The following is a 60,948-nucleotide window of genomic DNA, read 5'->3' on the forward strand; positions in this document are numbered from 1 at the left end:
AAATATCTTGTTTTTCAAAAGCAGATTTTGTTTGTAACATGTCACATTGTACAGAGGGCAACCCTACGTTTCCTCTCATTGATTGGAACATACTGTGAGATGGGGTTCGGGTAATACTGGATGGAATACCACCCTGTTGAAACATGCTGTGAACCTGAAACTGTCCATACTTTTGATTATGATTTTCAGGCTGATGATGGTGGGGTGCTGATGATTGTTGTAACTGCATCTGTGGTGGCAAAATACTGGGTGAAGGCATAGCTGTTGCTATTCCATGTACTGATTCTACCAGCTGACTGTAAGACTCCTGGTACTGATGATGTTTCAATTGCTTAGCTCTGGGTGCCTCAAAGCTGCCACAACTGTGTGTTGGTAAAGTTGAACGATCTCCTACAGGCAGTGTAGTTTGCTGATTATTACAATGGTTCATATTCCCTAATCTAGTGACTTGACTGTCAGTATTCGGCATTTCCGGTGATCTGAATGCACTAGCAGCAAGTTGCTGTGTTGGATGACTATAACACTGCGACTGTGACTGCAGACTCTGCTGTCCTGGCTGTTCTTGCATTTGTTTGTTCTGTATCAGTGCTTGCTGGTACAAATGTAAACTATGGCTATCCAGGTTTAGTCTCTCATAATGCTGACTGTTTGATGTCGGTCCAAATACAGAAGACTGCGTCAACTGTGACTGAGTCCTTCCTTTTAGTACAGGAGTGCACACACTATTTATGGCATTTGGCAGTGAACTCACAACACTTGGCACAGCAGAGGTGACAAAGGAACATGACTTTGGTGTCTGACTTCTCACATCGGTAGGCAGTGAACTAGCCACCTGGCTTTCCAATGGTGGGACATCGTTTTTCTCCAGCCACTGAATTTCTAACTCTAACAATCTTTCAACTTCTTCCATTTCCTGACAGTAAAGGAAACATTTGTGAGTTTCAAGTTCATGATAATTTGATGACAAATTCACAGCAAATCAGGTATATTTTGATGTCATCAGAATTCATGGTCATTAAAAAGTGAATCAGAAAGTCTGCATGTACAAAACTAGACATTTCCTGGTACAATACCTCTCTGTTACACAATTTTGACACAAGAGCTATGTTACGGTGACCCTATTTTTTTATGTTTCTCATTACTTTTTCATGGCAACTATGGGTCGGACGGTTGGTCGATATAAAAAAAGTAAAAAAATAAAAAATAATCATGTTTCTCTGCCTCTCCCCTCATCCTCCTCTCTATCTTCATTTTATTATATTCCTGGTAACAAACCCTTTCCCAGCTTCTCTACACAACTGGCATGTTCTCAGCCCCACTCTTTGAATAATTTCCATCATGAAAGAAATGCTCTATTTGTGATCAAGTGTCACCGCCGCCACCAACATGACTGTAGGCAATGTTGACAGTCATGACACTTGTTTTTCTTGCCAGATAAGGCACTATTCCGAAAAATATTAAGGGTGGGCAAAAATCAAAACATTTTTTTTTTGATGTCGGAGCTGAAAATTTGGGCAGGTAATGAGAAACAAAAGATAACAAATAGGGTTACCCTAACAAAAGATTTCATTTTGATATCCATTATTGTGGTTGCAAGTTAAAGGAACACAAGTTGAATTTATATGTTTTTGGGATGTAATTTTAGATGCATATTAATCAGTCTTCTACTCACTGATCTATACGTAACCATCACTTGCAATTAACTGAACTCAAACCTGGTATATATTAGGACATAATACAATCCAACGACAATCTATTATACATATCAAACAATGTAACATGAACTCCCTACTATGTAATCAACAATTCTAACAATGCCAGAACACAAATTGTAATGTCATAGAAGGCGTGCATTGACTTTACACTAGAATTGTTTCATCAAAGTTGTTATTTTCACCAGCATAAAAAGCTTACAAACTCAGTTTGTGATACTTTAAACGTTGATGTTGTTTTGTTGCTGGAAACATTACTGGAATTTATCAAAAGGGGAAAGAATACCTTGTGAATTCATCATGTTTAATAAAAACTTGGATTTCAAACAAGATAAAATGTGTTGGATTCGTTCACCTGCACATATCAGTACACAGTTGGCATAGATCTGAACTTAGGAGGAAGTGATATGATGAGACTTGGTAGACAAAGTTCAAGGTACAGATCACATGAAATGTTTTATCTCTCTCTTCCTAAATAAACAAAAAGAATTTTTGTATTTCATGTTCCTGGCAAGTACTGTGAGATGCATGGTTTCATTCAAGCCATACTTTTTTTTTTTAAAGTACACTTGTAGAGCCATATTATATAAATATACAGTATATGATACACTTCCATAATTATTTTGACAACCATGATGACAAATCTACAAGTGTACTTCAAATTTTCACCAGTTTATTGGACATGCCAAAGATCAAGTATAAATGTTTCATTTTCTTATTAAAGGCCAGTGTTTCAATTCTAGGTTCTTGCACTAGTCGTTATCTTATCAGTGGCGCCATAAGGAATTACATAGGATTATTCTTTTGTCCACGATTAAATTTTTCTATAGCTTTGTCAGACATATGTTTTTCACATGTAAATTTCAATCCTCATGCAAAGTGAGTATTTTAACCATGGATAAAGAAAACACATCAAAGCTTAGACTTGCTACAGCGTGACTTTGATGAGTACAACACACACAATCCTCCACTACAGACTTACTTTCAGTTTCTGCAAGTCGTCTTGTCTCTGTCTGATGACATCTGCTTGTACATCCAGTGGTTTTTGTACACCATAAGGGGTGCTATGTTCTGTTATGGCAACCCTAGTCTTAGGCTGGTCAGTTTCCTGTAGGAGTCAAGAAGCAAAGACATGGATTTATCAGAAACTTCAATTGGCCATCTGGATGGGGATTGGGTATTTATTTTGGAGTTTTAATTCATAAAACAATTTTACCACGACTTTCTACTTGAAAAAATCAATGTGAAACAACATAGACCAAGTCTGTGTTTGTAACTCAATACATTGCAAAAAGCTGAAATATGTGTAAAAAGTTTGTCATTGTAAGTACAATAACAAATATTTTACACATTCATCAATCTTTTGCAATGTATTGAGTTACAAACAAGGACTTGGAATACGTTGTTTCACATTGATTTTTCAAGTAGGAGGCCATGATACAATTGTTTTATAAATTAAAACTCCAAAATAAATATTCAATCCTCATCCATATGGCCACTTCAACATAATCACATTAGCAGGCCATAGAAATATTTTCTTACAGTGCCCACAAGAGAAAACTAATCAATCTACAAAAAAAAAACCCTCAGTTGTGATAAATAAATACACTTGCCATATCTGTCTGTCTGTACCAAGTGTGATTCAGTGTCTTTAATATTAGAACTGATAATGTGATGACTCATCTTGTGTCGTCACCATCAAAGCATAGTTCAACAGTGTGGCATTAGTAAAGAAACGGATGTCCAGACTAAAATACATGGCAACTAAGAGCCGCAAGAGTTGTAAATGTGTGACAATTTTATGGTTATTTTTTTTAACGATGTCAATGTACATTAATGTCACCACAAGCAAGTGGATGACTGACATTAATATTACTGAGAAGACACATTGTGCTATCAACAATGTATGATATTCCAGCTACTTCAAACACTACACACCTAGTACTGAAATCTAGGATACCAGTATTATAAACATGTCACAAACACTGCGTGATATATATGAGCATTTCAAGGGGTTGCTGAGTATGTCAGAAATCACTTTAGTTCAGTGTGTGTAGTATGTGTGTGTGTGTGTGGGGGGGGGGGGGGAGAGAAGATGTTCATTTCAGAAGAATCCCACAAGATCGTTACAGTATCACATATTCACACCTTTAATGTTCTCTAAATACATGTAGTTTCTTGTGGCTTGGTGCAATGGTCTACAAACATTTCAAGGGGTTGATCAGAAATCAACGCAGTTCAGTGTGTATGTGTGTGGTGGGGTGGGGGGGGGGGGGCATTTCAAAAGAAACCCACAAGATCGTTACAGTATCACACATTCCCACCTTCAACATTCTCTAAATATATGTAGTTTCCTGTGGCTTGATCTACAAGCATGACATGGGATGAAATACTAGGTAGGCCAGAAATCACAATTGTTATCTTTCATTCATCCAAATATCAGTACCCCTATGCAATAACCTGATGCTGTACTACTTGTAGGTACAATCACCCCTAATTAATATGTATGTCGTCTGGTATTTAAAATCAATTTCAGTGAATATATTATATTGTTCATTGTCTGATTGAAAAAATAATGCTCTAGATACAGCTATCAAAGCTGGTTATCTGTACCTGTTAATATTTTCAACAACACAACATCCAGGTATTAAATTTGCCAACAACAACGTCCCCCATAGTCTTGGTTACCCAGCCCCTCACCATTGTGGGCTCTGCCTACGAGACCACCCCAAACACGAGTCTGGGGAAACCACGTTTCAACTATCCCCGCCCGGGAGTCACACAGTACATTTCTTCCAAGTCATCAAAATGGGCTTACGAGGTCTGTTTTTTGTGTAATTTAGATGTATCACTCACTTGAAAAGTGAAAACTTGTCGTGAAAATACCTAAATCGTTAAGCCTACACTGTTGGTTGTGAAGTATTCCCCAGCATGCACTGCTCTAGAAGCTACTTCCTGCGTGGGTGAGTTGGAATCTTGTTTCCCCAAACTCTCGTTTTGGGTGGTTTCATAGGCAGACCCCCAGCAGCAAGAGGACTGGGTAACCGAGACTATGTCCCCCCACAGTACATTTTACAATCCAGTACTGCGCATACACTGAGTGATTCATCATAAGGACAATCCTTCAAATAGTCACACAAACCCTCCACTAGCTGTGATTGGACTTTTACTTTTTTCCAATCAGACAATCAACAATACATGTATATTCACTGAAAATTGTTCAAATACCAATAAATTAGATATTGTACATAAACAACAAGAGATCGATTTGTCCATAAGTGGTAAAGTATTAGCTAAGCTGGAATTGTGGTCTTGTTGGGGACACTGATTTCCATGTGTGGACTAAAAAAGCAATTTGATTGGATTCTTTGTACCACATCAGCTGTATAGCAAAATACAAATATGTTTACCCACAGATGATTCAAAAACTGTGCAGGGTGTACAAATAGTATAAATAAGTCATTCTATCTAACACAACAGTTTCAGTAAACATTCCAGTAACAGCTAGTTCGGCTCTTAAAGTAGTGCCCACAACAACCAATCTTTCAGTTTACTCAACACGAAATACTTACTTCAGCTGGTTTGTCTTCTCCATCATCTTCTGGACTTGATAACACATCGGCCCACCTCACACTTCCTTTACTTGAAGGCTGAAATCAATATTTTTTTTTTTTTTAAATCATGTATAGTAACTTCTTTTTTTTCTCTGAAATCTATCGGTATGCCATTGGAATTAACACATACATGTCACAAGAAGACATATTAACTCTGATATATAGAGATATGATACTTATTAGTGATGCCAATTGATAGTTAATAACTTCCTGATTTCCCCAGATAGTATAAACCTTGGTAATTATGTAAGAAAATATAGTATGGTACAATTTACACTGCAGTAAGGGGTGAGATCAATAGTTCAATGTAGGAAAAAAATAAAATAAATTATTTTAGTTTCAGGGTGGGGGTTTCAGCCATTTTAGTTCTCATCCTACAAAAACGATTTTATATTTAACGGATCTGTTTGTACTCCTAGATACAAATGTTTTGGTATTTTTTAAAAGGCATCAAATTGAGAAGAATACTTGCTATAGTAAATGCATGGCATTAAAATAAAGTGTCAACAAAAGAACTATTTTGTATTCACTTGATACTGGCATTGTATTCATAGCACTACATACAACTACATACTGGCATTGTATTCATAGCACTACATACTACTATATACTGGCATTGTATTCATAGCACTACATACTACTACATATTGGCATTGTATTTATAGCACTACATACTACTACATACTGGCATTGTATTTATAGCACTACATACTACTACATACTCATTTGAAATTGTTTGTGCAGTATGAAACACTTTAATTTTGGCCAATTTAGTTGGGGGGGGGGGGGGGGGGGGTTCTGAGGCCGAACTAAAAGAATTTAGTGTTTACAATTACATGTACCCCACCTATTCTAAAAGTGAGCGTAATTGGAACCACACAATTTTTTTAGGCCTAGGAAGTGACGGTTACATATGCTGGTGGTAAGTGTTTTCAGGTGCCTCTTACCAGTATTATGTGACAACCTCCCTCCTCCCCACCCACCCACCCACCAAATAGTCAACTCCCACATATATACTTTTACTGTAGGCTTAGATTAAACTTGTTACTGCTGTAAATATTTCTAAGAGTCAAGCTGAACACTTTGGTTCCAACTACTAAATTTGTGATTAACTAAATCTTTCACATACATGTACATTTATACCTACTTTGTGATGCTTTGGACTAATGCGAGTTGAGTTCAACAAATTATCCAGTCACATAAACATGTTGTTGAAACTGCCTGCATGTATAGGCATGCAAATATGCAGCAATGCCCAGACACACACTACACACATTGATATCATGGAGATATTAATGCTACATACATATACGGGAGGAGACAAGATGGACAGACAGTTGCAACTTACCGTACAACCAGACTTGTCTTTGGTTACCCTGATTGCAGGTGAGCATGGCACTTGTACTTTAGCAACTCTTTTGGGTAGGACAGGTGAAGCCGATGACATGGTCTCGGCTAGCATACTTGCCACTTTAGGATTGAGGACTCTTAAAGCCTGCAATGAAGAATACCGAGCAAATAATTATTATGAGAGTGGGTGGTTACACCTCAGTGAACTTCTCATGTACCCTCAGAGTGTGACATGCAGTGATTTATACAACAGGGAGTGCCTTATATACATAATGTACAAATGTATGTATGAATGACTACTGTACTGCAATACACTGTAATCAATAGGGCTAACGTTTTCTACTTTCGTTTTAGAAACAGGTCTCCCAAGTATACATTCACATGCAAAAACAAGACTTCCAATCACAGTTATTAAACTTCTATACAAATATCAACCTGTCTACTTGTTGGATATGTGAGTCACAGTGACCCCACTACAATCATTCTGGATAGTTCACAAATAGTGGAGTCACAGACTCAGCATGTAGAGAAAGGCTACACAATTATTGACATTGACAAGATGACCATGTACATGTACAGTATATTACATTTGCACTGTTCCAAGACAAAAGGGTTTCCATTGACTGTGATTCGTACGACACTTTCATTCTGATCAACAGTACAATACAATATGATAATTTTTAGTCTAAGCGTTGGCGATGTTTTGAATTAGAAAATAATTCACATTAAAAAAAAAAGTATGATCACAAGTAGAATTGTGTGTGTATGTAGCTGCTGTATCATTTTTGTTAAGTTCAATGTGTGAAAACTTAATATATGTTATATGCCAAAATCAGCTATAAGCTACTTATGTCTCTACCATGCTGGTGTTATATAGTACGGTACTAATCTCAACAGCCCAGATATGAGTTTGCAGATGTGGGTTCTATGGTGGAAGGGCCCGACTAGGCAGGCCCCTAAGCTGTTCTATCAAAGCCAAATCACCAAGCAAATGGATATCAATGAGTGAGCCACTTGCCATATTTGGGCAAAGTGTGTCGGAGCATGATACGTAAAATTACTGCATGGGTTCAAAGCATGTGCTCTCCATTGAATTGTATTGGAAGTGATACTGGGTGTATGATAACACAGATTATAAAACTCATGCATGTATCTATCAAACACAGCGGTAGATGACTTCAGCCATTTTTCATTGATTTTTTCCTAGTTGAAAAATATACCAAACCTTTACATCAAGAACAGTTCACACATTCTGATTAGCTGAATTATATTTCTACTAGTCGTTGATGTTCTTGTGTACACTACTAGCTTGGTGTCCATATGTAAACAGCCAATTACCACTAGTATGTACTGGTGCAAATACCACTAGTATGTACTGACCGTGCAAGTACCACTAGTATGTACTGACCGTGCAAGTACCACTAGTATGTACTGACCGTGCAAGTACCACTAGTATGTACTGACCGTGCAAGTACTACTAGTATGTACTGGTGCAAGTACTACTAGTATGTACTGGTGCAAGTACCACTAGTATGTACTGGTGCAAGTACTACTAGTATGTACTGGTGCAAGTACTACTAGTATGTACTGGTGCAAGTACCACTAGTATGTACTGGTGCAAGTACCACTAGTATGTACTGACCGTGCAAGTACCACTAGTATGTACTGACCGTGCAAGTACCACTAGTATGTACTGACCGTGCAAGTACCACTAGTATGTACTGACCGTGCAAGTACCACTAGTATGTACTGACCGTGCAAGTACCACTAGTATGTACTGGTACAAGTAACCACTGGAACATACTATACAATAATAAATTTTAAACTGAAAAAAATATTGTTTGTTCAAAAGAAAATATCAGCTATATGTCAGCCTGCTGTACCATAACACCCACCAAATCATACACCCTCCACTGGAGGGTCTATGACCAAATCAATCATTTTTACATTCATACAAGTCTTGACAAGTGATGCAATAGGAAACCTGTACACTGTAAATAACAGATTTACACATACACATGTATTATACAACATCTACTGTAAGTTTTAAGGCTGCACTAGCTGCAACTGGAACATCTTTTGAAACTGTTTTTGTTAGACTTACAATGTAATGACTTAATCATCAATAGCATTCACCTAACCTTGAACAGTATTGAATCATCTGTGGGTAAACAGATTTGTGTAGCAGTACAAATAGTATAGTACAATGTATACACATGTATAACCAATCAAATTGATATTTTGGGGTCTGCACCCAAAACTCAGCACAGTCCCCACCCAAATACAACTTACAGATCAAAGTAAACCTTTACATTTGTAATTGACAAGTACATTGTCTAATTATTTGTATTTCAACAATTTTCAGTGAATATATTGTTGGTTGTCTGATTGAAAAAAGTAAATGTACCCTAGTCACAGATAGTACTGGTTTTAAACCATGGTTTTGATTTGTCTGTTTAAATAGCAAAATATACAATGTAATAAAAATCCACTTCACATATGGTCTGCAATGTGCAGGGTGACTTGCAAACTTGTCATTAACTTCTGAAAGCCCCCCCCCCCCCCCCCCCCCCCCAACACAGTACTTAAGCTTTCAATGCTGTACATCCTTGAATTTTTTTAATACTCGGCTGAAGGCGACTCTATCCAAGGAAGTGCCATGAGTGGATTATCCTTATAATGCCATTGATCAGAACAATGTTTTGATGTACAGTACTTCCTCAATTGTTTGATCGATCCATTGATTAAACTAAGTTTGACTGAATGTAGCTGAAAAGATAACATCTTGTTATTCCTAATTGTTTGCCCTAATTTGTAGCTTTTTGCATACAAACAATTTAGACCCCAGTGGTCATTTTCTTGTCATACACAATATCAATGGTTAACAAAGTGAAAGTAATTTCTACAAGTCATCTTCCAACGTGTTGACATACATAAACACTGTTCATTGACAGCAGACCGTTTGCCACCAAAGCCACACTATCAGTGTTATAAAGAAGTTACTCACAGATCCACAAGATCCTGGTGTTTTCAATTTGAGTGGTATTCTCCTTCCTGGTGAGCTGAGATCCGCTGCAAAGTTAGCCCGATCTTTCAAGTTGCTTTGCACATGTGCACTGCTAGAGTAGTGAGAGAACCTCCCAGGTCTACCAAATACACTCTGACCCACAACCCTCTGCTGACCTACAAAAGTCAGAAAAAGACAATTCAGAGATGAGATTTTGGCTGCCAAATCTAACATATTTAGTCATTTTAATTCTTGTCATCTTTCAGAGTCACAGATAATATTGACGCATCAAAGTGAAAGAAAAAATTCTGCCCTTTATTTTGTAATTCATGGATATTGGTTCGAACTTTCAACTTTGACCCCAACACATGTTGGGCCTCAGTGCTTGGAAATAGTTTAAATGAGATGCTCTTTTGTTTGTAGGCTTGTTCTTATCACATTTTTTCCCAAAACACTGTTAGGTAATCATTTACCACGAGGAACTAAATTATCTATGGCTGACAGATTTATAGATTGTGTGATAAATCCTCCAGCTTTGAAATACGGTGTACATACATATATAAAAATTTCAACAAAAAGGCTCACAACACAGATATGTCTTGTTGCTCTAAATAACTGAATATTGTACGTTTACAATTTTGCTAACTTAGAAATGCCTACATCCCAAGAGATCACATACCAAAATCCATTTCCCCTCAAATGTTAAAGAGGCATAATCCAAGTACTGGGAGAGGGGGAGGGGGGGGGGGGGGGATTTTTAAGTGCATATTAAAATGCACATGTACGTGTATACTTTAACCATCAAGTGACACTGGCAGATTAAACCTGGTATCACTATAAAAAACACTTTGATGACATCATTTTACACTACTGAAATGTCATGGCAGAAATGTCACCCCTCATATTACTAGTATATACCATCAACTACACAACACCAGAAGATGGGGTTTTACATGTAATGCCTTTGAAGGCAAGCAACATCTAACATGTAATTACTAGAATATAAATTGTAGTTATAAATCAAGATTTTATTAAATGCACATAAAAGCTTAAATAAACCTGAAATTACACCTCTTTTATAACATTTCTACTTCATCACCTGAAAATCTAACACAGAGACGCCATTTCTACTAGAATGAATGATGTCGTCCATTTTTTTTTGCCCGACAATCATATTACTGAAACTACATTGTAAAGAGGTTATTTTGTCTTTGGTTTTGTTGATTGTGCCATCTCAGCCAGACTGCATGGTGGTAAGGTAGGCATATATAGTAGCTCGGCATTGTTGCACGTAAAATCTCACAAGTACTGCCAGGGCAGTGTAAATAAACTGCACCCAACAAGTCTTACAAATAAATTTTGTACTAACAAAGCGCTTATCTCTCTTGAAATTTCCTGACCTTTCTGGTAACTTTAACAAAATACAAATATTGCAGTACCCTGGCAACAGTAAATCACATCGTGTATGAGCAATGTTAATGTATACAGTAATATCTACTTAAAACTGACATACTCTGACCAGGCAAAATTAGCTACCAGTTCCTTCTTTTATTATGGCAAGCCATACAGGCTAAAAGTATTCTGTTTCTGGCTGTAGTTTTTTTTTTTTTATTTGTAGTATTTTGAAGATAATCCACTCTTTAAAACATAACTTTATTTCAACAAAATTATATTATTTTTTTTTGAGATTTTTGTTGATTTATGATTTACGTGAATATTTATGGGGTTTTTTCATCTAACCAGGATTGTTTCAAGGGAAAATATCAAACTGATAATAAAAAATTATTTTCAAAAATCTATTTTATTAAAATCGATTTTGAAATTAGTTTTTTGTCCAAAATGTTGTAAATGGTGCATTGATTTGAATTGAAAAATGCATGGAGCAAGCAGTTACTATCTCTGTAAATGTTAAACAGGATATAATTAATTTAGTGTTATAATCTCATATATCATCAGAATCATGCACACATGTGACACACATAAACACGAACATATCCTCACACACCAATAAAAATCATTTTCAATGTACATTGTATACTACAGTATTTATCATGTCCTTTTTAATTCAAAGACAACTGAAGTTGAGTGGACAGTGTATCTGCACTGATGTACAAATTGACAGATCATTCGTTGTCATGCAACATGGCACTTCTAATATGGGATGTTAAACATCATGACATTCACATTAAATGTCATGAGAAAGCAGCTTTCTGATTGGACAAGATATGATGATTCCAAACATAAACAAACAAAATGGTGGCCGATCTTCAACGTTGATGTTAATGCCGAGGACCACAAAACTGAGAGCTCTTTCAAAACAGAGAATTTTTCACGAAAATATTTATACCCAAATGATACTATTTACATTAAATTACAAAGGTATTTGCATTTTGCAATGGGGTATCGCCAACACCACTGTAGACTACCCTCTATGTGTTCATACACCAAAGCTACAGTCGCAGACAACCACCCAGTTTTATTTACCTATTACTGTATTTTCTGCAACTTTTAAAGAATATACTCTGCTACCAAAGTTGTATTTCGAAATATTTATAAAAAGTTGCACCAAAAACTAATAAAAGTTAATGATCGAACATTTCATCAAAGCAAGTTGACACAGTGAGCAGACTATGTGCATGTGAATGTCATCGGATAATAGATTTACACAATGCACAAATCACATAGTGAGCTGTGTACTCTTGTTATTTTTTCTGTGTTTTCTTTAAAGTCATGGACATAGGCATACAATAAATCAATTATTTCTTGATATCACCTCTTTGTCCGCCATATCATTATTTGTGTCATTTTCACAACGTGCCGCCAGTCTTATATGTACGACTCATGCCATATGTGGAAACAGCACTCATGGCGATACGACAAACAAAGGGGTGATCTCAAGCAACAACCTCACAATGTCATAGTCTCTCTATTTTCTATGAGTTGAGGTTAGCAAACACAAATAAACAATTTGAAAATTTGAAATGAGGGACACATGTTCTTCCATGCATTCCTCATTCAATATAGTTGTAACAGTAGTAATGGGGAGTCAGGTAGAATAAACTGCAATGGGTATTAAACATATATTGTGTCCTACACTTTCTTGAAATTGGAATCAAATAAAAGGTAAATTTTGGACACATTATTACACATGTTTTGTTTTGATGATGTGAAAAATGTAAAAAAAACTTGTTCAGGTCATGTGATTCTGTCTGTCTGTAATTGACACAATCCGTTCCAAACAGTCGCAATGTGATACAGCCAAAAGTGTACTCGAACTTCACATTAAATTTGAATCATCTGAAACGGGACTTTATGGTTTTACAGAATGGAAAAAATATACAGGTCTCTATACATTCAATCCTTCATCCACTTTTGCCTTTATCAACTTTATAATTAAAGGAAAGTATCTAAGAAAAGTACAATTTTACCTGTTTGTAAAATAGCTGTTGGTCTATCACCAGTTATTGTCATTCGTTTCATAGCCCAACTCTGGAAATCTCTATGTACTTTGTTAGGACTCCTACGTCTAGGTTTTCTGAAATACATTGATGGTCGTTCCTGAAAAAGGTGGAGAAACGTAGATAAATGAGTGACTACATGCATATCTCTACTTCATGATAGTGTGCAAATCCGGAACACTCTAACTTTGACACTGATAGTCATCACAAATTTATGCACGCATGCACAAACGCACACACACAAATGCAAACACACAGACGCACACACACACACACACACACACACATCTGATCAACTCATAATGTAACTAAAATAAGCAAAGTTGTGGAATGAAATAAACACACATGATACACAATTCAAGTTGTGTGCATTTGAACAGAAAATACAGGACTTCTTTCTGGTCATTCTACATCACGACAACACGTGCCTGTTTTCTGTTTTGTAGTTTTTAAAATACAAGTCAAAGCACTCAACAGGATTTACAACGTAATCAACTTCCTAAACACTTAATAAATCAAATTTGTGCAGGTATAATTACTATTCATATTATTATTACCACATATTTCTCATCATCAACCTGGACAATTACTCATGTAACATACAAGTTTTGTCACTACTCATCTGCAAAATTATCTTGTAAAAGACAAAGACAACTTTTTACTTGCATTTTCATCTGAATGACGAACGACTATTGAGGAATGATATATGGAGATGCATCAATGCTATTCTTGAAAAAACAATGCAGATAAACAATTGTTTGTATATATTAAAATTCTCTTGAACAGCAACTTACATAATGTATAAAATTCTCATTTGTTGGTCTGTTTTCCATGTCGTCTTTGCCATTCTTGGCTTCTCGGTTGAACAACGATGCTCGTCCCTTCATGAAATAATAAAAATGAACACAAGACAAGAATTATAAATTAATCTCATTGATATCTGCTCAACAAACTATTAAACCTGCTGAAATAACCATGAAATGTAATACAAGTCTCTCTAGTTCTAACTTGCCAGTGCAAATTCATTTAGTTACTTTCCCTGTTTGTAAAAAATTCCACTTGTAAGTGCTTGCTTGTCACTGGTTGTAAGTCTCAGAAGCTGTACCAGAAAAAGACAAAACAATGTGAGAAAAAAAATCATATTCAAATTCCTCTTCGGGTCAAGTCCATATAAAAGACAGTGGCCACAGCAGGATTAGGGGTACCCGAAATTTCCCTTTTACTGAATTCCAAAACACCCAGTAGAACACAGTAGAATCACAAATCACCTACCAATGTGTACAGGCAAAACAAGTAACGTTGAACAGGACAATGCAAATTCCAGGCTAAATTCTGACTTGCTCAAATCACTAACCTTGAATACTGTTTCTATGTTCCTATGACAACCAGTGGTTGCTATGGTTTGTCTAGCTGCTGTTATTGGCTGCTGGGTGTCAAACTCAACACCTCTGTTGTTAAGGATACTGGCCAAAGCCGAACCATCACTCTCAAACTCTAGACCTGCCTCTGTGTATGGAGGGGAAATGCATGTATATAATGTATCATCACGTCAGTGCAGTAAGGTCCTTTCGACCTATACAATTGTATAGCAGATACGACCTTACTGCACTGATGCGACGATATATATAATGTATATAAAGTCAAAAGTATTGGAGGTCCAAATAAAATTCCACATAATGGAGAAAAAAAGGAGAGTCATTTGAACAAATACTGGTTTTTTAAGAAATCATATTCAAAACATAAACTTTGAAGCTGCACTAGTCACACAAAAGGAACCCTGTTTTTTTCTTCAAACAGTGTTGTTAGATATGAGTTACTCATAATATCGTACACCTTGAACAGTATTGCATCACCTGTGGATAACACATGGTCAAAATCATCTAGCATAATGAGCGTCATCTTTAATCCAGTCCCTATTTACATTGTATATGCAGAGTAGGCCGTTAAAGAATCTCACCTTTTTGTTGATCTGCCAATGATTTGACGATCGTTGTCTTGGTTACATTAGTTGATACAGTACCACCAGACACTATTTCTTTGCTGACCAATGATAAATCTTCATTGTGTGTCTTATTTTCCATATTATTAGTAACATCAGTTGATAGAACACCGAGCACTTGGCGTGGTTTGTCATTAAATGTCGCTGAAGGAGTCTTTGTTGTTGATAATGATGGTCCAGATTTGATCCTCTGTCGATCTCTCATCCTAAGAAATGAATAAATAAATAATGAAGAAACAACCATGACTCCTAATGTTCATCATTATATACAATTCAATTTCAACTTAGTACTGCATCAAATGCTTGGATAATCTCAATCTGATTAAAATCCAATAAAGTGTACACAGCGTTATTTCTTTTTGGCTGTCACAATTACTGTCGTTTGTTCTTTTTGTGAGCACCCATTACATACATAGGACACAATACCATAGGTTTTCCCGAACGAAACCCATACTCGTATTTACAAGTAGCCAATCAGAATCCATCTTACAATATAAAACTCTATGTTCAAAATTGAAAGAAAGAGAACCACCAAACAATAACGACAACATCGTAGATGGTGCTCTGTGCTCGAGCTCTTTTCGAACAGAGCACTCTGAAGTACAAATGTAGTACTGTACCCATGTGTTTTGCCACATTACGCATTCTCATTAATTAATTAATTAAGTGAATTCACTCAGCTCTCTTGTGTGGCTCTAGAAAACCTATGGTATTGTGTCAGATGTATAATTGTTGGCCATCAGCCTCTACCATTGTTGTTTAGGCATCACTTTCATTACATTTCAAATTGTTGAACGCAATGTACAATGTACTCTATTTTTCAGAAGTCATATGGATAGAAAGGAGAATGATGACAAGGTGATATAACTTGTCCTTCGCCTACCTGTAGACTTCAAGGACTATCGTTATAAACTACACTATTCCGCTATCCTAACTGACATTTTAATTTTTTGAATTTTCGCTGTCCTCTCGTCTACGCTGGCATTGACATAGACCGTGATTGGTCGATTACATAATTAGACATATTGAAATCGCACAATCAGTATAAGTAAATATCGACCCTTGTACATCAGATTATATGTAAATTTACACTAATATTTTGCACATGTTATGTGCATGGTGGGGTGCGGTTTTATACCAGTAGACTTGGGAGGGTGAAAATTCAAAAAATCAAACTGTCAGTCAGGATAGAGGAATAGTATAGTAGTAGTACAATGCAGCGATAGTCCCAAGTCTACAGGTAGGCTGTAATGTTCTGTGCGTTGGACTTTGAACACTATTGTGGAAAAGGGCATACTTTTTCCCATACTCTGACTATGCTTGTTGGTAGGAAATCAATAGGTGATGTGAATATGTGAATGGTACAACTAACCTATCAGTAGCTATCGTCATTCTAGTGTTATGTTGATGTCCATGCTCTAATCCTCTATTATCAATTATACAATCAAGTGCATTTTGGTCTATTTCAAACATGATGTCATCTTCTTGCGGCAAGACATCAACGTCTTCATACTCCTCAGAATCTGACGATCTCTGTGTAGTTGTGACTGTACTCGCCCCTGCTGTCAAGTGGAAGGCTTCAACCTACAAACATGGTAACAAGAAACTTATTACTTTTGTTATCATTATCAAAAATGTAGCAGGTGTCAGAAGAAATGCTACAATTTACAAACCAATTATGGTCTGTAAGATACAACATTTGTGCCACGCTATCAGCCAGCACTCACGAAGCCTGCTGGGCTGAACAACACAACAAATATTAGCCTAGTTCTACACTGTCACATGACATTGCCATATAATTGCCTATTTACAGTGCTAGCAGTAATCCACTTAATCTCTCATACCATGGCACGAGATTAAACAGAATACCACCAAGTGTTGTAAACTGACTACCCAAATAAAGGAGCTGTGTATAAATTATTTCATCTGTTTTCCTACTTGTGTATATCCAAAATATATTTTATGGATTTCGTAAATGGGCATTTCATGCCCATTGGACCTGAACAAATTTAATGATGCTACTGGAGGCATTAATTGTTTCCTATTCTGTATTATCTATCGGTAATATAGAAAATAGTATAAGATGTGTGCATTTGGAAAATTAATTATGAAACCAGATATGTGTCATCACGGCATAAGTACTGTACAAGTGTTTTCTTGACATTTAGTATTACTTTTTTAAAAGCCAGAAATGACAATTTGTTATTACACAGATGAGGAGGATCATGATGACACAGAATGGCAACAGTGACACATCATGATAGATGGCATACTCACCTTTGTACATGCCTTCTTTGTACAAGCTTTTCCCTGTTTGAAAAAATGGTAAATGAAGAAGACATTACTATTTTGTGTTCTAGACTAAGACTGGTGAGAGGATGAACAATTCAAGTTGAAGTGATAGAATTATTTCAAATAAATGCCAAGTGGACTCAAATGGAATCATGCATTTATTTTCAAGGAATCATTTCTTTCCGGTGTATACACCATTTCAACAATCGCTACACTGTAATTTTATGTAATGTACCAGTGAATTACTTGCATTGTACACATGTATACAAACTGATATTTGAAATACCAACACTCTGGGTATTTTCCATTGTACTTGCTGTGTCTTCTATACTTAATGTCACTCACTATACTCGTATAGCTACTACAAGAAAGACTGCATACACTCTTGCAAATAATATAACACACCCATGATGTGCGAGTGAAATTGTGTCATACTAAGGTATCTGCATGAGTGCTTGCAGTGTTCTCTGTGACTGTACTTTCATGAGTGCTTGCAGTGTTCTCTGTGGCTGTACTTTCATGAGTGCTTGCAGTGTTCTCTGTGACTGTACTTTCATGAGTGCTTGCAGTGTTCTCTGTGGCTGTACTTTTATGAGTGCTTGCAGTGTTCTCTGTGACTGTACTTTCATGAGTGCTTGCAGTGTTCTCTGTGGCTGTACTTTCATGAGTGCTTGCAGTGTTCTCTGTGGCTGTACTAAATTCATGAGCGTAGTAAGCAGAAAACACTGCAAACATGAGTGCTATTACCGTTGAGTACCCACATTGTCACTCACACAACATGGGGTTCAGTTATTATTTTTACACATGTTTTTTCTGAAACAGTAAATGTCTGTAAAAATCATACCGGTACTGTGTGGTCACATGATTTCTTGTGCAATGAATGTGCCATCATGTGCATAAAGGTATGAAATAATGTTTTCAGTACTGAGCTGCCAGTTGAAAGTAATACCCAAAGGGCACTACAATGGCTTTTGAGTGTCACAGGGTTCTGTTATGTTCTTCCTCTTAACAAGTTAATAACTTGTATACTGTATTTGGATTAATGTCTACATACATGTACATTTTCAAAACAGTGTTGTTTTACAAAGAATGTTAATCTACTCACTGTTTCAAATTTTGTTTTCCAATTATTATGAAGTTTATTGAAGTCTGGTACTTTTCTAACTTTACTTTTCACCTTCCCATTAGAACTAGATAAAGGAATTCTACTGTAAAATGAAACAAAAAAAACACATATTATGTTAAATGGTGAAATAATGATACTGTAATTGCTTTATTTTACCACAAGAAGATTTGGTGGATATAGGGCAAATGTAACATGTCAGACACACTCTGTAATTTGGCAGACAGTGCAAAGGGCAGTAGGGAAAGCAGACAATATTTGTAAATAACTTATCCGGTTGGCCCATCATATTCAGTGCAAACATTACTGATGCCTTCCCACAACAACAGAATACAGAAATATAACAATTTTAAGTATGATGTAATACACACAGTATGATAGCTGGACTTATTTACACAGAAAAAAACATTTGTGTATATTCAGCTACAATAAACCAAGTGCTAAAAAACAAAACAACTAACTTGTGATGAATGTAGTTTTCATGTCAACTATTAACTTAAACAGTACCGTAGTGGGTGGCAATGTCCGATTCACCAATACGAAAGACATCAGAGAGTCACCTGTGACTGTACATTTTTTACCGACCTACTGATGACTTTCTACTGGTGCAGGTAATATCTTTTTTCTTAATCTCTATAAATTATATGGTTACTTTCAAAGAGAATAGAACTATTTCTAGCATTACTAGTACAAATATAAGAAGAAAAAAATATGTTTGTATTACTGTATATGTTTACCTCTTTTTAGCACTGTCACTCTTTTTACTCACACCATTCTTAGCATTGGTAGTGGTTACAGATGAATATTGTTGTTTACTCAATGCCCTCTGTGCACGTGTGACTGGTCTGTAATTGTAATAATAGAACAGAGAAAACATGATAACAAAGTGATACAGAAGTCACTGTAGTAGCCCTTTGGCATAAGTCCTGCATGCAAATGGAGTATGGGACTCGATTCTGACAATGTCCTTAAACACTGACTAGAGTCCCAACTTACTCCATCTACAAACAGGACTATTCGGCATTAGGCCTTTCAAGTTTCATAATATAATTTCATGTAGGTGCACTACTGCAGTTTTCACATTCTGGTTCAAAGAATATGGAATTGTGTGTGTGTGTGTGTGTGTGTGTGTGTGTGTGTGTGTGTACATAATGCTTGCATCAATTTCTTTTAGCCTTGACTGCTCTCTGTGTTGTTCCCTGGGTTCACAGTCAAAACGTAAATCGATTGGTCATCAATTGTAACAGGTGTTTTATAATAGCTAGTACCATATGGTATACCCTAGTCTATCAGCTAGCCCTCGCATGTTCTTCCGATAAAATATGACACACAGCCGAACAACGCTATCGAGGATGGAACATCCGAGGTCTAGCGAATGTTATCAGGATATAAATAACTGCCAATCAGAGAACCGTATTAGCGACAAGCACAAACAGAGGACAATAGCTAAATTTTCATGCATATTCATCTTAAGGAGGGGCATGTAAAAATAACCACCAATGCGTTAACTAAAATGTGTGAATGACAACGTCTACACACTCATCAAACACAATTACCATAAACTGATAAGACATAGTAATGACATAAATGTGTTTGTCAACACCTACATGCAGAGATTGAATATATTAAAGTATACATATGCATATATGGCCCAACCCACTGCTTATCGTAATCTCAATGGAATGTCCGGTCTGAAAATGACATTCGCTAGACTGTTCGGGCAGGCCCTCACATGCGAACTTCGTTCGCTTATAGTTATAGCATTGAAAGAAAGTCCGAACGTCTAGCAGCAAGACTAGGTATACCCCTACCAGGATTCAAGTAATGGGATTCAAATAAAAGTAGAAGTTTTAACCAGACTTAGATTTGTCCTTTTATTCCAACTCAAGTTATGCCATACTCAAGTCCACCTGTGCTGAAAAGTTTGTTTTACCATATCACTGTAGTTGGACTGATACTTTCTTTGTACTACGAACTAAACCATATCACATGTATCATCGTTGTTGTATGGAGGCAGAAGGGCCTAGGGATCTCATACACGTGACATGTACACAGTGTTCAAAACATTCTGCATATGGCAAGTTCAAGTTGCTTATACGAGGAGGCTCTCACTTGAGTACTGAGTCAAATGTGTTTGGTCGGTTAGGGTTCTGAGAACAGAGTCGTATCGACCAAATATACATTGTATCTGACTCCGTACTCATGTCAGGGCCTCGTTGGACTACTCCTACACTGCAGACGAGACGTGCCGCACTGATGGAGTTTTAAATGACTACACAGTTTCGCTAAGCTATCCAATACTGTCAATTAATTTTCCTATCGTTTCAAGGAACGAAGGGAGGACAGTGAAATTCAAAATCAAAATATCAGTTATAATAGCAAATTTAGTGGTACTGGTAGCGCTCGTCCTTCGAGTCTTGCTACGGGTGGGTTATATACTTCCATACAACTTACAAATAATACAAGGAGGCTACATGGCTACTCCGGTGCCGAGATACAGTGAGGTAATTTGTAAACAATTCCAGATAAAACAGCTGTTTCTACGATTCTACCCTTACCTCAGGTTGTATGACGATGCCGTAGGATTTTTTGCCTCTGCTGAAGTCGGCATGATTACGGACTTTTAACTAAGGTATACGATTGTTTTGACCTTGTTGCTTGCAGAGCGTTACGAGTCCAGCTGCCACGCTGACGACAGAATTGTAGCTTCGCCAACTTTGACGTCGACCAAACGGTTTCTATTTTGATACACTGGGTTAAAACTTACTTCTTTACGGTTAGAAGTACCTATACGTGTAATCTTTGCGTACAAACCTACAGAAATCGTATAGTTCGACATCAAAACAAATTTGTCGCCCGGCCGAGTACTGTTCATTCATTTCACAACTGAATTTCCCGGACGGTTACCGTCAATAACGTCAGCCAATCAGCGACCACGTAAACAAACATGGAGGATGTAACCCACGTAAAGTCTCGCGATAGCACAAGAAACGTTAGTTAAACTCCCATAGTGCATTGGGGCAAACACAACTTTAAAAACTGTTGGTTTTAGCATTTTCAACAATAGAGATATTACGCGATGTGCATAATTATTGTATTAATGCAAAATTTTGAATGAAAAACAAAATGAATTGTTGGTATTTGTGTTCAAAATATACCGGAGTGAAGAGAACGCACGTTCTACTCAATATCGCCAATTTTGCGTCCACGGCGGACGGTTCGAGAACGTTATATTCGGTGCTTTCGAATTCGTTCACATACTTTCCCGATATCCTCCAAAAGTATTACATCGGAGCTATTATAAGCGTATAACTTTTCGTGTGTGTTTTACTATATAAAACTCCTAAAATGGGATGTGGATCGAGTAAAGCCACTCAGATAAAAAGAGTGGAATCGGCACCATTGGACCGACTTGAAAAACAAGAACTACAAATCCGTCTGCAAGGGGACCTAGACACGGCGACCCCTGCAGGTCTCCAAGTCAAATTGGCCGAGGTAAAACCATGATAAGTATGAATAGCCGATAACACGACATGTCAATGGATTAAACAAATTTTTATTTGTTTACCAGCATTGTCTAACTTTAATTTTACAGAAGTAAATCGAATGTAGCATGTCGGGGTACTTTTCAAAATGATAAGATCTATCCGAAGTGGAATTTGGTTTACTTAGAATTGTTCAAAACTTAGGTTTGTCTACATCCATAGCCATGATCATGTATTGAATGACTAATTATAATTTCTGTTTTAACACGGCTTTGTGTTTCATTCATTGCCTTTTTTACATGATTCAAAACATACAAATAAATAAATACTAGTACCAAACTCCATCCATCATATGACTGGACAACGTCTTTAAATAGTTTATTGTAACTATTTTGCCATAGTTATCCGGAGAATCACCAACAAGGTTCGAAGTGAATCCGACAGCACACAAGACAACATACCGTGTTGTTGTCAAACCATTCGATGTCGGTGACAGTGATCAAGAGAGACTGGTAGAGAACAGGAAGGTCCGAAGTATATCCAAAGATATCCAAAAGAAGGGCAAAAATAGAGAAATCACTGTCGGCGGAGCCGTAGTCATCCGAGCAGAACAGTTTTTGACAGCTGCTGATCTGTAGAGAGTAAATTACAGACAACATGAGATGAACTCGTCGAGAATTAATAATTCATAGATAAAATGACTGTCGATGACTCGACCTACTTTTAAATGATCAAGTTTCAAGATTATTTGTAGATGGATTTGAAATATCTATAAATCAAATGACAATCTATAGGAATGGTCCCAGCTTATCTGTTTATCTAGCTTTTTTACTTGATAATTAAAGCATAAAATTTGTCAATAAAATCACTAGACCGAAAGCGTCATCATTGTTGACTCACGACAAACCATCATTAGCTAAACCTAGTGTACACAACCACGAATTTTTCAATCAAATTAACACTCAATTATGTAGTCGACCACTTCATCATGACACTTAGGCCAAATAAAAACCTGTTTGGTTCCGGTTACCCGACCCTGCCTAGTTTTTCACGCCGACCCTAAACCTTTTTTTTTACGTATTCGAGAAAAATAATAAAATCGCGAAAATCGTGAAGTCTCGCAAGAAATAGTGGGTGACGAAACTCACTTGTGTTTATGGTTTATACGTTCTCATTTTGTTTCCTGATTTTAGCTTTCACTATAGAATAACTTTCAGGTTTGTCACGCAATGCATACTTATTAGCGTAAAATCGACTATCTGCAGACCTCGTATGACCATCGTCGTAAACCACAGCCTCTTTTACGGCACCGTCCAAGACGCGCAGTGTCGGGACAGAAATAACAGCTCAGCCTCTGGTTTGCGAGAATGCGTACGTATATGTAATGACCTACTTGCGTCTAGTTTACTCAGTGACTAGAGATCGCTCGATCGTTCGTGATAGTAAATATCAATAGTCAATGTGTAACAATACATGTTACATGATTAACTTCATGTAACGTAAAACTACAGCTACGGCAGACCAGATACACATAATACTCAGGTGATGGCAGAAATCCGAGCCATGCTTCGCATCTTATCTTATATCCTATTCGCTGGGTGTGTTTACATCACATGTGCCTCTCTGTTTTCTCTTGGACATGGGACGTTCGGTTTGTGGTCGGCTTGTCTCTGTTTGTTATCCAGTGCAGTGTTCAAGGTTATATCGACTGACCCAACAAAGCAGTTAGATGTGGGTCGGAAAGCTGTTCTTATCACAGGTGAGCTAAGCCTATATATATTATGTCTCTATAAACATTTTAGTTTGAATTGTTTTCTGCAATGTGTTCCTCAACTCTACATATGACCATATTCCCGAATTACCGTAGGATTAGGGAGTCGTCATTATTTATTACCGGGGGGGTCGGAGGAATATGTGGGGGTCACTCAAGAACTGGGGAGTGAAAGGGAGGGGGGGGGCCTACTCAAATTTTTTGCTAACACTGAAGTATAGAACTCACTTATATATACACGATTATGCAAGTTATTTATTAACACAGTATTTTTTTCTGTTAGAATTTTTCAGTGCATATTGCATATACATATAACCCCTATGAAAATGCATACACATTTGACATATGTAGTTTCTGAAGCCAGTACAGTAGACCATAACAATCTGTAACTCAAATTGATCAAACTGTTACTAGTACATTGAGTTCTGTTACATGAAAACAATTGTAGTAAGGAATAACTCGGTTAAAGAAATAAACAGCTGAAGCCACACAGGAGCTCGAGGGCAAAGTCTGACCAAATAGGATCAACTCATCTAGAATATCACGGTGTAGATGATACATGTATGTCAGTCAGTGAAAGCATACCAGATACTGGGATGATATCGTAACTTGGTGAGCTGAAAATAAATCTCTTGACAGGTTTTATTGCACAGACATTTATAACTGGTAAATACTGATTATAAATATTAAATACATGTTGAAAACAAAGAATATGGTAATATATAGCTTACTTTTCATTGCACAGATACTAGTACATGGTGTTCTGTCACATAAAATGAATATATGATAATTTTTCCTAATTTTAAATGGTATGACATGCTTTGAGAATTTTTTTGAAATAAGCTATGTCCATCATGTTATGAGGAAATTCTAGAAATGACAGAACAAGAGTCACTTCACCGAGAAATATTACATGTGGTTTTGAAATGAAGTCTTTACCATTTGTATACATTCGAAAATAATCGTCCCACTCAAAATACATTTTTTTCTCAAATGACCATTCTCCAGTGCACCCACCTGGCACATATGTTGACTATAATTCAGACAATTAGTTGTCTCAGACTAAAATGACCATCAGCCCACCCCAAATACAAAGCCAGTCAAAAGTGATAGGCCCTAAAACCCAGTTCCTGTACCACACGAGTCATTCCTTACAACAATGTTTAGAATTATTGTCCCTTTCCCCCTACCCCATATTTTTCCACAAACAGAAGAGTCAATCCTGTGTGAATGCATTTCCATAGTTCATTCACTATGGTACGTAATCAAGAGCAAAAGTAAACATGTCATTTTACATATACAGATTCATAAACACCATCAAAAAAATTCAGACTTGTTCCATTATTTATAGGTTGTGATAGTGGGTTTGGTTACAGCTTGGCCGTTCATCTAGACAGTCTTGGTTTTCGAGTATTTGCAGCATGTTTGTTTAAAGGAGGAGAGGGAGACCAAAACTTGGTCAAGACATGTTCAGATCGCTTGAAGACACTGCAGTTAGATATCACTAACCAAGAACAAGTTGACAATGCTTTAAAAGAAGTTGAAAAGTATTTGGATGGTGAAGGTATGTATACTGGAGATCTAGAGCATATTATCAAAGATTGAATTTGTACATATGGTAACTTTGCCATAAACAATCCCCAATCGTTGGAGGGGTATATCTTCTATGAAGGCTTGATATTTTTAATCCTTTTGTATATTTCTAGAGTTATGGGGTTTGGTCAACAATGCCGGGCTTCTGTGTTTAGCAGAATTTGAATTGACACCAATGCCAACCATTGAGAAAATAATGGAAGTAAATTGTACAGGTCATATGCGTGTCACCAAAGCATTCATACCAATGATACGACACAGTAAAGGTAGAATTGTCAATGTAGGAAGTATAGCAGGTAGGGTGCTGTTTACTGTATTTGGTTATTTTATGTAAGAATTGCACTGTTTATTGTATGCTTATATTTGTGCAAAATATGAATATATATCTCTCCATACTGAAGTCTTCCTAAGACGGGCAGGAGAGAAGTTTAGATGGAGAAGATGATGGAGAGGTAGACAGGAAAATCATGGAGAGAGAGAGAGAGAGAGAGAGAGAGAGAGAGAGAGAGAGAGAGAGAGAGAGAGAGAGAGAGAGAGAGAGAGAGAGAGACAGAGAGACAGAGAGAGAGAGAGAGAGAGAGACAGAGAGAGACAGACAGACAGAGACAGACAGACAGAGACAGACAGACAGACAGACATACATACATACATACATACATACATACATACATACATACATACAGAGAGTCAGAGACAGACGGACAGACAGACAGACAGACAGACAGAGATAGAAAGTAAGGGAGAGGAAGACAGAGATGGAGAGGGAGACATACATATAGAGGGAAGGCAGACAGAATGCCATGGACTTATTAAAGGTTGACATCAAACAACATGAATTATATGAAACTTTCCATTTTGATTATCATTTGTACTAATACTGATATGTAATATTTTCATTCATTCATTCATTCATATTTTTATGGATTTCTCATAGGCCGAGTGACCCATGGTTTACATTCAGTGTATTCAGCAGCCAAAGGTGGGATGGAACTTTTCAATGATGGACTTCGCATGGAGATGGAACAGTGGGGAGTGAAAGTTTCCATCATTGATTCAGCTGGCTTCAGAACAGGTATATTGCCAGGAAGTTGGTTTTGTTTTTCACAAAGAGAGTCTGAAACATATTTTCTTTAACTTCAGCAAGAACAAATAATGTCAAAAGAAAAAGATTACACTTTTCTCATTCTTAAATTGTAGTGAGAGGCAAGAGAATTAGTTTTATGTATCAAGAAAGCTTTCTGATGAGTCATTTTCTGAATCCTCAAGGATCAAATTTGAAAAACACTATGACTAAGATTGTGTGCCATGATTATCATGTTTGAGTTTGTGTACAACAGACGTGCTGAGAATAAGGCAATCTGATTAAAAGTCTGATGTGGGAATATGGCTCGACTGCTTTGTTTACCTCTATTTCCTTCGAATATTGTACTTTGTTTTCGATTTTGTTGCTATGGGAGTGCATCATCGAAATGGAGTAAGCACATCGTTGGGAAGGTGTGCACTCCAAGAACAAAAAAAATGAAAACAAATGATACTATACTAAGGAAAATAAAGCAACTGAGCCATATTCATACATCAGATTGAGACTAAGTCTTCTAATTTTGATTTACAGATTAATTTTGAGGATTCTATTAATATTTCCGTTAATAGTTCCTCTCAGGTGTAGATACAGGCAAGAAACAATGCCAAAAGTACTCTAAAAAGAAGAAAGGAGGTTGTTGTGTTCATTCTCATCAATCAAACAAAGGGCAAAAGGAACAATAACGTAATTTTTTCCATGCCATGTTGCAGGTATGTTTGGTGAAAAACAAATGGATAATATGGTTTCTGATATAGAGGGCAGTGTTCCATCAACAGCAAAAGCAGACTATGGTGCAGAGTACCTAAAATCCTACAGAACCAAGATGATGCAAATTGCAACAACAAAAACTCCATTCATCCTTGAGGATTTATCCCCAGTCATTAATTCTATGACAGATGCTCTGCTGTCAACCAATCCAAGGGTTCGTTACACCGACGGTAGAGGTCCTTGGATCATGCTATTTGTCAGAAAGTGTCTACCTACTATTACTGGAGATCATTTGATTTATAAAAAATTTTCACCTAAGATTGTAGCACCAGCTGCAGTGAAGGAGGACAAATATAAGTGATTATGTGTGTGATCTGTAGTCAAATCAGGGTGCATGTATAAGAGTAGCCCTCACATCTTTTTTTCCTCATTACAATATAATGGATGTTTGGCTTGTTCATGTGAAAAGCAACTCAGAACTAAACTGTTTTAAACTTTTGCTGTTACTTCATTCAAGAAAATGCCAACCCATTCTAATTTAAAATCAGGGGGGAATCAGGGGTCACCATACTAATTTTTGAAATAAAGGTCAAAACATTATCAAAATTAAGCCATTTTACAATCCAATATGGCTGCCATCCAATATGGCTGCTGAATACTATGTTAACTGGGAATATAAAAGGTTATCAATTTCCTCAAAAACAAAATGGTGAACCCCTATATTTCTTTTATTATTTCAAAAGGACCAGAAGCTAATTTCTATATGACAAAGGTTAGAGAGATTTGAAGGGCTTTGATTTTCTGTGAAATTAGTCCCAAAGGCACAGTCTGCGGTTGATGAGTTATTAATGCAAATTTGATCTATGTTTCACATTTTTTATTTGTTTTGTTTTTGAATAGAACAGTATAGTAAAACTGTTTAATTGATTAAAACTCCTAATAAATACCTCTTCCTGTTATGTATTTTTTGGTTGTTCGATGTCAGTGTTATGTTCTATGTGGGTGATAACAATGGGCAAACTTTAAACCACACCACTCACATATGGGGATATTGTGTAATTAGGGGATAGGGCCAGGAGAATTCGTTGTCTTCGATGAATATGTAGTAGCTGCCACCAAGTGATGACTGACTTCCGTTGATTTGTTGAGCTTCGGTCTGCAACAACCAAATTATAAATATAATATTTTGACGTCGTCTTCTCACGTAGCATTACCGCTGATCTTCTATCGTAGCGTTACCATTGATCTTTCGATGACGGTTCGATGTTTCGCTGAATTCGATGATTCAGGGAGGGGGGGGGGGGGTCTGTACAAATGGGTTGACGACCCAAAGATCGCCAGATAACACACTCGACATGAATATCTCCAATACAACACTCCATTGAAATAGTTACAACATAGGGTTGCTGCACCACATGCCAAACAAATTATAGGGGATAAATCATTGAACTTCTTACGTAGACTGGGTTAAATGTCATTCTAACCGTTGACTATATTTAAGTTTATCCGATGAGCTGCACCTGGGACTGAGCTCCAAAATCTGCCCATGAAGCTCAGAAATCTAGCACTAGAAAGGTTAATTTGCATATGAATGGGTCTAACTGAAAACAACCATCAAAATACTAGAAATTGAGAACATTTCAATTTGTGGTCGAAACCACCTGTCAATCATAACTAAAGGTTGTCTGACCTGTAGAGTAAAGTAGCATGTACGCCAGGTCTGACCTGGAGGCTGGTCAAGTTCAAGGAACCTTATCTAATCAGATTACATAAAATTGTCCACGTCAAATCTAAGGGTCAAGAAACTTTACTGCTCTTAACTAAAAACTGGGGTTCAGAATCTTATACTGATACATGGACCGGAAAATGTACAAATTTCACAAAAAGATGAATTGTTATGTGCTTTAAATGACCATAATAAAAAAAATGGCTTGTGTAACGTGTTCAGAGTTTTTTGGAAGGGATTTGACCGGGAAGTTGAAGAAGGCCTTGTTTGACTGATGATCTTCTCATGCACGCTTTCAAACATGTATGGAACAAAGTACAAAAAAGATTTTCAGTTTTGAGAATGAAATAGTAAAGAGATCGTATCAATTTATCTTGGCGATAAATTGCCTGCCGATGTGATCTTACGGCCAACACAACATGCAATGTGATTGTGAATACATTGTAGCATAGCTCTCATTTAGTAAGAGTTGTTATAGATCTAATTAATTCCAAAAAATATGCAAATAACTCATTAAAACTAAAAGATACGTCAGTGATATTTTCAGGACAGGTGCGCTTTGGTATCGCAAATGTATGCACCAAATGATATTGAATTTGTAGTGTGCATCCTTAAGATATATAGCCTAATTACCAAAAACCATTAATTATGTAAATAGCTCACTAATTTTAATGAAATATTTACCAAAATCTAATCAGTTCTAGCCATTACCCTAAAGGACACATGTACCAAATTTCATTTGAATTGAGCCAGCCGTTTTTGAGAACATGATTACACAGACAGACACACGCACACACACACATACACATACAGACTTTTCATCCCTATATATAACATCCCTTATAGAATTTTAAAAGGGTCGAATCGGACCGATAAAAATGCGCCTGGGTGTTCGTTGCGCTAAACCCAAGTGAATAAGGGAGCCTTCAGTATTTACAAGGGGGGGGGCCGGAGGAAATCACACATGATCTGTTAAGTAAAACCTACCCTCCCACCATTCTCCATTTGTAAAAAGTGACCCTCCCTTTTGTCCCATTTTGTAAAACATGACCCTCCCCATGACAATTGCATATACTGAACGTTAATCAATATTTCCATTATATGTATACATACAAATTAAATGATTTTGACTCTGTATTAGAAAGCGATATTTCTACATATAAAGTGACAAACAGTAAAAGACTGGCAAGTTACCTTTCTCTTATAATCATACATAATCTAGTTAGTATATAAAACGTGCTTTCATGTTGTGCATACTGGTCACGTGTAAAAGTTCCCTGATATCATTGTCATCATCATCACGTTCACTTTCAGTATTGTCATTATCAGTGTCATTGTAATCTGACTCACTGCTACTACTTGAGTCAGTACATGTATCACTGTCCGTGTTCTCTATGACATTCAAAACTAAATCATCATCATCATCATCATCATCATCATCATCATCATCATCATCATCATCATCATCATCATCACTGCTACCATCACCATCATATTTTAACAACAACATTCTCGTGCAGTGTGAGTGATAAGGTGAGATGGGTACACTCAACAAAACGCATCATTTTATTAAACAATTTTAAATTTCTTTCAATATATGTATTTCAATTTTTGTTTTGTTGCATGTAAAGTACTCGTAAAAATAAATGTTGAGTGCTCATCTCACTTTTACATCTAGAACTGACAATAATTGAATCTTGAATTTGGTCACAAAACTACGGATTATAAAATGTGACCCTCCCCCAAACATTGTAATGCAAAATATGACACCCCTCCCCCCAGAACAGGTTTGTAAAATGTGACCTAACCCCCCCCCCCCCCGTAAATACTGAAGGCTCCCTAAACTATGTCCTACTTATGCTACTAACAGAAATACGTAGTAAAATACAGGACGTTTCGTTACAGTATTAAGAATTACTGTTGGAACACAGAAAAGTGTCTTTGGTTAAAATAACTACGTACTATATAATGTTTAACATGATATAATGGGGATTACTTGATAAAATATAACAAAATCATAAATAAACGAATTCTAATTTGGCGGTAATCCAACACCATACGATGTTCCTGTTAATGAATTTACCCATCGATCATGATTATATTCAGTGTTTATGCATCATTAGTACTAGTGGTATAACAGGTTGGTTTGAACAGATATTTAGGGATAATGAGAAGATTAAATAGACTGTGTTTCTCCATAAATTGATTGACATCGCCCCAATCGTGTTAGATTATTTTGGAATGTGTATTTCTCGCAGTGGTTCCAGGATCGACATATTTATTCCGGTAAGACCCTGTTTATCGCAACAGCGCATTATATATCAGTTGTGTTCCTGTACATACGTTCCAGGACCAGTGTTTCTGGTTAATGTTTACATTTAGTTTGTTCCATTTTTACAATGTAAAGATTCACCGCACATTCACATCCAACAATGGTATCGACTGTCGAAATTTGAAATTTCAAAACCCTTGGGTTTCAAGTTCAGATATATGGAGATTTTGGTTGCAGGTGCCGTCTACGTGCTTAAAGTAAGACAATACTTCTTCAGGAAATATAGACATTATTGTAAACTATGAAATCGAGAGAGCCATTTTTTTAATCTTACCAACCTTTTCCTCATTATTTTTCGCTATCAGTCGTTGTCATGGACACGCAATGGCTCGTGGGAGTCAACAGACATGCATATGTAATTGATGGACAAAAATATTCATGATTTCTAAGTGTTTCTCTCTCTCTCTCTCTCTCTCTCTCTCTCTCTCTCTCTCTCTCGCTCTCAGAGGCTGTCGATTGAACATGGATCGAAGAATTGTATTGGGAACGGTCGTAACAGTCACAATTTGCTGGACAACTTGGACTTATCTGACAGCTTTCAACTCAAAGTCACCACGAGTTAGCGAGTCATTACCTTTAAAACCCCAAAAGACGGGTTCACATGAGAAGTTCACCGCAAAAGAAGCAAGTGGTGTGAACTTCAAATATGACAATACCGATTTGCTATTGAACTTAGAAACCTTACTGAGTAGGAGTACTAAACTTGATAAAAAGATTAACACACAACTTCTTGAACTTGGCATTAATCAGACAACTATAAAACGAGCGTTTCAAATCCCTCGTTTGAAGACATCATTCCAGACACTGGAATATGACATCGAGGATGTTATCCTCACCAAACGAGAGTTTGTGATCGGAGTAAGCGGTGGATCGATATCGACTGCCATGGGTGTTGGCTTCAAATATTTATACGCAGAACAACTTCGAGAAATGCTGAGCTACGTTTTAAAGACACCAGTTGTACTTCAGAATGGCGCGATTGGTGCTACTGGAAGTTTGTTCAGCACATACTGCATAGAAAATCATTTAAACTTGACTGAATTAGACATCATTCTTTGGGAGTTTGCGTATAACGACTTTAATTTCAATTATGGCTGTTCACCACAAGAAGAATTCACCAGAAAAATGTTGAGCATCCCGAAGGGACCACAGCTAGCTTACGCTAATTTCGTGATGGGTTTTGGGAGTGAGGTGTGTATGAGCTCTGAGGAAAACTGTAGCAAGCCTTTAAGTGACTATTATAATATCCCTTCTCTAAACATGCAAAGTGCTTTATGTAGATTAAAAGAACGCGAAAAACGAAAGGATCTACGTAGTCCACTTTCCTGTTCCCATCCAAGTATCAAATACCACACCATCGTTGGACACCTTTTGGCCAAAATGTTCAATAACGTAATCGAAACAGTAGCTGTAAGGTTAGAGAAATCCACAGATCAGAGTTCAAATACTAGTACCACAAAAACACGACCAAAGAAGAAAATACTACCACTTGCTCTATTCAATGAAACAATTGTAACAGAAGCGCAGTGTTGGTCAACGATGTTGTCTGCAACTGGAAATATGCATCCTCTTATTCCTGTGGAAAATAATGGATGGAAGAGATCTCTACCCAGTAGTGCAATTCCCAAGAATCTTCGCGAGGACAAAAAATGGTCGTGGGTACCGGTGCCCTACGGGGACAACAGTACCAGCATAATCACCTTTGAAATTAACATTAAGCCATACCGACAAAACCTGGCATATGTATTGATCGGTACATTCGCATGCAACGATTGTGATACTGTAAGTGTTTGGATGGACGGCAACACCACTGATAAAGTTACCCTCTCTACAGGATTCAAGTGGGGTGTTCTAAAACTACATCATGTCAAAAGTGGCGTTCCTCCAGGTAGCCATTTTGTACATATAAAAAGTTTCGCAAGGAATGTACGGTTGGCCGCAGTGATTAGTGCTTATAGTGTCACAGAACACAAACGCATGCATGGGACAGATGATGATAGATTGGTAAGATTAAAAAGTGCGCCAAATCATAGTGCCGCAAATTTTAATCACTAGGCTTGGGGTGGGTATGCACAGGATGTAAGAGCTGTGATCACTATTTATATAATATCTGGTAATTTCAACGAAATGCTAAATGCGATTCAAAATTCACCATTTCTAGTATAAAATAACTGATATTCATCAGACACTATCTTTACCTTATATTGTTTATAATTGTCTCTGAAACTACGAGTATATGTACATAATACGAGTGCTCCTCGGGGAAGTGCCCTTTCCGCTATTTTGCTTACTTAATCCGAAGACTACAAAAAAGTATAAATTATGAATAATGCCCAAAGATGTAGCTTGTTTTGGTGACATATCATTGATTGGCGTGATTATAATTATATCAAAAATTATGAATGCTACTACCAATGTCTTAGTTTTATACTGTGGTCTTCAGTTGAATGTAGGGAAACCAAAGAATTGAAGAAGAACTCTGACCATGGTAGCATTGGAATTAAAGGGTGGATCAAGTAAATTGTAACAATTACTGGGGGAGAGTTCAATGAATGACATGCTTTCATTTGCTAGCAATAAATGTTATGTAGAAGCTTAGGCGACGTTCATTCCATTGCATGAACTGTATAGAATTCATGACTCATTGCAAGTGCCTTTAATTTTGAGAAAAAAGTCTTTCGGCCCATTTTGTGGTGTTACTATATATGTAACGGTGCAGTGGTAGGAACTGTAGGGGCGTTCGAAGAATCTTCAGGTGGACCATGTAAGACTATAATGTTTGTATTTAGCGTAGACTATATTGGAGCGCCACCAACGACGTACACGTATGTTACATTCTACATTCTGTGTTTAGCATGCATTAGTCTGTAAGTACTTGTACAGAATGCGAACACAGTATAGACCAGCTGGGGCACGTTTGATTTGCCCAAACATGATTATGATTAATCTGACGTCATTTCTCGTGTAAACAAAACGCTCAATCACGATCATGATTACTTACATGTAAACATTTTCACAGATTTCTTATATATTGAATAATTTTACATCGTCAAAAATAATTATAATGATAACAAATTACCAATCTGATCTGATCGAACACAATTTATTTACATAATGTTTCCATCATTTCTAAGGGGTGGACCATTTGATATCCTGGGGGGGGGCTTGGAAGATTTCGGGGGAAAAAAAGATGCCAAATGGATTTGCTTTAAAAAAAAATCCGGATATGAGTGGGTGATGGAAAACAAAAGATGGACCACTGCTGCTAGAAAAAAAAAATTCTTGGCAGGGAAATGATGCACATGTTCGAGAATACTGTTCAACCTGCTCGTACCTCTCCAACCAGGACACTTGTCAAATCACGAGAAACATTTTCAAACACATGTCAGGGACCAATACAGTTTCGTTAGCCTGTGGTATATATATATATTTGTTCTTGTCTCTGTTTCTTTCATAAATGGTTTAAATATTACTTCATGTAAAGGTTCAAACATAACTATACATAAAATTATACATATAATACATGTATTACCTAGCTACTACACTAGTTACAGACCATGCCATGTAAGTGTTTGGCTGTTTCACAATCAGTGCTTCACTTATCTTGCACTTTGGGGCAAAAGTGAACTTGAAGGTTTTGTAATGGTAATCTTCATACTATTGGATAGTTTATAAAAGAACTTAATCTAAATTGTTCTAGTCTCTTCAGTATGAATTTGTCAGAAGGGGTAATACTTCCTATTTCGAACACTACATGTATCGACACCACAACTCAAATTCAAGTTTCTATTGTACACTAGGTATGACCTCCTAAAGTGCTCTCACACATCAGTAACTTTACTATACATGCAATATCAATGCCCCTATACCAATGTTACAGGCCCACTTTTATAACATGGAAAACTTATTTAAAAAGTTTTATTTACTTTAGCTTTTCAATGCTTGGCAATATATATCTCAGAGGCTATGAATAACCTAAAAATTGCCTAAATAGAAACAAAAAACTGCAGATCTGGCAGGGGGGACCCCTTGGACTCCATCACCCCAGAGGCCACTCATTCGTTAAACCCACAATACGATTCACCAAAATTGGTAAAAAAAACTTGAAAGGCTTCTAGGGGAGACCCCTAGGAACCCCCCCCCCCGTAAGAGGTAGACATGTCCAAGCCTCAAATCAAAGTTCTTCCCTCCACCTCTTACTGTCAAGATGCTATGAAACTTTATTTCAAAAATGATTCAACCTTATGTAGTTGCTTTTTACATGTTAGAGCTGTCTTGTAAAGCTTGCAAATTATTGTCTGAAAAGTGTTTGTGAATAGCCTAAACATTGCCTTTAGAAGTAAAAACCTCCAGGGCTTCTAGGGGGAGACATGTTCCAGTCTCAAATCAAAGGTCTTTCCTCCACCTCTTAGTGTCAAGATGCTATGAAACTTTATTTCAAAAATGTTTCAACCTCACGTAGTTGCTTTTTTCATGTTAGGGCTGTCTTGTAAAGTTTGCAAATTATTGTCTGAAAGTGTCTGTGAATAGCCTAAACATTGCCTTTAGAAGTAGAAATCCTCCAGGGCTTCTAGGGGGAGACACCCTAGAACCCTTCCCCCCCCCCATTCACACACACACAGACACACACACACACACACAGACACACACACACACACACACACACACACACACACACACACACACACACACACACACACACACACACACACTCGACTCACACAGGAGGTGGACATATCCCAGTCTCAAAGCTCTTCCCTCTACAGCTTACTGTCAGATGCAATGAAACTTTATTCACAGGGGTCAGTGACTTCTTGTTGGCCCAATGGAAAAAAATACTGACATCCCCCCCCCCCCTATCCCCCCAAGCTGGAGAAACTGACCGATCTATCTGAATGTCTGAGCTCACCAATCAAGTTTCCGATTTGTATTTTCAGTGTGTCATCATACCATGGCATAAAAACTGTCAATGATGTTTATTTAATTGAAAATCAAACATGTATGAAATATGTAGTTTTCTAAATAAAATCTGTATGTGATAGAACAACATCTTATTACTCTCTGTATTACCCTGTGCGAAAACCAAACAGAAAATTGTGGCAACAGATGTAGATTTTCAACATTGACGTAAAAAAGAATCCGGATATCTCAAAAAAGCAAAGAAAAAAAAGTTGGCAGCATAGGCGAAGGAGAAAAAAAATAATTCTCAGGTAAGCAGGTGGGAAAAAAAATAATGACTCTCCATCAATCTTCCAAGCCCCCCCCCCCAGGATATCGAATGGTCTACCCCTAACTTGCTGTCGACATGTCAAGCGCGCGACCCTCTCATGATATCACGTTGTCCGCCATCTTGTAATCACGTCATGATTATTGTGATTACCAATCATGATTGTGATTGATATTTATCAAACGTGAAATCATTATTGTGATCGATAGATCATGATTATGATTGTGCAAATCGAACTCCGCCCCCCCCCCCCCCCCGCCCCGGGCGGGTATAGACTAAGTTAACGCCGCTGATTAGCTTACTTTACTGCAATAAAATAATACTAAATAATCATCGTTGGACGTACTTATATCGGGATATATTTAGATGTTAATGAGGAGACATGTTGGGAGATTAACATAATTACACCAGTTCCGGTAATATCACATATAAAAATCAGGGAAAGGAATGGCAATTTTGATCGAACGTTTTGATTCACATTCGAACACAGCAAAACCAGTAGTGACGTGACACGCGTTGTCATGACACTGAGACGTAGACGACGCGTTATCATGACCTAGAACGACCAGTGCTGTCGGATATGTTCCATATTTTTTGTTCATCTCGGTTTGTGCATGGTATAATTTAAGAGAGGTTGTAAATAATTATTCATATCTTTGTTTTTTCTTGTAAATTTGCATTGTCTAATATATGGCATGACTCACGGTGTGATCATTGACCAAAGATAGAAGGCTTACATTTGAATTTTAAAGACGGTCACCGACTTTTTTTAAGGACTTTGGATTCCTTTATATTATGTCAGATTTGTAGGAATAAAATGAGGAAGTTGTTATCATTCATTGTCAACAACAATGCTGTAGTGTACTGTACTGTACTGAATTGTGTTTCTGTATGGTATCATTGGTATGAGTCTATCTACTTCATGAGTTCTCATCATTCATGACTTCTCTTCAAAATCTGACCAGTTCTTGTGGTAACTGTTACAAGTGTGTGTACCATATATATCATTACAATCAGCTTGTTTTTGAGATATCGTGTATACAATCACACGCGCGAGCGCAAGCATGCATGCATTCATGCATACACAAAGACAAACAAACATACATACATACATACATACATACATACATACATACATACATACATACATACATACATACACACATATATGCATGCATGCATACATACATACATACATACATACATACATACATACATACATACATACATACATATATACATACGCACGCACGCACGCGCGCGCGCACGCACACACACACACACACACACACACACACACACACACACACATATATATATATATATATATATATATATATATATATATATATATATATATATATATATATATATATATATATATACATACACATACAAATTGTAATATTGTACATTGCAAACTCTAATGTACAATGTTCAAATGGTAGCCCTTCATTCATTACACAAAATTGGGCAAAAGCTTCCATGTATTTTCAGTTACGTGTGCTCTGTGATACTGTGCTATCGCAGTCGGAGAAGTTCTGTGCCAGCTATGTATGCCGCCCGCAACGGCGACTATTCATATATTTAAACATATATGAATAATTAATTTTCTTTTACAATGTCACGGGTGTAAAGAGGTAGGAGAGATGTCCATAAAGAAATCAAATTCACCACACGTAAATCATTGTCCATTTTTGTATATAATACACCATTTGTGTTTGACATGTGTTCAATGATACCGAGCATCTACACTGCATGTACAACCCTGAAAATGTGTGAAACAATAATCTTGAACAGGCTGGTGTTATATTTCTAGAAATGATATCCTTTTAATAATAGTAGGCAATCTCTGTTTCCACGAGTATTAACAAATATTTGGGATAACATCCTGAAAAATGTATTATTGTACGGGGCATTGTCTAGAAGTTAGAAAAAATCGGATATAAGACCTGCGTCCCTTATTCGGACTGGACAAAATACGTCATTATGCGTGTAGAAAAGCTGTGTTTAAATGAATTATACGGGGGAATGCTCTCGAACTTCGAAAAATCGAGTAAAGGCCCACGTCCCTTACTGGACAAGATGGATTATGATGTACAACCAATGGTTTACATCTAGATGTAACAGCTGCAATGGAATCAAATCAGGTTGTGACATCCAGATGTTACCTACACACTGTGAAATGGTGTGTACTCACAATACGGGTGCTATGGCAGATTATAATTATGTTATAGAAATCAATGATTTATGTCTTGTCATCAATGACATTATTTTTATAGTACATTTTTTAATGTAATTGGCCAATATGTCACACTTAAAATATTCTTTGTTTGATTATCAATACACTTGTGGAAGATGATACGCAGTTCACCCAAGGTCCTATTATCAAATCTATTTCATTTGACTTATTTAGGCGGAAGTGACGTACAGGCCTTGCTAGGCAACTTCCGTTCAACGTTTATCGACTGATTCTATTACTATTGTAAGTGAATAACAATACAAACAGTTGATAATACTGTGGCGTTTAACAGAAGTTCCATACCAAAGCCCGTACGTCACTTCCGCCTAAATTCAGATCGACTCCCGCTCCGTATTATACGGATAAGTGAAAGTGAATGAAACCAACGCACTTTACCTCGTTCAACATCAAAGTTTTTATTAAACATTGTTAATTCATAAGATATCCTTTCATTTACAGAAAGTCGCAAGACTTTTAGTTTAATACTAGGTAAGGTGCCTAAATATGCCAATATACATTATGGATCAAAACTTGGAGCCTAAAATGTGCTGCAAGGATATCATTGGCACCTAAGGCAGGATGGCAGTCATGACTGGGAGGACTTTCAACCTGCCTTGAATCTCTCAACTTGCCTTATTATCAACAATAACCAGCTGTATGTGTTTGCTCCACTGTTTCCCTTCCAGCAGATGCCATACACTCAGTAGTACATTCCGGCATAATGACAAATTTAGATGAACGCCAAGAATCGAACCTCGGACGAGCCTTGAAGTGAAAACATGACATCATTCAAACAAACCTGAATTCAAGCCCGAGGTTACAATAAATCAGAACATACGAACGCATAAAAATATCCACAGTCATATTACATATAATTTATAGCCATTAAACTGCAATATTTAAACATTGCACTCAATCATACCATGGTTTATGTTGAATACAGCCATATAAAGGTCGCTATTTGATACGTCTTTAACTAGCACAGTTTTACCGTAAGACGAACGTTCTAGAGTTGGCGTCGACACAAGCCTCAAATATTGTGAATCCCCGCTGCCTTGTTTTTACAGCAGACGTGCAGATGGGTAAAGGTTCTAGGCAACAAGAGGGAAGGGAAGATGATATATTTGATTAAACTAATTATGCAATTCCGGAATGATATTTGTATTTAGTTATCGATTAGCACACACACTGTGATGTGATCTGAGATGATGAAATAAACATACATGGATCAACGTAATTTGAAGGTCACGAGCAGTTAATCATCACATCGTGATAAATCACCTGTCATATTATCTACAAACATTGGACCCCTTAGGTTCATTACTTTGAAAAGATTCTCTTACATCATCTCGCAATTTGTAATCAAGGTCGACGACGACACAATTTATACATGATGTATTTTAGCTGTGCAAAATGCTGTGAATTATTTGAGAGAGACGAACATCCAAATGCAGTATATCTGCCCGAGTCGTTGTATACATCAAAAGAAAAATTTGCTTGCCTTTCACTTCCTACCAGATTTTTAACTGCCACGTTCTCTCTCCAAGATTCTCTCATCTCCCTATTAGAGGGTGGGATCTTTCTCATTATTAATCTCTCACATGAACAAGTCTGTCGGTCACTGTCTCTCCCTTCCCTCTCCACCTCTCTCATCTCCTCTTATTTCTCTGTCTGTCTGTCTGTCTGTCTGTCTGTCTGTCTGTCTGTCTGTCTGTCTGTCTGTCTGTCTGTCTATGTCTGTCTGTCTGTCTGTCTGTCTGTCTCTGTCTTTGTCTCTGTCCGTCTGTCTCTAAATCTGTCTGTCTGTCTGTCTGTCTGTCTCTGTCTCTCTCTCTGTCTCTCTGTCTCTCTCTGTCTGTCTCTCTCTCTCTCTGTCTCTCTCTGTCTGTCTGTCTGTCTGTCTCTCTCTCTCTCTGTCTCTCTCTCTCTGTCTCTCTCTCTCTCTCTCTCTCTCTCTCTCTCTCTCTCTCTCTCTCTCTCTCTCACTCTCTCTCTCTCTCTCTCTCTCTCTCTCTCTCTCTCTCTCTCTCTCTCCCCATTGTATATACAGAACTAATTACCATACCATTAATCACGTTACGTTAAACTCATTCCTGATACGCTAGACACCAAGGGTATTAGGCAATTTCCATGGTGATTATGTGAGTGTAAGTAGTTGTGCCTACATCGTAATTTCGTATTGAATATACACAAAACATTCACATGGGTAAAAAATCAAAGATGTAAATAACTTCCATTGAATATACGGATGCAGTTTGCCGTTCTTCGTTTACGTTGGTAAATTGCATCTGGTGCACTTATTATGTTCCACAAAATATTGAACACAGGGGATCTAATTCCCAGGGTGTATACACACCTTGAAGCAAATACAGACGACTAAAAAAGATGCCAATAAAACAGCAAATGTTGTTAAAGATATAGAGATGTTTTCACCAGTTACAATGTACATTTCAACTGCTTCTAATGACGGACAAAGAGTCAAGGTTAATGTGTTATTGTCACAGGTCATCTTAGTCATAAACCGGATTTCGCGTCAAGGCCTGATGCTGTCAAAAAAATGACACATGGCTTTCCGTGTTTGGAATTTTTCCAACTCTAATTTACTTCATGAGCAAATTACTGCATTCTCTCGAGACCTATCCTAGAACTAACCATTCCGTACAAGTCTTGCCTTTCACATAGTTTCATAGTACCTTAATATCTAGACCAGCCAAATGTTTGCTCTACCACTCATTGCGTAGCATCTTGTATCTAGACCAAATAGACACAGACAGACAGACAGACAGACATGCATGCAGGCGCGCGGCGCGCGCACGCACGCACACACACACACACATATACATACATACATACATACATACATACATACATACATACATACATACATACATACATACATACACACACACACACACACACACACACACACATACATACATACATACATACATACATACATACATACATACATACATACATACATACATACATACATACATATAACGGCATGTATTTCCATTGGAATGAATGATGAAGTTTTATTGCGATTCACGGAGAAATCTACAATATTTTAAATACAATATCGTGAAAGTTGATTAATAAATTCCTAACGTACAGTTATATTAAAACACGCTATTTTCTATACCGAGAACAAATCTGGCTACTATAGGACATGCATATGTGGTCACGTGACACATCAATGACGCAAATAGTTCATTTCAGGACACTCAGTCTATTTTTCACTGCGTAGTGATTGTGGCTAGGCTACTATTGAGCACTAATTCACTTGGAATCTTTATTAAAACAGACACTGTGGTAGAAGTAAGCGCCGTCGATTTTCTTCAATATTGCCAAATATTTGCCGACTTCTATGGTAGACCCGTCTTCCTTCACCATTGTGTATGCTGTACGTTGGTAGACCATATCACCCCCAGTGCTGCTGCCAAAGTCGTGGATTGTAAATTGCATGTTGTGAACACCAGCATTCTTCATTTCTGACAATACGCCAGCCACACCTACAGAAGAGTCCAATCATTTGTAATTAAGATTAATGATAGTGTTCTGGCTAATTTTTTTTTCTGAATTAACAATGCCTGTTTCAAACATTTTAACTTGATTGTAAATGACATCTACTCATTCAGACCTGACAAGTCAGGAAATTAGGCAGTATGTGGGTCATGCTGTGGTTAAACTGAACTATGCAGACGTGACAAGTGGAGTGAACTCGGAACAATGACGAGTGATGGGGCCCAGTCTTGGGCATACATCCGTATACCACACCATTTGTAGCCTGTCCTCGCTGGATCAATGACACCGCTTTACTCGTTCAAAGAGTGTAGGAGAGAGTAACATACCGTATGCATCCAAGTCTAGTATTTAACACACAAGGCACTCTTTTTTGCAAAACTAACGTAACCTATCGTTTTTCAAAACGAATCAACCCGCTTGCCAAGCATTGCTATAGTCACCCCATACACATCAATACCCCTTTTGTCCATATAAATATTTGGGTTCTGTTCGCAAATATATAAATAACCTACGCGAGACAGTACGCCACGGTTGTGGAATTTGATATTCATCGGATAGTGATGAGTGGTCACACAGGGTGACCTGTGTTATATGAGTTTTTAGCAGTTTGCCGTAAATCACCGAAAGCGTCACGTCGATAAGATCGCTTTCGTTATTTATTTGGTTGGTTTTGGTTACCATCACGTCAAACGACTTTGTCAAAGGGGCATGCCGTCAAACAATCTAACAGTTTCGATAATATATTAACGACACATTCGATCCCAGACAACGTATTCAACTTTTCAAAAATATTTTTTAAAGTACCTATTTCCTTTTCTCTCTCTTTTATTTGACCACGTGTATATATGATTATTTTACCATTACGATATCATCGGTGATTTTATTATTTTTAACTTTTTTATTGTAGACAGTGATATGTGTATTATTATTACACATTTATATTATCACATTTTGCAACCTTCCGTTAAAAAAGTTGTATTATTTTCACACTCAGAAGACAGCGATATTGCATTACATCACGTGTCCTACAATAGGCGTTAACATCGCAATGTAACGTTTCATTCACGACACACGTACTTTAGCGGCATTATTTTATTTTCGCTGAGAAACATTACTCACCGCTTATGTATGTACCCTTGTCGTTAACCCCTCCCCTTTTACACACTGTAGTCCCTCTTAAAAAGGTCGTGGTTTGACTGGCGATAAAAGCCGAAGATTAAATTTGAGGGAAAAACCAATTATCTTTTATAGGTAATGGAAATACGACGGCCAGACAGTGGGTTATATAATAATACCATTGACATATGGGAATTCTTGTCTTCGTGATAATAGCGATATATTCGTCTGGACATCCCATTAAATATTTCAATATTTAATTATCGTAGACGAGCTTTACATATTATGTACACACTAAGATTGAGTAAATGAAATTTAAAATTAGACGTGCGGTAATTTGTGAAATTCAATAATAATTTTTATCCAGCCATCGATTTCCATCTGTGCTATTTTGTCTGGAGTATACGTACTTGCAGGTTAAATGACTTACTATAGGCTTATTCATGCGGTGTTATATACATGTATTTCCCTGTGTGTACCCCTGGCATCACGTACAATATACTATACCCACCCATTTTCCCTATGCATACATTGAAACTCGGTGGAACTTAGAAAATGATTTTTACTGTATCTGAATTTCCTGGGCCTGTGCTAAAATCGGTCGTGCGATTGAGCGAGGTACGTTTCAATTTTTCATTAAAAAAAACATACTATATGTAACTTATACACATACCTGGTCTACCATGTTGGACTTCAAAACCCGGAGCTAACATCGTTGACTCGGCAGTGAACAGGGTCTCTGCCAAAGTTTTGGTGTCTCCAGCCACGAAGTATTGTTCAAATTTCTTCAGCCATTCTTCGAGGGCGGTTTTCAATGCAGCGTCAGACATGGTGCGGAGATTGTGCGACGATGGTGATATTGACTTCGGGCGATATGAGAGGTCTGTGCTAAGCTTGGAGTGTGTATCCTGCGACTGCCTTATTTATAGTCTCTATCAATGATTTATGTTGTCACGGTCCATCATTCCTTACGGGATGTTGGGATAGACGAATCGAGATCTAATTTCCACTGGAACTGTTGTCGCTGTGTGAGGGCGCTATATAATGTCAATGAACGGTGGTCAGTATCTCTAGCTCTGTTACTTGCCAGTTGGGTTTTGCTCTTTTCCTGTTGATTTATTTTTCTTGGCACAATTTCAGGCTAATTGACTGTCGCCATTAACTTAAATGTCAAACAGACGATTGATGTCGGATAATAACTTTTGTTAGACAATTTCTGGACCAATTTTGAAGGACAGATAATAATCACCGGAATCAACATAATTTTACGTATTACCAACTGAACGAACCCACTGTAAATGATACAGAAAGTAAAGTATTTCTCAACCAAATAGTCCGTTGGAGGTTATTTCATTGCATTATTTTACCAATTAGATACAGATGGTGCATTTGTTGTTGTGAAATTACAATTTAAAAAAAGAACGTTTTCAATAAAGTGATGGGTTAAATATCTTGCCCGAATTGGATGGGGCTTCAAAAACAATATTCCAAAATCCATCAACTCTTAACTTATTACACGTAAAGATAATTATGTAATTATGGTGAATGCAGATGCGTTCTTCACGTTAATTTCAAAGGATATATGGAGGGGAGGGGTTAGATATAAGCAAATGCGTGATGAAAGAGTTAGAGATTTATGCTTGAAAACAGTGGCTTCCTATCGTCGTAAAAACTACAGACCTTTTTACGGCATCGATGCAATACCATTTTTCTTTACGTCAGCAGGAAAATATGCTTTGGGTTTAGAAGATGACAGATTCCATGCCGAATGATGTAAACTAGTCACAAATGTAATCGTGCGTTTTCCGAGATGTCTGTTTTTTAATTTACAGTCTGTCCTTCGGCTGGACCTTGATATGAATGAAATAAGAGTGTAAGAGCTAAGACAAGTTCCTTTCCACATTTTGATAAATGGCGAACTGGAATCCTGGCATGTATCTTCATATCCAGTTACTGAAATATCACCCATAATTTACATTTATCATTTATGATATTCGTTGTGAAGACTACAGAAATATGATGATACCAAATTTTCTAGCAAGGTTTGATTCACAATTAAAAATACACACAGTTTTATTGACTTTCTGAGATTTATTAAAAAAGAAAAGAAAAAAGTGTTCTTTTAGGAGGGAGAGCGTAATAATGGTTCCAAAGACAATACTGATAGGACCTACTAACTTGTTGTTGTTGTTGTTGTTGTTGTTGTTGTTGTTGTTGTATTGTATTGTGCTGTGCTGTGCTGTGTTGTGCTGTGCTGTGTTGACACAAAATACACAACATAGGTTTAGTAGAGTTTCAGTCATTTTATTGAAAATCAAACATAGAAAAATACTGATTACTGAATAAGCATCATAACAGTAAGGGAATCTTCAGAAATTACATGGGGGAGGGCCGGGGGAAATCAAGCCTGGTATGTGGCATAAAATGTGACCCTTCCCCTAATCTGTTGAAATATGACAACTCCCCCCCCCCCCCGGTTCGACTATTAATTGTTTTTAACACCGCCTCATATGGTGTATAGTTGTTAGAGCTCAATATTACTAATTAGGACGTCCTGGGTTCGAATCACACTAGAGACAGAGAAATTGTCTTAGTAATACCCCACCATGTATTTAAAGGCACTTGTTATTTCCCACTATTATTACCATCGACTGAGTTTGGCTGAGCTAAGGCCAAGACTCCCAATGCAATGAGCATACAACTGACAAGCTCAAGACCGAGGACAATATCTCCATCCATCGTCGCAAACCACATCCTGTTTTACGGCAACGTTCTTAACGAGCCTCCCACTGTATTTCGAAATGTATTGGTAGAAATAAGAACTCTGGTTTGCGAGAATGATTCCATCACACAGGGGCACGTATTATTGCTTAGATTGCCGCCAAGGATTGCCGTTTTCTTAGGAAACTATCGTACGAATCCTACTGCTACAAATGTATCAATATCTATACTAGTAGAAATATTCCTTTAAATACAGGTAGGAATATATAGTCAAGAGGTTGTTATATTTAGTCTGTAGACCTGGAAAACAACAATCTATGAAATATTACACGCCCCTATGCTCCATCACATTATCTCGGAGAGAAGACGTGTCGAAACCCCGCACCGTAAGCCTTATACATCCAGAGCTAGCTGAAATATTATATATTTATATATGAACAGCCTACATATTTTATATTCTAGTACAATAAGTAACAGTGTCAACACTTGTCCCCCAACAGAAGTGAAATGTCTATCTGAACTGAAAAGTGACAACGACACTTATGACAACAACTGTGAACTAAACGTTTGTTGTGTGTAAAATAAATGTGACATGAACGTTTCCGCGCATGTGCATACTGGCAATCCTCCACAGCAGCGTACACAGGGAAGGGGAACTTGGACCTAGTGCATATGTATGCTAAAACCCGATATTGACAGTACAAGTTGAGTGTGCATGCCAGGACAAATCTGAGGCAAGTGACAGTATACGTTTTAATTTTGTAAATTAAATACAGTTACGACCTATGTAGCTATTCCATACAACGCAGTTTAATAGGTGCATATAGCGTATACATGTAACGTACAGAGCCAATATCAGCTCGTATCATCCCCTGCTTCCTGCTTGTGTGTTGTGAATCATGACTGCACATTTAGTGGTAACAAACTAAAAGAAAAATAACAACAACTCAATTCGATAATATGGAAGTGGCAACGACTACGATTATCCAGAGGGGTCAATTTGAGGTCATGTACCGTGGTCATGCAATTCCACGTACGCAGGTCCAGTCGAGTCCACAATCCGATAGGCCATGCACATACTAAGATGTGAGAGGAGGCCGGTGAGGGCGAAACGTCACGACCGTACATCTTCTTACAGTCTAATGTCTGGTGTGCAAACTTATAAACAACAGTCTAGTCACTCGTGGGCTGTGATCAAGTACTATTACACAGTCTTGTAACCGACTTGAATTACTGATAAAATGTCTGTGTCTTTCTATAACTTACACTTTAATTTTTGGTTGGTTTTCACTTCAGTGTTACATTTTAGTGTTTTATCTTTCTTTTCTTTTTATTTGTATGGACTGCTGGCCTGAAATAAAGAATAATAATAATAATAATAATTTCTCTGTCTGTCTGTCTGTCTGTCTGTCTGTCTGTCTGTCTGTCTGTCTGTCTGTCTGTCTGTCTGTCTGTCTGTCTGCCTGTCTGCCTGCCTGCCTGTATTTGTCTGTCTCCTTTGCACACTTTGATTATTTTCAATACAAAAACAACTACGTTACACATTCGTCTCTTTGCAGTCACATTGATCTCCCTCCTTTTTATTCCAAATCCACAGTAAAGGTCAGCAAAGGCAATGGCTGAAAACGACAAACCCCCCAAGAAAGCTCCAGTTGAAGGACATGTGGACATAGATGAATGTTTTGATGTCATGGTTGCAATTGCTAGAGAAGCAGGAGAGGTATTGAGATGACCAGTTATTTTTATAGACTAGTGTAGTGTATCCTGGTAGAAGAAGCAATATTTTCACATCTACAGCTTTATAATTTTTAGTACAATCCTAACACAATACCTACCACCAACTTCCGCGCCGCCGTAGAAGCCCTAACTAATACTGCTTGAAAGAAGAGAACGTTATAACATTGTACAGTGTACTTGATATGCAGTATCTATATTCTCATTGTAATTGTCCTATTTTTGTTCTTGTTCTTGTTGTTGTTGTTGTTGTTGTTGTTGTTGTTGTTGTTGTTGTTGGTGGTGGTGGTGGTGGTGGTGGTGGTGGTGGTGGTGGTGGTGGTGGTGGTGGTGGTGGTGTGTCGTGTTGTGCGTTGCGTTGCGTTGCGTAAATTGTGTTGCGTTGTGTTGAGTTGTCTTGTCTTGTCTTAGTTTGTCTTGTAACGTAATTGGTCGATGTTTATGGTTATGCTGACGTATTGCTATAATTTTATGGCAAGGATTTTTGCAAGATTATGATATTCCACCTTCAGAACTCCGCTTATAAAAAAATAAGACATTTTAAAATATGCTGAAAGAATTACTACACAGCGTAGTGTGTACTCTGTAAACATAGACAAATTTTAGTTATAAATAAACAAAGTAACGACTGTGACAGTTGCCTCACTCCATATTGTTGATTGTAGTGAACCGCCTATTGAGTTTGAAATGTCTGGGTTAATCACAAAGTATTGCATCATGGTATATTTACTTTAACACTATAAATTATCGTTTTACAGATAGTACGTAAAGCATTAGATTCAGATATAACCATAGAAGATAAAGGATGTTCTACAGATATAGTAACGGAAACTGATAAAAAGGTGGAAGAAATGATAATATCGAGACTTAAAGATAAATATCCACACAGCAGGTACGTCATTGATAATATCCAGACTAAGATATAAATATCCACACAGCAGGTACGTCAATGATAATATCTAGACTTAGAGATAAATATCCACACAGCAGGTACGTCAATGATAATATCTAGACTTAGAGATAAATATCCACACAGCAGGTACGTGAATGATAATATCCAGACTAAGAGATAAATATCCACACAGCAGGTACGTCAATGGTAATATCTAGACTAAGAGATAAATATCCACACAGCAGGTACGTCAATGATAATATCCAGACTTAGAGATAAATATCCACACACCAGGTACGTCAATGATAATATCTAGACTTAGAGATAAATATCCACACAGTAGGTACGTCAATGATAATATCCAGACTTAGAGATAAATATCCACACAGCAGGTACGTCAATGATAATATCTAGACTAAGATATAAATATCCACACAGCAGGTACGTCAATGATAATATCCAGACTAAGAGATAAATATCCACACACCAGGTACGTCAATGATAATATCTAGACTTAGAGATAAATATCCACACACCAGGTACGTCAATGATAATATCTAGACTTAGAGATAAATATCCACACAGCAGGTACGTCAATGATAATATCTAGACTTAGAGATAAATATCCACACACCAGGTACGTCAATGATAATATCTAGACTTAGAGATAAATATCCACACAGCAGGTACGTCAATGATAATATCTAGACTAAGAGATAAATATCCACACACCAGGTACGTCAATGATAATATCTAGACTTAGAGATAAATATCCACACACCAGGTACGTCAATGATAATATCTAGACTAAGAGATAAATATCCACACACCAGGTACGTCAATGATAATATCTAGACTAAGAGATAAATATCCACACAGCAGGTACGTCAATGATAATATCTAGACTTAGAGATAAATATCCACACACCAGGTACGTCAATGATAATATCTAGACTAAGAGATAAATATCCACACACCAGGTACGTCAATGATAATATCTAGACTTAGAGATAAATATCCACACACCAGGTACGTCAATGATAATATCTAGACTTAGAGATAAATATCCACACAGCAGGTACGTCAATGATAATATCTAGACTTAGAGATAAATATCCACACACCAGGTACGTCAATGATAATATCCAGACTTAGAGATAAATATCCACACACCAGGTACGTCAATGATAATATCTAGACTAAGAGATAAATATCCACACACCAGGTACGTCAATGATAATATCTAGACTTAGAGATAAATATCCACACACCAGGTACGTCAATGATAATATCTAGACTAAGAGATAAATATCCACACACCAGGTACGTCAATGATAATATCTAGACTTAGAGATAAATATCCACACACCAGGTACGTCAATGATAATATCTAGACTTAGAGATAAATATCCACACACCAGGTACGTCAATGATAATATCTAGACTAAGAGATAAATATCCACACACCAGGTACGTCAATGATAATATCTAGACTTAGAGATAAATATCCACACACCAGGTACGTCAATGATAATATCCAGACTAAGAGATAAATATCCACACAACAGGTGCGTCAATGATAATATCTAGACTTAGAGATAAATATCCACACACCAGGTACGTCAATGATAATATCCAGACTTAGAGATAAATATCCACACAGCAGGTACGTCATTGATTATATCTAGACTTAGAGATAAATATCCACACAGCAGGTACGTCATTGATTATATCTAGACTTAGAGATAAATATCCACACAGCAGGTACGCCAATGATAATATCTAGACTTAGAGATAAATATCCACACAGCAGGTACGTCAATGATAATATCTAGACTTAGAGATAAATATCCACACAGTAGGTACGTCAATGATAATATCCAGACTTAGAGATAAATGTCCACACAGCAAGTACGTCAATAAATTGTCATTACCTTTGACAACTGAGGGGTAATACATACTCAAGGATGATTGATTGCAGCTAATTATTACTTTTGGTATGTATCAATCAAACTGTTTTATCGTTATTTTTCTGACTAGCCGTGGTAGACACGAAGTGTCTTGAAATGGACAAAGATCCTCGTTTATATGTATTCACGAACGGTCACGGTGTTTACAGTGAATTGGTTGCCATGGATATTGGAACAGAGAATAGCATTACATTCTTTATATTACCTTTTACTTTTGTAGTTTTATAGGTGAAGAATCCGTGGTTGTAGGCCAACAGAGTGAACTGACAGATAACCCTACATTTATTATAGATCCTATCGACGGTACTACAAACTTTGTACATGGGTAAGTTCAAGTAATAATAAAAATGTATTTTATATAATGTGCATGTCCCCCGGATAGCTACAGTTGCCAGTAATTATTACCTCTGCTACGGATCTATAGCGACACAGTGATTCAATATACTCCATCAACTCCCTAGGGAGCATACAATCCATTGCAACCCAAGTAAGCACATTTTGATCAAAACATTCACATTGCAACATCTATCCTACCAGGTCCCCAATTATACAGCTGGGTTGACTGAGGCACAATCGTGTTTCAAATCTTGCCCAAGGATTTATTTATTCAGAAACAAATGGCAGCTGTGATGTCTTGAATATTGTTATATCAGCAATTTTTATGATGTGATTGATGTTTCAATCACGAAATTCTAGACCTACTACTTCTAGTATACTGTTGTATATTTATGTGGTGCAGTAAAGGGATTGTGTACTGTATGTATGTATGTATGTATGTATGTATGTATGTATGTATGTATGTATGTATGTATGTATGTATGTAACTATGTATGTAGGTACGCGCGCTCATATGTGTGTGTGTGCGCGCGCGCGCTCAAGTTACCCAATATAAGTGACTGTTTACTATACTTTTGTTCCAGATTCCCCTATATTGCAGTATGCATTGCACTTTACATTAACAAGACAGCTGAAATAGGAATTGTTTATCAACCCATATTTGACAAAATGTTTATGGCGAGACGAGGAGGAGGAGCATTTTGTAATAAGAAGAAACTGAAGGTTTCAGGACAGAAAGGTATGCTTGGCGTAAAGCACTATCACCTGATATATGATTGCTTTATGTCGTTATACATGTTTTTTTTTTAATTCACCACATATGCTGGAATTATACTGTGGACACTGATGAGAAAAGAAGTAGCACATCACAAAAATGGCTTAGGTTATAATTCTTACGACCACTTGATTGTCAGCGAGACATAGTAGAACACATATTATATATTTATCCATGACACCTTCGCAATCTTTGTGTTTATTATCATAGGTGATTTCATTTTCAGATATCAAGAAAGCTCTGATATTTTCAGAATATCCACAAGTTCGAAACCCAATAGAAGTGGAAACAAGTCAGAAGAACAAAGAGAGATTGATAAGAGCCCATATTCATGGGTAAATAGCGTTTTAATGTTATTAGTTATCCTCTTCAAATTCACGAGTTTTGCCAGCACCCACCTGACATGTTACCCCCTTCAAAACAAAAATTGACTATCAAATGCTCCAAAGGGGAGAAAAAATGCTTGGACAAAATTTGATGTAAATGTGTTCAGTTAAATTCATTAAATAGCACCGAGCTGTACTATATATACAACTATCAATTATTATTGTACTACTCTCCATCCCGTTCTGTTGCGACAGCTCAGAACAAGGCAGATGTAACTTCAATCCTTGTACACAGGATTACATCTTCTTGCTCTCTAAGCCATCGATTGTACTATGAAACTATTAGCCATTAATAATCTATTCTCAGTCTTTACAATCTTTAACTACCAATCCTTGAGTTAGCCTGGTTGAATTAGTGTAAACAAATAACCTTTTTTTATGATTCAATATATGTTGCTTAGCATCAGAACTTTGGGTTCGGCGGCATCAGACATATGTGCAGTGGCAGAAGGCCTTGCTGATTCATACTTTGGATATGGTCTCCATTGTTGGGATATGGCGGGCGCTGTACTTATAATACAGGAAGCTGGTGGAGTGGTTTTAGATCCAGAAGGTACATCTATAACAAACACATATCGTCAAAAATCTTCCTCTACGTCACTGATACTATTTCTTGAACCTCTCACAACATTTCAAAATATTCCTATCTCTTTATTTATTTATTTATTTATTTATTTATTTATTTATTTATTTATTTATTTATTTATTTATTTATTTATTTATTTATTTATTATCTGTCTGTCTGTCTGTCTGTCTGTCTTTCTTAATATATATCTATCTCTCCATTTATATATATATATATATATATATATATATATATATATATATATATATATATATATATATATATATATATATATATATTTATTTATTTATTTATTTTCATTTATTTCAGGCGGTCCGTTGGATTTGATGTCCCGTCGTGTTGTCACAGCCAGTTCTCAGGAGCTTGCTGACGCCATACGTGCTATGCTTATACACCTTCAACTACCACGTGATTAGATTGATTGACCCCGTGATTCGATTGATCTACCACGTGATCTTATGGATGTACCACTTGTAATTGTTTAAATTTATATATCATGTGATTAGATTGATAGGTGGAAACCAAGCTTGCAGTTAATTAAGAAAAACACAAACGAAAATGACATGTATATTAAAGGTATTGACTGGACGTTGGTTTAGTTATACTCACTGCAGGGTGGCGTTTGTCATGACTTCCATTGCAGTGTACATTTTTTGGGTACTTCCAGTGTTTGCCCTATCTTATTATAGGGTGATTATACCTTCGTAACCAAAGCATCACTATCACCACAGACAATTAAGAACTGTCTGTGCTATCACCCACATGTGTAATCTACCACACTGACTAAATAACAATCATTGAACAACAATAATTGTATTGTGTGTCTATCTTAATAAGTTAGAAGATCGGTTTCCACAGTAGTACTTGTTTATCCGAGAAAGTACTATCTAAACGAGATACTGATGCACAAACATAAACCCATCAATATGAGAATTTAAAGAAATAAATACTTTTTGTTAAATCTACATGTCATGTGTTCGTCCTTTTGATAGGTTATTTGTATAATTTATAACTTTCGGTTATTAGACCATGTATTTAAAATGCAAGTTTCAAAGTCCATATAATTTGACACATGCACTGATGATAAGAAAACACACGTGTCATTGAAAGCTTGTTGGTATAGTTCTTAGCTTTAAATGAGTGATTTGCATTATTAACGAATTCTGGTAATTGGGCAATGTCGCAATCTTGCACATACTTAGATATGTGCATTTAAAGGATAACAAAGAACGTGTCTCCTATACAGACTTTCATTTTTTTTAATGAGTCATTTGCAAAAATTTACCAATTAACAACATGAAATGTATGATAGCTCAGAATTTCGAAATCTTATAAGTTATTATGCATGTAGGAGGAACAACAAATGAAAATATCGATTTTTCCCTTACTGCGTAGAAATGCGGAAGGCATCCAGTTTACACCTGGTTCTTAACTTGCAATAGATTAACAGTAGCTATACATGACAACAATTTGACATAAATAATAAGGTGACATAAAATTTATGGTCACCCAGCAACTAGTGAGTCGTTCGCGCATGTGCGTAAAATATAGGTCACAATGACTGAGGAGAGTGACTGAATGGACCCTATTGGTGTGATTGTGAAAAATGTGCTGACCTATGTTCACAGCGCTAGCGTGCTGCAAGGGAAAGTCTATGTTCTGATTGTGCGACCGGTCTGTAAATTGAGGCAAGTGAAGTTATAGTATTACATTAACACAATTACTAGCTATGTTTACCTTCCACTATCATTCACACAAAGGGGTAGAAGCTAAATATGCGTACAAGTACAGGAAGTACGTGCAACTTCTAAGTCCTTTTCGGACTTCCTCTCGTACCCTATACGTGTACATGTCATTCCCCGGACCGTTGTCTGCATACATTCAATGTTAAAATGGAGAACACCGATATACGGGAAACTGGATAGCTTTCTTCTATCCCATAGACCCTCCACCCACTGGAGGGTCTATGTTCTATCTAAGGTCAAACACCTTTTAACTATATATATAACTCACGGGGCTCTTGGGTCACGAGCATACTTGCTTTATTGGTCTACCCTCAGACCACTATAGTGGTCGGAGGTCTACCATTTTTTCTGAGCTTTCTGGGTTTTGAGTGCTAACTCCGAATATCAAGCTAAAAAAAACAAAGCTGAAAATCAAAAAACCAATGATACAATCATTGCAGCTAGGATACTACCTCACGTACTGCCGACTCGCAATAACTCACGTAACCAACTTCAGTTCAGTATATTAATCATTCTGTTTGGACATGGCTGTCTAATACTCAAGAACTGCAAAATCTCAGGTCACCTAAACAGAACAATCTTCATTCATCCATCCATTCATACAATACAACAGAAATTCGAAATTGGAATGGGTCATCCGATGTTTACACAGTCTTTGCAGAACACGCTGGCAATTAAGTCGAATGGGTGATTGCTTTTTTCCTATTAATTCGACCATGCCTCCATTATTGTTACCCCACGTGTTTCACTGACAAATCACAACCTCGCCATTAAGTTGAAAAACATGTTTCATTGATAAGATTACAAGCAGACCGTTCATAAACACCACTTTAAATCTGACACATACGATATATACCATTCAATAGTAGTTTCACTCTCTTTTTGTCGCTTCTATCCGTTTTGCAATTTCAGATGGCTGAATTCGAAAATGGCGGTCCTTGCAAGAAAGCTCGAGTTGATACAAATATGGATATAGCTGAATGTTTTGATGTTATGGTGGGAATCGCTAGAGAAGCAGGGGAGGTACGTACTAGTATACTGCACATCGATGACTATAGATTAGTGAAATCACTCTGTATAGAGATCCAATCGGTACTCTGTATGTGCGTTATACATAAAAAGAAACTCCCACTACCTCATTTTATTGGGTGTGAGTTTTCATACTTTGACCTTGACCTGGGGGGGGGGGGTCAATTATATATCAAAACATGATCATAGGTATTGGTCTGCATTGTATGAACTGTTTTAACTAAGATTTACTGACATTTAGGTTTAGTTTTCAACTATTGCCGTAGGTGGCGTGATACCAAAATGTAATATGATGGAAGATGATTTACTGCCATTTTACAGGTAGTACGTAAAGCATTAGATTCAGATATAACCATAGAAGACAAGGGGTGTTCTACAGATCTGGTAACGGAAACTGATAAAAAGGTGGAAGAAATGATAATATCGAGACTTAGAGATAAATATCCACACACCAGGTACGTCAATGATAATATCCAGATATAGAGATATATCCACCTAGTAAGTACGCCAATATATCATATATTTAGTAAATTGTTAATTTGTTTTAATTGAGAAACCTCAAAAGTAAAAACAAATTCAATCTTTGGTTGGTACGAGGTCTATCAAAAATAAAACGCAAGAAAAGCTTCAAGTGCATTAAATTCTTACACACATACACATAAAGTTCTTTTCTTCCTCTTTCGATTGAGAAACAGACATGTTTCAAACAAATAATTTGTCCTTCAGTGTCTAACCAGGATCTGACAAAATGGTCTAAATTTGCTAGAAGTGTTGACAACTTGCATTCAAATCAAAAATATAAAAGTTCAACAGAAGAGCCACGCCAAATACAAATAACTGATGTGTATATCTACCCCCACCCCACCCCACATTACTGTAAATAGTCTAAAAATAATGTTGAATAATCATATGCCTTTATTTGGACAGTTTTATAGCCGAAGAATCCGTGGTTGTAGGCCAACAGTGTGAACTGACAGACAACCCTACCTTTATTATAGATCCTATTGATGGTACTACAAACTTTGTACATGGGTAAGTCTCTCATCGTCTCAGCAACACCTAGAAATAAATTTTCTTTTGTGCTGTCTTCTTTGTTATCAACTGATTACAAGGCATGTTACAGTTTAAAGATGTATTTAAGACATGTCTATAAATGAAACAACACACAGTGTTGTTACTATTGTTACTGTATTTGACAAAATATCACACCAAAAGAGGTATATATAAGTCACCTTGGAAATGTCTGAATTATTTTGATGATAGACTTCAGTACAAAGGTGTGTCTACAACGTATTTGATTGATAGGTTTCCTTAGAAGAATGAAGAGTATATAAACTATTATAATGATTTCAAGTTTCGACTGGACATTATCTCTTTTCCAGATTCCCCTATATTGCAGTATGCATTGCACTTTACATTAACAAGACAGCTGAAATAGGAATTGTTTATCAACCCATATTTGACAAAATGTTTATGGCTAGACGAGGAGGAGGAGCATTTTGTAATAAGAAGAAACTGAAGGTTTCAGGACAGAAAGGTTTGTACAAAACACTTTGTACAGCTGTAGAAAAAATAGCTTATTTCTGTGACTTTATATTAGATAAATTTGAATGATAGTCCAGTGCGCATGTCCGCATGTTTTTTGTTTGTCGACAACACGATGCGTGACGTCATGATCACTCGAAAAGCTCTTTCCCATTCCAAGTTCTGACGATGATGTTGAATTTTATCTTAATTTGCATGATGTCATATTTCAGTTGGAGCAAAAGTGTTTTATAGTAAACTTTGTACAATTTTCAACGGAAAAACTAAGGCGTCACTAGTTACTGTCTAGGTAATCGTAGCATGGGACCCCGAGGCGAACATGTATGTGTCGTAAACCGACAATCATAAAGCATTATAGAAACACATAACAAATTTAAATTGACAACAGCAATTCGCTTGGCATTTGTAAATTCAATCCATCTTTCCTCTCTAACCTTCTCATTTTCAGATCTTCGGAAAGCTCTTATTGTGGCAGAACACCCACAAATTCGAGATCCAGTAGAAATTGAAGCAAGTCAGAAAAATTTGGAGAGTTTGATCAAAGCACCTGTTCATGGGTAAACAGGACATAATTATATCTACCATTATTCAATACCCTTTTGTTTGTGATTTACTACCTTCCAAGCTGGGGTGTATCTATGAAAATATATTATTTTGGTGAAGATGCAGTGACGATAGGGGCAGTTATGTGTGTGTGTGTGTGTGTGTGTGTGTGTGTGTGTGTGTGTGTGCGTGCGTGTGTGTGTGTGTGTGCGTGTGCGTGTGTGCGTGTGCGTGTGTGCGTGCGTGAATAAATTTTCTTCGACAATTTTAGATCAGACTTTAGCCTGTCAAAACTCAGACCCTAGGGTGAATGTCAAACATCGTTGTATGTAACTGAAAATTCTGCAATATAATGCTAACGTTGTATTTCAACTTAGTAGTCCCTTCATTCGGAACGTAATACAATCTTTTAGTGGATGATTCATATAATGAGTAATCCGTTTAAGGAAACCAAACCTGTCTCATCTCAGCTGCACCACCTGTCATTCCATATTCATAATTTATAAAGCAATACTGTTATGACTTGTTACAACTATGTAATGGGATGAAACATTTTGTTTAGCATCCGAACTCTAGGATCAGTAGCATCAGATTTATGTGCAGTGGCAGAGGGCGTTGTTGATGCTGACTTTGCATATGGTCTCCATTGCTGGGATATGGCTGGTGCTGTACTTATAATACAGGAGGCTGGTGGTGTAGTAATCGATCCAGAAGGTAAAACAAATTGAATATTGTTGCATTCTCAACGAGATTCCATCCAACAGAAGATACAATAAAGTGTGTCTGTGCCAATTAATTAGGCCTACACAGACCCAGCTGCTACCCCTTCGAATTCGAATTCACGTCTGTTGTATTCCTGCTTGAAGACGGTGTTTTAAGTTAGGACTTGATACTGATATTGTCCTGCAGTTTGCAGGCGGTGTAAATCGAGAGTCGATTCTGATATTGTCTCATGTATAGTAGGCAAGTCACAATGTCAGGGGTACCCAGTCTGCAGGCAGGGTTATACTAACTGTGTTGTAATGTATTTCAGACGTGAAGTGGTTACTGATAGAGCGCTATCTTACACGTATTACAGACTAACAGAGTCCAGTGTTTAATATTCTGTACATTGTACTAAACCTAAATATGAGTTTCATGTGGTTAGGTTAAATCTTGGGCATTAATATTTGATCATTAAATTGTAATTTCTTTGCGGTTATTCATCTACACATTAGCGTCTAACCATTAACTTTAAGATTTGAACTTCAAATTTGCTTTTGGAAACATGACCTAAATTGAGTACACACATATCCTAACAGCGTTATACAAAACTGCACAATTGGTTGCTTTTTTTCAACTTTGTAGTATTCCTAATATTCTCATTTATATTTATTTCAGGGGGACCGTTGGATTTAATGTCACGTCGTATTCTCACAGCTGGCACCCAGGAACTTGCTGACGTCATAAGTCAAAAACTTACACACCTTCAACTACCCCGTGATTAGTGTGATATTCAAGTTTTTCATCATGTTTTTTAAAGACTGTAAAACGTTCAGTATATAGATTATCACATTTTTGTGAAAATTCAGTTTTAACAGTTGCCAAATAAACTAATAAGATGTCCTCCGTGAGCGTATGATTCATTTTTTTAATTTCATAGTTGGCATAATAATATTATATTTTGTTTCTCTTGAAAAAAATGGAGTAAAAGTATACTTCAAAACGACAAGTCCAGTCGGGCATATTTCTGTCTTCTATTACATACTCCTATCAACTAACGTGATATTTACCTCCAGCAAAGTGAGATATAGTATTGGTTTTGTCTGTCTGTCTGTCTGTCTGTCTGTCTGTCTGTCTGTCTGTCTGTCTGTCTGTCTGTCTGTCCGTCTGTCCGTCTTTGTCCGTCTGTTGACATATCTCAAAAACAATTTGCTACACATCCTCCATATGCTAATGGTAAGAACTGATTAGATTTTGGTAAATATTTTATTAAGACTGATTTTAGTCAGGCTTAATTACTCAGCACTAGTAAGAGGAACCCCAGAATCTATGAACATTGACACTTTATACCAATAAATCCATTTAACGTAGTTGAAGACGTAAATGTGTTTCAAGTCAGCAGTCCTGAATGGGGTGTCAGTACAAGTGCGTTCTCTCTTCAAAGTCATGTCTTAACTGACTAACATCCAGTCTATCTCTCTTCACTCCAGATGCATATAACAAAGGAAACCTTCTGAACAAAGGGATACATTTCCGGATAATTACTTTGTTTACTTAGTGAACCTTTCTCTATTATCCCAATGTCTCATTTAAAAGCTGTATTAACAAATACTATAGGACATGTGCTCATTATTATGGCTCATATATACCAAATTATATGAAATTTGAAGCTTTGCATTCTTAATTACCAAATATCATTAATTGTGCAAATTATTTGTTAAAACTAAAAACTGAGCCAACAGGCTTTAATGTACACATGAGCTTATTAAAGTTGATGTATGTACCAAATGTTGTGGCATTTGAAGTATCTCAGACCACTATAGAGGAAGTATGCATTCTTCAGATATAGCTTAAATACTGAAAATCATTAATTATGCAAATTACTAATTAAAACTAAAGGCTTTATAGAACATGTATGTTTTGTTATGGTTGATGTATGTACTAAATGTTGCACAATTTGAAGAATGCGTTCTTTAGATATAGCTTATAATTAATTACTGCAAACCATTAATTATGAAAATAACTCATTAAAGCTAGAAGCTAGAGCAACAAACTTTATAGGTCATATGCGCGTTGTTAGGTCAATGTATGTACCAAGTCATATTGAATTTAAAGTATGCATAATTTCTTAAAAACCATCTATTATGCAAACGGCTAAATAATGTTAATTGGATGTTTACCAAAATATAACCAGTTCTTATTATTACCATATGGAATATTTGTAGCATGGTTCATTAGAATCGATGCAGTAGTTTTTTATATATCATACCTACAGGCAGACAGACAGACACGCACACACACAGACAGTGACACCGACAAAACCATTACATTACCTTCCCCTTCTGGGAGGTAAAATGTGCGAAAGTAATAAAACAGTTTGTGTTGTGAGACAACTGTACACTGACTTCACCTGTTAAATTCCTCTATAGTTCCTTGAGAGTAAATCAAAGTTGGCTAAATGCTCCCTGTGTATAAACTTTGCAAAGAGAACTAAAAGCTGAGAGGACGTTTAATCCCATGATGCACCATTTACATTAGCCTTCCGTCATCAGAGGAGGCCAGACGGGAGCATGACACCTGTTAAAGCGTATAGTATATATTCAGAAAACACGTATTACTT

The 60,948-nt window shown here is 36.9% G+C and overlaps 4 protein-coding genes across 4 annotated transcripts; 3 read left to right on the forward strand and 1 right to left on the reverse strand.

The window, feature by feature from the left end:
* The first annotated feature begins 23,466 nt into the window (after nt 1–23,466).
* Nucleotides 23,467–28,030, forward strand: LOC144434602 (D-beta-hydroxybutyrate dehydrogenase, mitochondrial-like). Its single transcript, XM_078123075.1, has 5 exons — nt 23,467–23,799; nt 25,163–25,375; nt 25,518–25,700; nt 26,339–26,476; nt 27,196–28,030. The coding sequence occupies exons 1-5, from the start codon at nt 23,586–23,588 to the stop codon at nt 27,552–27,554; spliced, it is 1,107 nt and encodes a 368-aa protein (XP_077979201.1). The 5' UTR covers nt 23,467–23,585; the 3' UTR covers nt 27,555–28,030.
* A 13,712-nt stretch (nt 28,031–41,742) lies between these two features.
* Nucleotides 41,743–44,373, reverse strand: LOC144434499 (uncharacterized). The gene is made up of 2 exons (XM_078122959.1): nt 44,038–44,373; nt 41,743–42,235 (listed from the first exon to the last, which is right to left on the reverse strand). The coding sequence occupies exons 1-2, from the start codon at nt 44,192–44,194 to the stop codon at nt 42,003–42,005; spliced, it is 390 nt and encodes a 129-aa protein (XP_077979085.1). The 5' UTR covers nt 44,195–44,373; the 3' UTR covers nt 41,743–42,002.
* Nucleotides 44,374–46,709: 2,336 nt separating this feature from the next.
* Nucleotides 46,710–53,690, forward strand: LOC144434462 (inositol monophosphatase 1-like). The gene is made up of 8 exons (XM_078122913.1): nt 46,710–46,819; nt 47,683–47,805; nt 48,578–48,711; nt 50,902–51,006; nt 51,602–51,756; nt 52,019–52,127; nt 52,580–52,731; nt 53,074–53,690. Exons 2-8 carry the CDS (start codon nt 47,701–47,703, stop codon nt 53,178–53,180), a joined length of 867 nt encoding a protein of 288 aa, XP_077979039.1. The 5' UTR covers nt 46,710–46,819; nt 47,683–47,700; the 3' UTR covers nt 53,181–53,690.
* A 633-nt stretch (nt 53,691–54,323) lies between these two features.
* LOC144434565 (inositol monophosphatase 1-like) lies at nt 54,324–59,127 on the forward strand. Its single transcript, XM_078123034.1, has 8 exons — nt 54,324–54,452; nt 55,422–55,532; nt 55,860–55,993; nt 56,466–56,570; nt 56,921–57,075; nt 57,532–57,640; nt 58,189–58,340; nt 59,007–59,127. Exons 2-8 carry the CDS (start codon nt 55,422–55,424, stop codon nt 59,111–59,113), a joined length of 873 nt encoding a protein of 290 aa, XP_077979160.1. The 5' UTR covers nt 54,324–54,452; the 3' UTR covers nt 59,114–59,127.
* The last annotated feature ends 1,821 nt before the right edge of the window (nt 59,128–60,948 follow it).

This window comes from Glandiceps talaboti, chromosome 4, assembly GCF_964340395.1.
Source record: "Glandiceps talaboti chromosome 4, keGlaTala1.1, whole genome shotgun sequence".
Lineage (NCBI taxonomy): Eukaryota > Metazoa > Hemichordata > Enteropneusta > Spengelidae > Glandiceps > Glandiceps talaboti.

Coding starts and splice junctions, on each gene's coding strand:
- LOC144434602 (XM_078123075.1), top strand. CDS start 23,586: ATGGCAGAAATCCGAGCCATGCTTCGCATCTTATCTTATATCCTATTC. Junction 23,800..25,162: donor GAAAGCTGTTCTTATCACAG/GTGAGCTAAGCC, acceptor CATTATTTATAG/GTTGTGATAGTGGGTTTGGT. Junction 25,701..26,338: donor CAATGTAGGAAGTATAGCAG/GTAGGGTGCTGT, acceptor GATTTCTCATAG/GCCGAGTGACCCATGGTTTA.
- LOC144434499 (XM_078122959.1), bottom strand. CDS start 44,194: ATGTCTGACGCTGCATTGAAAACCGCCCTCGAAGAATGGCTGAAGAAA. Junction 42,236..44,037: donor AGTCCAACATGGTAGACCAG/GTATGTGTATAA, acceptor ACTCTTCTGTAG/GTGTGGCTGGCGTATTGTCA.
- LOC144434462 (XM_078122913.1), top strand. CDS start 47,701: ATGGCTGAAAACGACAAACCCCCCAAGAAAGCTCCAGTTGAAGGACAT. Junction 47,806..48,577: donor TTGCTAGAGAAGCAGGAGAG/GTATTGAGATGA, acceptor ATCGTTTTACAG/ATAGTACGTAAAGCATTAGA. Junction 52,128..52,579: donor ATAAGAGCCCATATTCATGG/GTAAATAGCGTT, acceptor TATGTTGCTTAG/CATCAGAACTTTGGGTTCGG.
- LOC144434565 (XM_078123034.1), top strand. CDS start 55,422: ATGGCTGAATTCGAAAATGGCGGTCCTTGCAAGAAAGCTCGAGTTGAT. Junction 55,533..55,859: donor TCGCTAGAGAAGCAGGGGAG/GTACGTACTAGT, acceptor GCCATTTTACAG/GTAGTACGTAAAGCATTAGA. Junction 57,641..58,188: donor ATCAAAGCACCTGTTCATGG/GTAAACAGGACA, acceptor CATTTTGTTTAG/CATCCGAACTCTAGGATCAG.